Source organism: Rhinopithecus roxellana, chromosome 20, assembly GCF_007565055.1.
Source record: "Rhinopithecus roxellana isolate Shanxi Qingling chromosome 20, ASM756505v1, whole genome shotgun sequence".
NCBI classification, from domain to species: Eukaryota; Metazoa; Chordata; class Mammalia; order Primates; family Cercopithecidae; genus Rhinopithecus; species Rhinopithecus roxellana.
In genome coordinates, this window is record NC_044568.1 from 20,394,700 (window position 1) to 20,464,026 (window position 69,327).

At 56.8% G+C, this 69,327-nt stretch overlaps 1 protein-coding gene across 1 annotated transcript; it reads left to right on the top strand.

Annotated features, from left to right (window-relative positions):
- Positions 1-2,236: 2,236 nt before the first annotated feature.
- Positions 2,237-45,399, top strand: SLC7A5 (solute carrier family 7 member 5). The gene is made up of 10 exons (XM_010355581.2): positions 2,237-2,899; positions 20,672-20,797; positions 31,587-31,692; positions 32,240-32,284; positions 32,888-33,011; positions 33,835-33,938; positions 34,713-34,809; positions 36,285-36,434; positions 40,369-40,546; positions 42,294-45,399. Exons 1-10 carry the CDS (start codon positions 2,362-2,364, stop codon positions 42,347-42,349), a joined length of 1,524 nt encoding a protein of 507 aa, XP_010353883.2. The 5' UTR covers positions 2,237-2,361; the 3' UTR covers positions 42,350-45,399.
- Positions 45,400-69,327: the final 23,928 nt, after the last annotated feature.

Genomic DNA, 69,327 nt, shown 5'->3' on the forward strand with positions numbered 1-69,327 from the left:
CTGCCAAATGTGTCCACCAGATGGCACTCTTTGCTAAGATTATAGACTCGTAGCTTTCAGGTGAAGGCGTTTCAGGACTTCAGATTCCATCAGGAAGTCTGAAATGAGTAGATTTGCTGCATAAATCTAGGACGTTGTCATATGAAAACCAAGTAAAAACTGACAGAGGTGGTGTAATAGCTGTGTGACTTGAAAACGCTCATGGCTGTTGTCACCCTTCCTGCTTAAGGGCTCCAGCACTTGCCAGGAGCCTGGCTCTGGGGGCACCAACCATGACTTGCACCAACTGCACAGGGCCCCTCTGTGCCTGTGGGGCCCCCTGCGCCTCCCTTATTAATTCTCACTCACCCTGGGCTCTCAGCTCCAGACACCACCTCAGAAAAGTCTACCTGGACCTGCCTGGTCCCTGTCGCTGGCTCACTTGGCCCCCTGTCCTGTCCTTGGCTGATCATGGTTATAATTCTATGCCTTGGGGTACGACTGTTGGTTGTCCTTCTTGTTGCTCAGAGAAGAATGGCAGAATGATGAAAAGTACCATATAAGTTCAGAGTCAAAAGGACAGCTCCCAGGCCACTTGCTGGCCAGACAAGAGAGGTAACCCTACTTACTAAGCCTCAGCTTCCTTATCTGCAAAATGGTTCTAATTGGCACCTACCCTATTGCATAAGATGCTGCCTAGGGGAGGACTTAGTGACTGCTCAGTGAGTTTGCCCAGCCATGGTGGTACTGTCTCCTTCCCTCTTCAGGCACAGCGGCAAGAACAAGGCAGATGGAGGGCTCTCTGCACCTTCCCCAGCCAGCAATGTGGACGGCAGATTAGAAGTTAGCGTCTGTGTGACCTCTGCGCTCCCTGCCTGTGGCTGCCTGGACTGCTGAGCTTTCGCTTGGTTTTATCACTGCAGAGGAATGCCCGCCATACTGGGGGGCAAGCAAGGTCCAGAATGACAAGCCCTGGCATTCCTCAGCCGCCCCCTCCCCGGGGTGGGGCCTGGACATTCCTGGCTGCAGTTAGACATCCCAGCATGATGGGTACTCTGACCCCCCTCCACCATGGCTATTGTTAGGAATTCTGTGGATTCCAGAGGCATCTGCCCAGCAGACTGTCTTGCTGTGAACAACCAGCTCTGCAACCGGAGTTTGCGTGTTTGCCCTGGGAGGCTGAACGTTCACCCAGAACAAGGCCTCCCCCACATGCCTGTAGGCTGCTGCCGCTGTGAGCTTCCAAGGAGCCGTTAGGACACATGCCAAGGAACCCCGGGGTTGGGGGGGGCGGTCCCGAGAAGCTTCCTCCCTGACCCACACCCTCTGAACAGGTCTTTGGCTGTTCACCAGTCTGGTCAATCTCGGGGCAGTATTTATATTCCTTCCATTTCCAGCCTAGAGCCTTGGCATCCTGCTCCCGCTCCTCTAACTGAAATTACCTCTCAACCCTTTTTACCCAAGATGCCGCTCACATTCCCCAGGAATAACAAGTTTTAAAGCCCCTTCACACTGAAGTCTGCCTTTGAATTCCTCAGCTAGATTTGGGGGTGGGGTCTTATGGCTCCCAGGGAACCCCCCCATTCTGTTGATTAAATTGAGCTCAGGTAGACTGCTGGCTTCCGAAAGCCTGTGTTATTACTGCTTCTCAAAGCTGCGGGCACCGGATCGCCGTCTTTAGCAAGACTCCTTTGTAATACAATGGGAATTACTGGGTTGCCTTGGTTCGGTTCTTCCCTCCTCTCAGTTCGCGGCTCACCAGCCCCCGATGCAGCCCCCAGGCTGGAAGGAGCTTCCCCGCGGGTCATCCTCTCATGCCTCCCCCGTGCCCCAGGAGCTGGTTGTGGGGGCGGCTCTATCCCCTTGGCCCATCCGGGACAGGAGCCTAGGTTCGCTTTGGGGGGTACCCCAAACCCCATCCTTGGCTTCAGGCCAGCCCTGGTGCACCCCTCCCAAGCTAGACGCCAGGCTGCGGGCGAGTAGGTGAAGGGGCGCGCCGTGACCTCCAGGCCCCGCCCAGGCGCACCCGGGAGGACGGGCTGGAGTGACGCGGGCGTCGGCGGGGAGGTCGCGAGGCCGGGGTGTCCACGGCGCAGGAGGGCTGGGGCCTCCGGGGACGACGCGGGCCTGGGAATAGCCCGCCAGGCATGGCCTGACGACGCACGTGCTCCGGGCAGGGCCGAGGGGGCGGGGCTGAGGGCCGGGGCGGGGCCTGGCGGCGGGTTCGGGGCGGGGCGGGGCCGCGGGCGGGGGGCGGGGCCGGCCGGGCCTAAAAGGCGGCGCGGGCGGGGTTCCTGACGCAGCGGCGGGCGGCGGGCGGCGCGCACGGTCCCGGCTGGGTTGCGGCTCCCGGGTCTCCCAGGCCCGGCCGGCGCGGAGAGCATGGCGGGCACGGGCCCGAAGCGGCGCGCGCTAGCGGCCCCGGTGGCCGAGGAGAAGGAAGAGGCGCGGGAGAAGATGCTGGGCGCCAAGCGCGCGGACGGCGCGGCCCCGGCGGGCGAGGGCGAGGGCGTGACCCTGCAGCGGAACATCACGCTGCTCAACGGCGTGGCCATCATCGTGGGCACCATCATCGGCTCGGGCATCTTCGTGACGCCCACGGGCGTGCTCAAGGAAGCGGGCTCGCCGGGGCTGGCGCTGGTGGTGTGGGCCGCGTGCGGCGTCTTCTCCATCGTGGGCGCGCTCTGCTACGCCGAGCTGGGTACCACCATCTCCAAGTCGGGCGGCGACTACGCCTACATGCTGGAGGTCTACGGCTCGCTGCCCGCCTTCCTCAAGCTCTGGATCGAGCTGCTCATCATCCGGCCCTCCTCGCAGTACATCGTGGCCCTGGTCTTCGCCACCTACCTGCTCAAGCCGCTCTTCCCCACCTGCCCGGTGCCCGAGGAGGCAGCCAAGCTCGTGGCCTGCCTCTGCGTGCGTGAGTACGGGGCGCGGGCCGGGGGCTGGGAGGTCGTAGTCCCTGGGTCCTTGGGTCCCTGCATCCTTGCGTCACTTCTCCCCTGGCTCCCACATCTCCACATTTTTGCATCCCTGGACCATCCCGACAGTTCTAGGCTAAGGTCATTGGTCCCAGAAACCACGTGCGTTTCTTTCATTCATTCTTTTACACTTCTCCCCACAGGCTAGGAATATCTTCAGTGAGGGGACAGCAGAGTCCCTGCGCTGCCCTTCGGTGGGCATTCCATTCCCCCACTTAAGGGGTTCAGGCAAGTGCCAGCCTCCCGTTGGCCCCGCTGAGCAATACTCCCAGCCTCTTGCGTGGCACCCACGTGGAGTGACTGAGCAACCCATTTACTGTTAGAGCTCCGATTGCTGACTGGTTGGTGAGAAGGAAATTGCAGTTTAAAAAAAAACCCATTCATTTCTGCTCTCCAAACCAGCTTGTCAGGAGTCAGTGACACGGGCTGACTCATAAGAAAACAGTAGTAATAAAATCGTATGCGGGCAGTGGCTGGTGCTGGTTTAGGCTAAGGGATCCCCCCGAGGGTTGCCCAGTAGTGAGAGAGGGGAGCTTGGCTGCAGATTCAGTCTTGGAGTGGATGGACGTGCGAGTCCCAGGTTATGCTGGGAAACAGCCATGGGGCACCTGTTTTGGTGGGCTGGGTGCTGGTGTGTTCTTCACCAGGCCAGAGAGAACTGCTTTTCAAAACAGTTTTCTTGTGGGACTTCAGGGGGAAAATCACTTGTACCAGATGTCACATGATTTGGCTGGGTGAGGTGGGAAGGCAGGTCTTGGCAATCCTCAGGTTCATCCCAGGGCCTTGGAAGGGTCTTGCTTTTGAAGTTTATGTTGGAACCCTGGCCATCCCAACTTAGATTTATTTGCGTTAAGAGCTGCCAGCTAATTTGAGGATGGGCCTGGATCTCAATAGTGTGTGTGCACATTCAAGGTGGGAAGGACTAAATTTATAGTTTGGAGCCAAAATCAGGGGACTGTGTAATTACTTGGAGTGACTTCTGACTGGCAGGACCTGTTGGCGCTGTTTTCTGCCACACTGTACTTTGGGGGGAAGGGAGAGGGGGAGGCATTTATTCATAAATGTGAAAATGCCCCGAGGGCGAGACTCAGCAGGGCTCTGTGTGGTTTCCCTGAGTCTCAAAAGCTTCCCTGAGGTTCTGAGCGGAGCAGCCACACCACTATGCAGGTCAAAGCCAGGAAAAATCATAGCAGGACTGGAGTGGGTAGAGCCTGTGGCTTCCAGCTGGGCATTGGAGATGTGGATGTAGAGGATGACTCTGGTTTCTCTTTTTGTCATTAGGAGAATTTCACGAGTTCAGTCTCCCTCCCACCTAGGTACATGTCGGCCCAGAATGTAACGACATGGATAATAGCTTACACAGCCTGCACTCTTATCTTTAAAAATGAATCCCTGGTTGGCTGGGTGTGGAGGCCCACACCTGTAATCCCAGCACTTTGGGAGGCCGAGGCAGGCGGATCTACCAAGGTCAGGAGACCAGTTGAAATCCCACCACTGCACTCTGACCTGGGTGACAGAGCAAGCCTGTCTCAAAAATGAGTCTCTGAGTGCTGAGCCTCTGACTTCCTACTGGTGCCAGGAGTGAGTCATGGGAAATGCTGCATTGGCCACCAGGAAGGAGACATAGGATGGGGTGCTGCCTAGTTTTCTCTTTCTAATGAAAAACACATCAGTCATACATGAATTCCTCATTGTTTAAAAATTCAAACCAGCCAGGCACTGTGGCTCACGCCTGTAATCCCAGCACTTTGGAAGGCTGAGGCGGGCAGATCACCTGAGGTTAGGAGTTCGAGACCACCCTGTCCAACATGGTGAAACCTCATCTCTACTAAAAATACAAAAAATTAGCTGGGCGTTGTGGCAGATGCCTGTAATCCCAGCTACTCAGTAGGCTGAGGCAGGAGAATCACTTGAAGCCAGGAGGTGGAGATTCAGTAAGCTGAGATCGCACCACTGCACTCCAGCCTGGGCAACAAGGTGAGACTCCATCTCAAAAAAAAAAAAAAAAAAAAAGCAGCCGGGCGCGGTGGCTCAAGCCTGTAATCCCAGCACTTTGGGAGGCCGAGACGGGCAGATCACGAGGTCAGGACATCGAGACCATCCTGGCTAACACGGTGAAACCCCGTCTCTACTAAAAAATACAAAAAACTAGCCAGGTGTGGTGACCTGTGCCTGTAGTCCCAGCTACTCAGGAGGCTGAGGCAGGAGAATGGCGTGAACCCAGGAAGTGGAGCTTGCAGTGAGCTGAGATCCGGCCACTGCACTCCAGCCTGTGCGACAGAGCGAGACTCCGTCTCAAAAAAAAAAAGCAAAAATTAGCTGAGCGTGATGACGCACACCTGTAGTCCCGGCTACTCGGGAGGTTGAGGCAGGAGAATTGCTTGATTGTGCCAAGATCAACGAGCTAAGGTAGTGCACTGAGCTCTGCCCTGGGTGACATATTTCTCCTCCTTTACCACCCCCCAGCCCTGGAGCTTCTGTAACTGCCAGTATACACTTCCAGAGCTGCTTCTGTTACTAATATATCCCTGGCCTATTTATTTAAAAGATCGTAGTAGTACAACTTCTTCTCCACCTTTTTTTTTTAAGCCTAAAATGGTCTTGCCATGTTCCCAGGCAGTACGCAGAGGCCGCCCTCTGGCTTTTTAGCTGCTAAGACTTCCCTGTGTCTTCCCTGTGCTCACCACACCACCCCCATAGACCCCTGTGGAGGGCATTTGTGATTTCCCAGCTTCGTGCAAATGGTAAAAGGGTATGTTGTCTTTGGTTTTTTGTTTTTGTTTTTGTTTTGAGACATAGTCTCTCTGTCACCCAGGCTGGAGTGCAATGGCACCATCTCACTGCAACCTCTGCTTCCTGGGTTCAAGCGATTCTCCTGCCTCAACCTCCCGATCTTAGATTACAGGCATGTGCCTCAGCCTCGAAATTTGCTAGGATTACAGGCGTGAGCCCTCGCACCCGGCTGGGTGTGGATTCTAATGTAACAGCTAATGTGCCTTCCAAAGAGGCTGTACCGAGTCACACGTTCCTGGATTTAATTTGTGGTAATAGGGTTTTAAAAAGTATTTTTATTTGTTTATTTTTATTTTATTTTTTGTTGGAAATGGAGTTTTGCTCTTGTTGCCCAGGCTGGAGTACAATGGCACGATCTCGGCTCACTACAACCTCCGCCTCCTAGGTTCAAGCGACTCTCCTGTCTCAGCCTCCCGAGTAGCTGGGATTATAGGCGCTCACCATGCCCAGCTAATTTTTTGTATTTTTAGCAGAGATGGGGCTTCACCATGTTGGCCAGGCTTGTCTTGAACTCCTGACCTCAGGTGATCCACCCACCTCTGCCTCCCAAAGTGCTGGGATTCCAGGCATGAGCCGCCGCCCTTGGCCTAAAAGCATTTTAAATAGCTTTCCAGCAGTCCTTTTGGTCCCAGGAGATAAAACGTGGAGGTAGGCTCTAGAGTGCCAACCCTCTCTGACCCAGAGGTGAGGGTTATTGTTAGTAGAAACCCTTTCAGGAAAGGTGAGGGCCCCGGCTGCTCATGTCCCTAAGCCATTTGTACTTGCTTTTCTCTGACCCATCTGTGTGTGTGGTGAGTGTGTCTGTGTGTATGTGTTGCTTTTTTTTGGAGAGTGATTTTCAGTAACAGAAAAGGATGTGCTCTCTGCAAGAGTGAATCTCTTCTTGCCCCTCTGTGTAAGGCAAGAAGGAAAAGCTGTGTTCTCTGAACAGGAAGACCCTGCTGAGAGAAGGAGGTGTGTTGGGGTTCAATCATTCTGGTGGGAAAAATATTAGAGATAGTTATAGAAATAGTCACAAATTGGCCGGGCGCGGTGGCTCATGCCTATAATCCCAGCACTTTGGGAGGCCGAGGCAGGTGGATCACGAGGTCAAGAGTTCAAGACCAGCCTGGCCAAGATGGTGAAAACCCCATCTCTACTGTATTGTAAAAATACAAAAAAATTAGCTGGGCGTGGTGGCACGCACCTATAACCCCAGCTACTCCGGAGGCTGAGGCAGAGAATTGCTTAAACCTGGAGGGGCAGAGGTTGCAGTGAGCCGAGATCGCGCCACTGCACTCCAGCCTGGGCAACAGAGCGAGGCTCCATCTCAAAAAAAAAAAAAGGAATAGTCACAAATCTTGGAAGACCAAGAAGAGCTGGCTGAAGGCAGCCTGATCTCTTTACCTTTAGTTAAACAAATAAAAATAGTATTAAAAGAAAGGCAGAGTAGTTTACCTAGCTGTCTTGTTTACTCATATAATCTTAAGACCATGGACGCTTAAGTGCTTTTTACGTGGCAAGTCCACAGTGTCCATTACACTCTAATGGTGTTGACTGAAGCTTTTGAGTCATCTTACCGAATAAATGCGAGTCTGACTAGCTGATGGGGGCCAAGTAGCAACTGGTTTACAGGACTCAGCAGGGAGCCTGTAAGCGGCTGGGCCCCTCAGCTGGACTGGCAGAGCAGAATATCTGTGTGTCAGTGGACTTTATTCATCTGTCGCCAGGTCGGGGTCTGCAAGGGACAGACTGCCTGCAGCTGGTGCCCCCTCAAAAGGAGTGATGTCGCAGAGGTGGGCTTGTCTGAGACTGGTAGAACTCCACGCCGATTCTCAGGTCATTCTGACTTCAGCATGGAGAAGGACAGTGGATGTCCCAGGAAGGAAGACCCTGCCCTATAAGGGGGCTTCTGACAGGTGCATGTGGCAGCATCTGCAGGTGAAGCGGCAGCTGCATTCCAGGTGCAGGGGGCAGCCTGGATCCCGGACCGGTGGGCAGGATGGGCGTTCCGGGATGCGAAGGAGAGGCTGGGCCTTTGATCTGTGGACATTGCTCCTGGAGCAGTGAAAAGCCATAGAAAGTGAATTTTTTTTTTTTTTTTTTTTTTGAGACAGAGTTTTGCTCTTTTTGCCCAGGCTGGAGTGCAATGGTGCAATATCGGTTCACTGCAACCTCCACCTCCCAGGTTCAAGCGACTCCTCCCGCCTCAGCCTCCTGAGTAGCTGGGATTACAGGTGTGTGCCACCATGCCTGGCTAATTTTTTATTTTTTAGTAGAGACAGTGTTTCTCCATGTTGGCCAGGCTGGTCTGGAACTCCCGACCTCAGGTGATCCGCCCACCTCGGCCTCCCAAAGTGCTGGGATTACAGGCGTGAGCCACCGTAACCGGCTGAATTTTTTTTTTCTTTTTTTTTTTTTTCTTAAATGATCACAGGTAAGGTTGGGTTCCAGAATTTTCTCCTTAGGAAGGGAAAGGGCACCTTCTACCCCCTTATTCCTTGAGCCTGATCCTCCAGAGGGTACAATGGCTTTTGGGTCTGGATCCTCAGCCCTTGGGCCTCTGAGGCTGCCTTGGGAGAGGGTACGGATTTGAGAACAAGGTTCTTAGTTTTGCTGGCTGTCTTTTCGGTCTCCCAGGCACATCCCACAGAAAGTTTCTTTTTGTGAAATAATCGTGTGAAATGGACTGGCCTCGGTGCTTAGAACCATCCCACTGACGGTGACAGTGGAAAAAATCCCTTGCTTGTTGGTCTGTTTAGGAGATGAGGTCCTTTCACCCGTGTCTTCGTGTGGTTGCGCTTTTCACTGATCATAAAGGCGAGAGGAACCAGCTCCATGTGTCTCTTTCCAGATGGCCATGTGGAACTTGGCATGAGAGTAGGGTTGTGTGGGTTATTTATTGCTTATCGAAGACTTGGTAGCGTGTACTGGAAATTCAAGCGATGCTGGATTTTTATTATCAGAAGGCGTACAGGCTGTAGCTCAGATTCTGGCTGGGCTTGGATTTGGTTTGGGCAGTTTATCTGACCTCCCTGGGCCCCAGCTGGCTCTGCATAGCGAGTAGGGTAGCATCTACTCAAAGTCCCGGCCACAGCCGTGGACCGGCACTGGCCCAGGCGAGTTCTCAATAAGTGGGAACTCGCAGGTTCAGAAGATGCTCTGGGCCTCAGGGGCCTCCACCTCCAGGGAGGTGCTCCCAGAAGAAGGGCCCGATGGACTCACCGGGTTGTGGAGAAGATGCCCTGGCTCAGTCTCAGTCACTTCCCCAGGCGCATAGGTGTTAGGGAAGTGGCCTGCAGACAGCTCCTCCATGCCTTGAAAGCAGAAGTAGCCCCCTCCTGTTTCGCTGTCCCAGTTGGGTGAAGCATGGGAGCCTGCTGGGACAGTCCCAGGCATGCCTTCACGCAGGGGCAGGCCGTCCATCAGTCTTGCGGGAACACCTGGCCTCATGGGAGACGGTGCCAAGGTCCCTGGAGTGAGGTGGCTCTTCTCCCCATGGCTGTCACTCCTCAGTAGATCGGTGGGGGCGGGTGTGCATTTAGGAACCTGTGAGCTGAGACATTGTCCAGCTAGCCTCAAGCCAAAAGCAACTAAGGCTTTGAGAAATCCACCTGGCCCCGCCGAGTCTGTTTCTGGCTGTGGAATGTGATTTGCCCCAGCGCCAGGTGTCTGGGAATCCCAGGCCTCCGTGTGTGAAGGTGCCAGTCGCACAGGCTGCGACCGTCCCTCCACGTGCCTGCATCTCCTGCTCACTGTGCACTTGGAGTAGCCCTCAGCCTCACTGTCTCCTCCTTTGGCAAAAAGGAGGAAGGAGCAAGGGAACAGAGAGGGAGGGAAGAGCCGGAGAGGAGCCAGGGTTTCCCTTCATCTGGAGCTCTGGGTGCGAGATGTCACCCACCCACGCTCAGCACAGGCCCAGGGTCAGGGGGCTGTGGGTGGAAGCAGGGATTGCCACAACTGTCTCTGAGCCCCTCCCTAAGGGTGAAGGGTGGGTTTTGATGGCTGTGGGCTTAGCTGTGGTCAGTGGAATCAAAGGCCAGTGGGCCAGTTAGCAGTGACCACAGTGACCAGAGAGCAGAGGGGCCTGTATGTGTTTTGCCCCAGGGTCTTCAGGCTGCCACTGCCTCTATCCCCCCCTGCGGTGTCCAGTGCACCCCCCGCCGCACTGCCTGAGGTATCCAGCACCTGTAACCTGTAGCCCTGCTTCTCAGTTCAGGCCTGTTCCAGGGCCCCCCCGGGGTATCCAGAGCCTGTAGCCCCACTTCTCAGTCCAGGCCTATGTAAACCTGGCCCCAGGTTGGGTTTTGGGGTCCCTGTACCCCTCCACCCCCGACCCCCCACAGCTGGAACCCTGGCTCAGCCAGCAAAGGTTCCGCGTGTTTAAGGAGCTGGGTGGGCCCCGGAGCTCAAGCCGTGGGCTCAGCGCAGGCGGCAGCAAGTGATTAGCACTGAAATCCGACTTTCCCAGCCCGACATGAAAGTGCCGCTGGCGCCTGGGCAGGTCACGCTGCGTCACGGGATTCGGAGCAAGGTCGTTGGGGGAGTTCATAGAAGCACATGACCTGAGCCACGCAGGAAAGCCTAACGGGCACTTCTGACCCTTTTTTCCTGGATCACAGACCTCTTTCATCATCTAGCCAAATGTGCAGAATCTTGCCCAGAAATGTGTACCAGCCGCCTTCACACAGAAGGATGGGCTGTGCAGACCCCGCAGGGGCCCAGGCCAGGGTGTGAGTCGCCCCCCGGAGCGTGGTGTCCAAGGCAGGGCACACGCTTGGACTCTCACCTCCTGTCACCACTTTCCACCCCAGCCTTTGAAGACAGTGATAATCCCCAATTTACAGCTGTGGAAACCAATGCAGGAGCAAACCTGGAGCCATAGGCCACAGTGCCCACCTCTACACTGAGGCCACTGTTTGTCATTGGGCATAGGGGAGCACACAGCCATGTCTGAGGAGTGTGGTGGGTGCCAGGGGTCTGGGGAGGTGTCAGTCAGCAAGACTGGGTGGCCTAGTCAGCCCGGGTAAGGACACAGGTGGGTCAGAGGCTCATCTGTGTTACCCAGCCACCCCAGGGCCGCTAGGGGTGACTGGGGAAGGCCCTCGCAGCTCATCCACCCTTCTCCATCCTTCCCAGACTCATGGCAGGTACCCTGCACGGCCACAGGTTCTGCCCCCCAGTAGGCCTGGCTCTCCCTGGAGTCTCGCCTGGATGGCTGGCCATGGGCAGGCCTTGCCTGGCCCGTCTGCAGGGACAGGACACGTGTACGCACGCAGATTGCTACTGTGTGCCCACCCACTCCCCGGAGGCCCTGTGGCAGCAACCCCTTCCCCTCACTGCCCTGTTCCGACAGGAGGGCCCCCCAGCGTCTCCTTCCCTGGTACTGGCCGAGTCCTGAACTCTCCCTCTGGAAAACAGACCCTCCGGGGTGGCCACAGCACCTGCGTGCTTCCGGGAGCGTGGAGGTGCCTCTTTCTCTGCATCCCTGTCTGTCAGACTGCCCCAGATGGGAGCCGTTCTCTGGCTTTGCCCGCCCCTCCCCTGACCTAGGATTTACCCACTATGTGAGGAACGAGCACCGACCTCCCATTCGGGCCTTGGAGCGTGACGCCCACAAACCTGATCCCTGCTGAGTCATCCTGACCTCGGGACGGTCCAGCACCTGTCACTGCTGAGACACTACATGTGTGAGCTGCTTGTTAACGAGAAAGCCAAACTCTGTAAAATATTTGAAGAGATTTATCCTGAGTCAAATGTGAGGACTGAGGCCTGGAGGCCCTGAGGACATGTGCCTCAGGGGGTGGGCCACAGCTGGAATTCATACATTGTACAAGGACGGAAGTTACAGGCAGACCTCAGTCAGTACATGAAAGGTGTTTGTTGGTTCTGCCCAGAACACCAGAAAGACGGACAACTCCAAGGCGGGGAGGGGCTTCCTGGTCACAAGTGGGTTCAAAGATTTTTTTTTCTATATATATATATATATATATACACACATACACACACACACATATTATATACATACACATATATGTGTGTGTGTGTATATATTTGTTTGCTTGTTTTTGAGACGGAGTCTCGCTCTGTCGCCCAGGCTGGAGTGCAGTGGCGTGATCTTGGCTCACTGCATGCTCCGCCCCCCAGGTTCACACCATTCTCCTGCCTCAGCCTCCCAAGTAGCTGGGACTACAGGTGCCTACGACCTTGCCTGGCTAATTTTTTGTGCTTTTAGTAGAGACGGGGTTTCACCGTGTTAGCCAGGGTAGTCTCGATGTCCTGACCTCGTGATCCACCCGCCTCGGCCTCCCAAAGTGCTGGGATTACAGGCGTGAGCCACCATGCCTGTAATTTTTTTTTTTTTTGAGATGGAGTCTTGCTTTTGTTACTCAGGCTGGAGTGCAGTGGCGTGATCTCAGCTCACTGCAACCTCCGCCTCCTGGGTTCAAGTGATTCTTCTGCCTTAATCTCCCGAGTAGCTGGGATTACAGGCATGCGCCACCATGCCCGGCTAATTTTGTATTTTTAGTAGAGACAGGGGTTTCACCATGTTGGTCACACTGGTTTCGAACTCCTGACCTCAGGTGATCCGCCCACTTTGGCCTCCCAAAGTGCTGGGATTACAGGCAAGAGCCACCGCACCTGGGAAAAGATTTTCTGATTCACAATTGATTGAAAGAGTTATTAGCTAAAGACCTGGAATCAATAGAAAGGAATATCTGGGTAAGATAGGAGGTTGTGGAGACCAAGATTCTTTTTTTCTTTTTCTTTTTTTTTTCTTTTTGGTCACCCAGGCTGGAGTGCAGTGGCATGATCTCGGCTCACTGCAACCAGGTTTAAGCGATTCTCCTGCCTCAGCCCCCCAAGTAGCTGGGATTACAGGTGTCTGCCACCACCACGACCAGCTAATTTTTGTATTTTTAGTAGAGATGGGGGCTCTCCATGTTGGTCAGGCTGGTCTCGAACTCCTGACCTGGTGATCTGCCCACCTCAGCCTCCCAAAGTGCTGGGATTACAGGAATGAGCCACTGAGCCAGGCCAAGATCTGTTTGAATGTTAGTGCTAGTCAGCTGTACCTGAATTCCAGAGGGAAGGGGTGTAACAAGGCATATGTGATCCCTCTTCCCCTCGTGACCTGAACTTATTTTACAGGTTAACTTTGGAATCCATTTGGCCAAGAAGAGGGGTCCATTCAATTAGGGAGCTGAGAATTTTGTTTTTGGTGTACGTGGTGAAACTGCAGCTGGTACACAACCAAGGCCACGGTGACCCCGGGGCCAGTCCAGCTTTGTCCCTGTGCTCTCTAGCTGCTGGCAGCCAATGCAGGATTCTGCCCACGGCTCATATGTGTGGCTTCAGAGTCTGAGGGGTTTTGGGGCCGTGTCTTCACCGGGTACCATGTAGGAGCCCTATGAGCTGAGTCAACTGGAAGAGCCGAGGGCCTCTGCAGAAGGCCTGAGCAGGGCCTGGGCTCTGTCCCTGGAGCTCTGAGTCCCTCAAGCTGTGTGACCCGGAGCCAGGTGCTTAACTTCCCTGGGCGTTGGCCGGGCGCAGTGGCTCAAGCCTGTAATCCCAGCACTTTGGGAGGCCAAGACGGGTGGATCACGAGGTCAGGAGATCGAGACCATCCTGGCTAACACGGTGAAACCTCGTCTCTACTAAAAATACAAAAAAAACTAGCCGGGCAACGTGGCGGGCTCCTGTAGTCCCAGCTAATCGGGAGGCTGAGGCAGGAGAATGGTGTAAATCTGGGAGGCGGAGCTTGCAGTGAGCTGAGATCCGGCCACTGTACTCCAGCCTGGGCAACAGAGCGAGACTCCGCCTCAAAAAAAAAACAACAAACAAACAAACAAAAACACTTCTCTGGGCGTTTACTTCAGAGCTGGAAGCCTGGGGTGACTTGGGTCTTTGGCAGGGGTCAGGTAGGGGAGGGGCCAGCCAGGAATCAAATATCCCTGACAGGTGAGGGGACAGGTGAGGAGGGCAGGGCAGGAGCCCTGGAGCTCTTGTGCAGCAGCATCTGGGCTGGTGCAGGCCCTGAGATGGCTTCAGGCCCTGCTCAGAGCTGAGGGCTCCCCATCACCAGGGAGTCTTCCATCACTGCACCTGCAGAGCCCACTGGGATTGGGGAGAGGCCCTGGCCTCCATTTGGAACAGCTGCATCCGCCTGTCGGGTGCACAGGCTGTGCACTGGTTAAGCCTGAGCGCAGAGTCTGTTCAACGAGTTCATTGTGTGGTATTGGCTTCCGCCTGCTGTTGAGTTGGACTGGCCTGGACGCTGGCCGGGAGCCCTCGTGGGTTTAGTGCTTCTCTTTCACAGCCAGCGTTGAGAAGCCCAGTCAAGTGGCTAGAGCACGAGGGTGAGATTGAGGAGACCTGGATGGCCTCACTTCGCTACCCAGGAACTGCTGTGTGTCTTTCAGCAAGTGGGACAACCTCTCTGAACTCTGTTTACCCCAGCTATAAAATGGAGGTGTTGGATTGGCTGCCACAAGTATCCTTCCACCTCCACAATACTGTGACTGGAGAGGGTTTTCACTCCTTTTTCTTGTTAGCATAACTGTTGGAGCTGTAGAGGGTTTGGAGTGGGGCGTGGGTTTCTGGGCCACAGATGTGTGAGTCTCCGCACTTAGCCGGCAGTGGCAACTCCTTATCGCTGGTGCCCACAGCTTCATCTGTGCCCTGAAGATACTCACACTGCAGTGACTGGTCAGATTAATGGTGATGCTTTCATGGGACGCCATAAGACATGAGCACGAGGTATTTCGCCCATGCAGCAGGAGGCGGTGTTACCGTCTGTTGGAAACAGGAAAGGGAGGCTCAGTCCCTGCATAGGAACTTGCCCGAATTCACACAGCATTTCAGCACGGGTGGCCTGGTTTCAGAGTTTCAGAGAGAGGGGTGGCTCTTCCTGTTGGTCCTAGTGGTCTCGAGTCAGGACCCTTGGGAAACCCATGTCCAACAGGACGCTTGCATCTGGAGAACCTGACCAAATGAGAAGTTGCCCTTTTCAGGTTCTCGTGCTTACCCTGGGACTTGGGGTGCAGGCAAATTTCAGAACTTGCCAAATCTGCGTCTTCCTGGCCTGTTTAAAGTGAACGTGTCAGCTCCATTCTGGACAGCAGCTGACACCTCCGCCCCTGTGCCAGACAGGACAGTGTGGCTGGGCGTAACTCAGCCCCGGTTAAAAATGGAAAAAAGTACAAAGACATGTGTTCAAGGGCTGGAGACAGAATTTGAAAATGTGACACCAGCCTGTTAGTAATTTATTTCCACAGAAATCGGATTTAACACTGAGCAGACAGGTGTGGCCAGGGCCTTGGGACCATCTCTCTGCTCTCCCGGGGACATCTACATGTCCGGCCTGGCCCAAAGCAGGGCCTTGTGCTCTGCAGAGACTGGGCATCAAAACTGGAGCCATTTTAAGAAGACCATCCCGGCCAGGCGCAGTGGCTCACCCCTGAAATCCCAACACTTTGGGAGGCCAAGGTGGGCACATCACCTGAGGTCAGGAGTTCGAGACTAGCCCGGCCAACATGAGGAACCCTCGTCTGTACTAAAAATGCAAAAATTAGCCAGGCTTGGTGGCAGGTGGCTGTAATCCCAGCTGCCGAGGCAGGAGAATCACTTGATCCCGGAGGCAGAGGCTGCTGCTACTCGGGAGGTAGAGGTGAGAGAATGGCTTGAACTCAGGAGGTGGAGGTTGCTGTGGGCCAAGATTGCACCATTGCACTCCAGCCTGGGCGACAAGAGCGAGACTTTGTCTCAAAAAAAATAAATAAATAAAAATAAAATGGAAACACTGCCTTTGCTTCCCTGCCCTGGAGCTGCATCGTTTTCCTTGGGGTTTCCGGACCACTTTGACCTCTCCGTGGCCAACGATGGTGGGGAGGCGGGTGGATCTGGAGCCGGCATGGGTAGGCTCAGCATTCCAGCCCATTCTGAGGTGAGGTTGGCCTTGGGTGAGGACAGGGGTCACTGGGTCAGACACGTTCATTTTCTGGAGCCCAGTAGACATGATGTGTCCATCAGGAAAGCACCCGCCTGTGCTGGGGGCTCCGCCAGCCTCCCTGGGACCTTGTTCTCTGCGGATGTGTGCTCTCCCTCTCCCCCCACCTGCCTGATCAGAAGCTCTGGGTTTCTACCCCTCCACCCCCCACCCCCCCCCCCACTGCTTTTACAAGCCTCCCCGGGGGATGACATGGGAGATGGTGGGAGCTCTCTATCAGTGGAGAAGGTGGAGGTTTGCACTCAGAGCAGGGGATGTTTAGACTTGAAGGGGCCAGGCAGGAAGGTACTGGTTTTACTAAGACCCATGTTTATTGGGCACCCACTAAGTTCGGGGCCCTGAGTGTACCAAGTGGATTCTGACAAAGAAGCTGTCACAGGAACCCCAGCTTGCTGCAGAGGGGGGCCCAGGCTCCAAGGCTGGTTGTCAGGGTTACCAGGTGCTAGCTCGGCTAGGGGCTGCAGGCTGCGCTAGGTGGGACTGGGCTAGGCTGGTACCTGTGCCTGGTGTCGGCCCAGCTGTAGTTGCAGTGGTCAGCTGCTGCTCTCCAGCCCAGTGCAAACAGCTGTGCCAGGTGCACCCTGGGGGACCAGGCTGCGTGGGCTTCCTGCAACTGGTGAAGCTGCCAGCCGCTTCCTCTGTGCTGTCTCCAGCAGACAGTCCTGGGTATACAATCCTCATTTGCCTATAAAGCAGGTCTTGAACCATCTCTGCCCCAGCCCGAGTGTTGGCTCTTTGTACGAACAGACTCTGAAACCAACAGACTCTGAAACCGTGCTCAGAACGCACCCTCTCTTTAAAAGACTCCTGGAGGCAGTCCCTGGGGGCCTGGCAGTAGCACCTGTTTCTGTTGGGCCTGAAAATGACAGAAGGGACTGCCGGATGCCCACCTGGGGCACTCACAGTGGCTGCGCTTGGACTTGAAGGGGTCCCGGAGGATCATGTTCATTGGGTGCCCCCACTTACAGACAGGCCAAGGTGCTGAGCCCTGCAGGACTCACTGCTCTGTCCAGCTCGGGGGCAGGTGAGGACCGGCGGCCCAGGGAGCGGCCTCTGGGGCCAACAGAGATAATTTTCATTGTGGCTGGTCCTGAGCCTTATCCACGCACGCTCCTGTACCTGGTCCATGTTTGTTACTTGAAAGAATCAGGCATTAGTCTGTGTGGGGAGGGTTCATGGGGCCTGCAGGGTCCCCACCCAGCCCGGGCCCACAGGTCCCGCCTGCTCTTCACATTGAACGTGCCTGTTACTGGCCCTTCCCCTACCCTCTCCTCCAACACTGGACCCTGGGCGATCGTCCCTGTGTCTGTGGCGGGATTTTACCAGGAGCTGGACAGAGTTGGGGCCAGAAGACCAAGCTGCCAGCATCAGGGGAGGTGAGCAGGGTTGGCTGCCGCAGACGTGAGCGTTCACGGGCATCAGGCAGGGGAGGCAGGCACCTCAGAGAATCGCCTCCCCACAGGGAGAGAGGAGAGGCCAGGGGCCAGGAGAAGGCAGCCTCTTGGTTTACAAGTTGTGGGTGTGTGTGAGGGAGCGGGGTTGGGGGATCAGCACCTGTCCCATCTGTGGGCCCTCCATGTTCAGGCACCTTCTTGCACAGTCTGTGAGGTCAGTATCACTGCGGGCCCCACCCCAGAGATGGGGAGGCACAGGGGGTGGGGGTGTCCGCCACCTCATGCCGGGCGGTGGCAAGCTCCCCAGGACACCCCAGCTCTGAGCGGGGCAGGTGGCGAGAGCAGTGGGAGGCCTTGGTGCCCACGCCAGAGTCCTGAGGAGAAGTGGGCTGGCTGCATCCCCAGTCCCTCCTGCGTGAGCCTTAGGGCATCTGAAGTGGCTTTTGAGTCAGGACCAGGACCACGGCTTGGGCCTTACTGTGACAGGTGTCCTGGCCGAGGCCCGGGCGCTGGCTCTGGGTATGGCTGGGGCTGTCCTTCCTTTACCAGGCTGTGGGTCTTGCTGTCAAGGCCCACCTGAAGATGAGGATGTTTCTGTGACTCAGATGGCCCTGGGGGGTGGTGGGGGCGCAGGTGAAGGGAGGAGGGCAGGGGTCCCTCCAGTGCACCGCCCCCAAGGGACCCCGGCTCTTTGGGAGCCCCTGCCAGCCAGCCAGGTGGGAGGCAGCCAGGTGAGGACGAGGAAGAGAGCACCCCAGACTGGGAGGCGTCCCCAGCTCAGCCTGCCCGGCTACCTGTCAATCAAGCCAAGCCACGCCACAGGGCTTGATCTCCCAGATTCCCCAGGACGGCCTTTATCTCTCGGCCCAGCTGTCCCCACAGGCCGGCGTGGCCACATTTATCTGCGGGTGACCGGCCCTGTGTGCTCAGCCTCCTCACTCTGACTCGGGGCACAGCCCTGCCGGTCTCCCTGCTGTATGCTGCCGGGGCAGCCAGCAGCCCCTCTGTGGTGTGGACACTGAGGCTGGGGAGAGGGCAGGTGCCAGCAGGGGCTGAGGTTCAAACCCCAGACTTCTCCCATGACTGCCTCACGTCCTTAAGATCAAAAGGTGCTGAACCCAGATGAATTCATGTATTTAAGATTTTATTTCATCTTAAAACTTTAAAAAAGGACACTGGAGAATAATGAAGCCTTTGTTTACTCATCACTCAGAGTCAGTGAACATTAATATTTATGTTCTTGTTATAAAAGGAATAAATATAAGGTCCCCTTATTTCTGTGGGCCTTTTGCTCCCCACCTGACTTCCAAAACGCAGCCCCGCCTGTCTGCCCTGTGGTTATTTTTAATGTCAGGAGATGATCCAGTGGCACCCGCCGGCCCCTCAGGACTGTTTTTGATTGGGGAGCAGCTGGGTTGGATCTGGGCAGACAGGGTCAGGCTGGCAGGAGGGCCCTGGCCTCTGTCCCACCCACAGTGACAGCCCTGGTGACTGGTTGGGCACTTCTGGGCAAATCGCTGCCTTTCCTGAACCCCCCAACCCCCTAGCAGACATGATAGCCACGGGGGCCGTGCTCAGTGTCCAGCAGCGCCTGTCTGGCTTCTGGAGTTCAGTGGTGGCAGCGTGCCGCGTGTCCCTTTTGGGGAAAGGCCTGAGTGCAGCTTGGCCACGCCTACTCCCGCCTCCCTCCCGGCGTGAATGAGCAAGTGATGCAATCAGCCAGCCTCTTGCAAATCCGGAAATCCCTGGCTTGCCCGCAAGGTCCCCGAGGCCCAGTTTCTTTTATGGACACCCCCCCGGCACACACACGCACACCATGAGGAAATGGGACTGTCAGGTCAGGACCTGCCCCCTCACCCTGTGTGGCAGAGAAGGAACTGCCTAGACCCGCTGACCCAACCCTGCTGAGCCCCGAGGGTTAGACTGGAGAGCTCTGGACTGGTAACATCTCCATGTCCCTGGGAGCCCTGGGAAAAAGGGAGTTTCCCACTCTTCACCTCTTCTCTTTGGATGAGGAGTGGAAGGGAATTTCAAGTATTTTATCTTAGGAATAGCAGCAAAAACACTGACTTTCAGACATTTTTCAACCAGACTTTCCTGGTGTGTCATAGCCATCTCCACGCTGGCATCCACGCAGTTGTAGTGGGGTGGTTAATTTCGGAGAGATAGGCGGGCGGGCGGCCCGTCCCGCACCTCAGGACGTTTCCCGTCTGTTTGCTGGCTGGGGTCATCAGTTAGTTAGCGTGGATGTCTTTCCTGGGGTCTGTTGCTGAACTTCTAAAATTCCACAGGATTTGTTCAGCTGGGGAAAAGCCACTGGAGCCCCCAAGACCTCGGCTGGCCAGACCTTTCTGAGCGTTACTCCCATGGGGAAAGAGAGAAGAGCCTGCGGCCGCTCTGATGCTCTCACTTCCCACAGTCTAAGCAGTGCAGTGCCGGGAGGGCTGCGAGAGCCACGCTGTCCGGGTGGCCCGGGCCGGGCTCTTGCCCACTTCTGGGGTGTAGAGGTTCCCACTGGCAGATTTCAAGCTCCTAACAGCTACGAATCACCTTGTGGGCACAGGGGGTGAAGGGTAGTGCAGCAGGCAGTGAGGGTGTCGAGGAGTCAGTGCCTCGGGGTTAATAGGCTTTTACTTCATTTTAAGTTGTGGGGGTGGCTGTTTCCCCACCAGCTCACAGATCTCCGAATAGTGGCTCAGCCTGCCCACATATTGCAACAGAAACCCCCGACACACACACACACACACACACGCTGGCTCAGAGCTGGATGCCTTATAGGGCCCAGGAGGACTTGCTGGTGTCTGGAGACCTGTCTGAGCGTACCTGACCCCACATCTGAGCGCCTTCTGGGGCAGGGGTCCCGGCCATCTGTGTGGAGTCACTCAGGCTTCTGAAGCACATGGTGCTATTTTGGGTTTCATCGTATGCCCCCAAAGCAACAGGGCAGCAGGGTCAGCTCTGTTCACCACACGCCCCTGTGGCCCCTCCCAGGCTGCACCAGTGCCCCGCCATCCCCAGGTGACTGGCCAGGTAGTTCCAGGATAGCGGGACAACCCGCTTCTGTTGGAATCCACAGAAGATCCTCTCTGAGGAAAGGGCCCTGGCCTCATGGAGTCTGGCAGCCGGGCTGTGCGGGGGTCTCACAGGCAGGCACGTCAGGGTGCTAAGTAGGCACAAAAAGGTGTCATGGGCACCTTCCAAGCGGCAGGGTCACCTTGCTCACCTGGGTCTCTGGAGGCAGCGACCCCACTCACAGCCCTGACTATAGGTGGGACTCCGTGGCCTGGGGTTGGCGGGGGGCGGGGGTGAGGAAAGGTCCCTTTACAACACTTGAGGGGCACCTGGTTTATCAAAACAGGTCCCAGAAAGTCAGAACCTGCCCTAGGGTCTGGCACGGGACTGGAGCTGTTTAAGGAGCTTGTTTTTTTGATGGACCCAGCCCTGGCCCTGGGGTGGGGTTGGGGTCGTCACATCCCGACCTCCCCCAGAGCTGGCATCTGCCCGTGAAAGTCACTGCCACCCTCTTGTCTCCACAGTGCTGCTCACGGCCGTGAATTGCTACAGCGTGAAGGCCGCTACCCGGGTCCAGGATGCCTTTGCCGCTGCCAAGCTCCTGGCCCTGGCCCTGATCATCCTGCTGGGCTTCGTCCAGATCGGGAAGGGTGAGTACGTGCCCCAGGCCCCACCGGTAGCCCCTCGAGGCTGCGTGTCCTTCACCGGGCATGAGGTCCCAGTCCCCGGTTGCCTCCCAGTCCGCAGCTCTGAAGTACTGTACAACGTGGAGACTTCCCTCTGGGAAAATTACCCAGCAAGGGGAATCCTACCCAGAGGGGACAGGAGTGCTCCCATGGGACAGCGTGGCCACCACTGGGAGGGGCTCTGGCAATTATCTGGCAGTTATTCTTTTTTTACGCTGTGATGTCTGTGAGGCTTGAGTGCCCAGCTGATGTGTTGTAACCTCACCTGGGGGGATGTGGGACATTCCAGGCCCGGCAGGGGCCGTGCCTGCCAAGCTGACCTCCCTTGCGCCATCTCACCCTGGGTCTGTCAGAGTCCCGTGTGCTGTCGCTCCCCACCCTCCCCTGACGGGGCCATGCTCCTGGTCCTGCTGTGATTTATTCATCATTCCGTGGGCAGGTGTGGGATTGTCTCCGTGTTTCTGTCTGCTTTTTAAAGAAGATCAGATAAGCGTGGAAAACAAACCTTGTAACCCCATCACTCAGATGTGTCCACTGTCAGCATTTGGGAGCAAGTGAGAGCAGCCTGGCCCACAGGTTTTAAGACTGGCTGGCCCAGGCTTTGTTCTTATGCTGTGTGATCTTGGGGAAATCACTGACTCTGAGCCTTTTCCCCAGCTGCTTTCTCTTGGGGCTGCTGGGAGGAATAAAGAGAATGAGTATGAAACAGCCCCCGCCCCCTGCACCTGCGTTCTCCGTTGACATGGACTGACACAGTTGGTATTTTGCTGGGTGTCTCTGGACCCTTGAACACACGCCCCGTAGATCTGTGTTCTATGTCCGCCTGCAGAGCCTCCACCCTTTCTGCACTGCCATTCCGCAGTGAGGTTGGGCTGGGGTTTCACAAGCAGTTCCCATTTGTGTGGTCACAGACCCTGAGACACACTGTCGTGGGCACTGGATCCCACCCGTGGTCGGTTACAGTTGAAGTGGAGGGCCCTGTTGCTTGAGTCCAGCATGGGTGCCTCTGTCGGCAGTTCCTTCTGAGTTTGTCTCCATCCATGTTGGAGCCAGCCTAGGAGCAGAGCAGTTAGGAGCTGGCCTCATTCTCTTCTCTCCCAGAGCCTCAGCTGGAGATGTCTCCAGCCCTGGAGCTGTGGAGCTGTCGCTGGGTGCCTGGCGCATGCACCCTCTGGTGACTTGGAGTCACTGATGGCTGCAGAGAGGCTGCCTGGTCCCACGTGGCTGTAGGGGAGGCAGGTAGGACCCCAGGGCTGCAGAGGACAGGGCAGGGACCTTGCTCCTGGAGGCAGGGAGGCCCCCACCTAGCAAGCTGTGAGCTGCCCTGCTGCCCATGCACGGCCAGGCCAAAACAAGCAGACATGAGGACGCTGCCTCCTGCATGGGGCCTTGCCTCAGGGCTGGGCTGCTGTCTTATGTGCACTCTGCCACTGGTGGGCTGTGAACTGAACGGGTGCCCAGCAGCACCCAGCACCCAGTGTGCAGCTTTAGCCGGGCCTCCGCCTTGCTCCCGGCGCCCCCTGCTGGCCGCACACGACACTTCGCCTTAGGGACAAAGGCCGGTTGCAGCTGGGGAGGGGTCTCTGCACCAAGCAGGTAACCTGGGGCTGCAGGGGGATGCAGCGCCGGGCTATACTGACCTCACGACAAGGAGGCGAGCTCCAGGTGCTGGGGCCAGACTGTCTTTATCAAACACATCAATCTGTACAAAGCCTGCAGCAGGCGTTCATCGAGGGGAAGTCCCACCCGATTCTCAGGTGGTTCTGAAAGGTGGCCCAGGTCAATGCTTCAGGAGCTCGAGCCCATCCCCCATGCATGTGTCTGACCAGGGATTCTCAGAGTCACCCGGGGTACCAGAGCCACCCAAGAGCTGGCAGGACAGGGCTGGCGGGAAGTCCCAATTCTGAACCTTCCTGGGACCTCAGGTTCCAGCACCTTACTCAAAACAAGACTAGCTCATTCCATGGCTCCCGGGCACTCAGAAGTTGCCCAGGGAGGTGGTTGGGACTGAGTAACATGTTACAGGCAGGAGACAAATCAGCCCTGTGCCTCCCAGGAGGTGTGCACGGAAGGGTCCTGTGCCTCCCAGGAGGTGTGCATGGAAGGGTGCTTTGCTCGTGAAGGCCTTTGCTTGACTGCACTCATCAGGTAGCCAGGAAAGATTTAGGAGGGGAATGTGATTTTTGTAAAAAGGAATGTCAGTAGGGAGAGCAAAGAGCCTTTTGTTCAACTTGAATACATAACTGACACAGTGCAGCATTTGCAGAATTCCTGTCTCCTGTTTGGCTTCAAGATATTTATTTTGTTACCCGATGAATGCCTTGCTTTTAGAAGATACATTGTGTTGATCTTTGTCCCAGTTGTCGAGCTTTATAACCCCAAGGGCACAAAGCCCTTGGGCAGCTGCCCCCTCCCCTCGCTGGTACCTGGCAGCAGAGCCCCCAGATACTTCAAGGCAGAGACTCCGGCCCCAATTTTGCAATGATTGGTCAGGGACCCTTTCCGGGTCTGGAGAATGCAGCGAAAATCTGGCAGAGCAGGCCTGGCTCACACACCTGTCCCTGCCTGTCCCGCATCCTGGGTGCCCTGCTCCATCAGAGCTGAAAAGGCGCCTCTTTGCTGCTGTTGGCCCCCAGGTGGGCTCTGTCCTGTGGAAAGGCACTGGTCCTAGGGTCCCGGAGGCCGTTGGCCGACCGTACAGCCTCTTGCCTGTTTCCTCCGTGTCAGGGAACTTCGTGATCACCCCTTCCCAGTTGGCCATCTACAGAACTGTCTTTTCCCATGTGCTGCATCTATGCCAGGTCCCAACGAAGACATGGCCCTGCATCCAGGGCTCGTGGGGGAACGTGAGAGCCATAGGCACATGAATGGTGAATGGGAGAGTTGCAGTGGGACATAGGCAGGGCCCTGGTGCAGACCAGAAAAGCCCTTCTGAGGGGTTGGGCCTCCCTGAGATGTGGGCTGGGAGGGGCAGCTGGGTGAGTGACAGGGACCAAATCTGGTCAGGAGCCCTCACGTGAGCTCTGCGTCTTGGGGGAGCCACGGCTGCCCCTAGGCTGGGGCGTGAGGACATGCAGGCTTAGGTGTCACACGGGGTTCTGCAGTTAGTCCCAGCCTTTTTGAAAGAGGAGACAGTACTCAAGTTAGGTTTCAGATCTGACCCACCGTCCCATGAGGCCCACGCTCAGGCTGTTCCCTAAGGAGAAGGGTGGCTGGGCCCTCGCCTGCAGGGTGGAGGGTGGGAGCGAGTGCACAGGCTCTGCTCTCTGCTGTCCGAGCCCAACAGCGGCACCATGTCCCTCCTAGAGGACACAATGGGACGCTTTGTGCTTTTGCTCAGGCTGCAGCAGTCGGCGGCAGAACCAACTAACCTCTCCTTGAGCAGTTACGTGTTGGATAGTTGGGCAGATTTAAAAAAGGTTCCGTAAAGACTTTCTTTTCCTTCTCCTCCCACGTTGTGTTATTGGAGGTCATTATTCCCTGGAGCAAGATTTGCCCTTTCACTGTGTCCACAAAGAGGAAAGAAAGCCACAGCCAGCCAGGGCGGCATGCCTCTTGCTGTCCTTCACCCCAGGAGAGGAAAATGTTTCCCCTGCGTAGGGCTCAGACCCCCACCCAGTGGCCTTGCTGGGCTGCTGGGCCCTGGGGTCCCGGTGGCTGAGACCCCTGGATGTGACCCGCACCCATGAATAGGGCCCTTCGGGATGGTCCCGTGTCCCAGGCGGAAAACACGTGTGTGCCACTGGGCTGTGGAGGGGGGACTGCATCTGTGTGTCACATGACAATTTTGAAATGATGGTTTTCCTTTGGTTCTTCAGCAAGTGGGGCCCCTTAGACCCAGAGACGTGGGGTACCCTGCCCCAGGTCCCACAGCCATGAGCAGTGGGCAGGTCCCTCCCCACCCCCACTGTGGCCCTGGGTGCAGTGTGCAGGGTCGTGCGCTGCTGGCGGAAGGCCCACACCTCTGTTCCCAGGGTACACAGCGCTGGGCCCGTCTGCTTTGGGAGGTTCATGTGGGCTCTGTGTTCCGGGCAAGGCTGACGGGACAGTCTGTCCTGAGAGGCTGCGGGTCTGGAGGACATCTCTTCTCAGACTGGTCCCTGAGCTTTGCTGAGCTTCCCTGAAGGCAGCCCCCTGAGCCCCTCCCCCTCTGTCCTGAGGAGCTTACTGGAAGAAGAGGTGCCGCCACCCTCATCTGGCCCTCATTCGGCTGGGGGTGTGCGGCCTTGTCTTGGTCCCTCCTTCCTGTGGGTGTCCTGTGGGTGGGGGCATCCGGCCCCCAGGCAGTGTTTCTGACAAAGTCCTCTCAGTGGTCACAGCACATGCCCAGCTGCTGGGCTGTTCTGGTGGGAAAAACGTTTCACCCACACCTTGGCTGGCTGTGGCTGTGGGGTGTGGAGGGGCCACCTCGTGGGGGGTGGATGGAGAGGCCCCCCGGGCTGTGGCTTAGAGCCGTTCCTTCTTCTGGGCCTGGCTTCACCTGAGTGTGTGCGTGGACCCCGAGCTGGGCTTTCAGGCACCCCCAGCAGAGCTCAGCCCAGCCTGCTCTGACTCCCAGATTGGGACTGCGGGCTTCCGGGGTGCCCTCCTGGAGAGAGGGCAGGGGCAGGCGCTAGATGGGCAGCTGCCTTGGGATTCTAGTTTTGCTGCCCCCCCTGGCCAGGGTGAGTCTGAGCCTCGGTGTCCTCCCCTGGGAAATGGGCTGTCCTCTCTTGCAGGGAGGAGGCCAGGCTGACCGTATTCCCCGCATGGGAGCCACAGCCATGCAGGGTCTAACAGCCCCTTTTCCTCACCTCACGCCCCGACTGCCACTTTCTCCGGGGGTGACAGCAAGAGTGGAGCAGGCCTGGGTGGGTGGGTCTCAGCCTCAGAGGGTCTGGTGCTGAGGCCCTTCGAGCAGAGGCCGGGGGAGAGTCGGTGAGAGGCCCTGGGCCGGGTGCTCAGCCTCCTGGCTCCTCAGCCTCCTGGCTCCTCAGCCTCCTGGCTCCTAGACGTCCGCTCGCTGTGTTTCCTCGTGGGACACGGGCTCTCTGGGGCTCCTCTGGTGTGGAAGAGAGTCCTGTCAGATCAGACCCCACCCTGAGGACGCCACTTACCCTTAGTCCGTAGAGGCCCCACGTGCACAGCCACAGCGGGGTTAGGGCTTCCACGGCTGAGTTTTGGGGGATGGGATGGAGCTTCGGGCCCCACTCCCCTGGCAGGAAACAGGGCAAGCCCCAGGGCCTCAAAGCGAACCCCAGCTGGGGCCAGGCTGTGTTAACCAAGGGAGGAGTCGGCCACTGCTCTGCCTCGAGCTGCCAAAGCTCACTTTCCAGAGAAGCTTCCAGGCTGGCCTCCCTGTGGGGTACGCCAGGGCGTCTCTCTGTGAGGCGTCTCAGACAGGCTGAGGGTCATGCAGGGACAGACAGGACACTGCACTCAGGGGCGCCCAGATTGGTGCCAGGCTCCGCTCCAGTCAACCTGGGCCTGGAGCCAGGGCTGCGGCATTGGCTGCCCCAAGGGCGGGTGCTTTGCGACTCAGGGCACCTCTTTTGGGCCTCGAAGGCCTCGCAGTTGATAAAGGACATTTGACCTGCTGCTTGCTCTGGGAGCTCTGAGTGTGTCCTGGGCCTGCCATGCTTCTGTGCCGTTGGCCTCGGGAGGATGACAGGCTGGGGAAGCTGGGGCTCTGCCGGGGCCGTGTGCTGGGATAGAACCAAAGGATAGAACGGGGCTTGCTTTCCCGCTGCCTTTACCTCCCCGTGCCCTTGGTCAGACGCGTGGACGGAGGCCAGAGCAGCTACGGGAAAAGGTGAGTGTGGGAGGCGTCGCAGCCACAGCCCCGTGCTGGGGACAGTTCTTAGGGTCTTTTCTGGCCTGTGCAGCTGGAAAAAGCTGTTTTTTCTTCTGGCGTGAGGTTGGCAGCCCTAAGCAAAGAGCCTGCTCCTTCGTGAGTTTCCAAGATGGACAGGCACTGTTCGTGGTCAAAAAGTGCCGTCTGCTCACTGCCAGAATCCCCAAACCCAAATTCCTGCCGCATCACGGTTCCCAGACGTTAGATGGCCAGAACGAAACAGGCATCTGAAAAGTGGTGCCGTGACCTGGGGTGGGCAGACCAGAGGAAGCCCCAGGTGTGGTCCCCAGGTGGGGCCTGGGCTCTGGACCGAACCCGTGTGGCAGTCACTGCATGTCCTCCCCGAGGCCACAGGGCAGCTAGCTCCAGGGTACTGACCACAGGGGGCTCACAGCCCCCCAGCCCTGGCTGCGGCCAGCCCCCTCTTAGATGAGGAGCCATTGACTGTGCACTCGGCTGGTGAGTGAGCTGCAGCTGTCCTGCCCCGACCATGTCTGACGCACTGAGAAGCCAGGGAGGTCTCCCCTGAGTGACACAGTTGGCCCCTCATGTGTGGTGACAGATGCCCACAGACTGGCTTTAGCAACAGACATACAGATGGTCCCGGTCCTGGCAGCCAGAGGTCCAGACCCAAGGTGCCACCTTCCCCTTCCAGCTGCCCATGGCTCCAGGAATCCTCGGCTGCTCCGGCTCTGCCTCGCCTGGGTCTGTCTCCTCCGTGTCGTTGAGGATACTTGTCATCGGCCTTAGTGCCCACTCTAATCTGGGATGATGTCATCTCAAGGTCCTTTGCTAATGACACCTATGGAGACCGCATTTGCAGCTAGGACACATCCCTCAGCTCCACTGGACGTGATTTGAGGGACACTGTTCAGCACACTCCACCTAGAGCCCCAAGGGGCCGGAGTGCAGCGCGGTTGGAAGGCGGAAGGCGCCAGCACAGCGGAAAGTCCACACGTGAGGAGTGACCGTCTTGCCCCTGAGGTGTTTCCAGGGCTGGGGCAGGGCCCCATCAGCCCTGAGGTTCCGGGATGCCCTCCCTCTCCACATTCCCATGTTCCCAGGCTGGGCAGGCTGCTCTCTCCAGGGACACAGCATTCATGGGGAGACGTTGTCCTCTGAGTCAGGAGCCAGAGGGTTGGCCACCTCACGGAGGAGGGGGGAAGATCCCGTTCCCACGTGTGTTTGGCCACTGGGGGCGTCCCCGGGCCCTGTCAGCAGGATGGCTTTAGACACAGCGGAGTCTCCCCTCCAGCCTCGGGGTGGATGGTTCTCATGGCCACATCTGTGGGACTCAGGGATCAAGGCCACTTTTCCCTGAAATCATCTCCCCAGGGCCTTTGGAGCGTTCCCACCACAATTCCCCCTTTCTCGAGGGGATCCTGCTGACGAGGCAGAGGCTGCCGTGCCCGGGTCACCGCGTGTTTTTCTAGTTTGCTGCTCCCTCAGGGTTTGGCTGTGCGTTTGCTTTCGTGGCAACCCCACCAGCCCCTGAGGAAGATGCCTTTTAGGGACAAGGAAGGGGCTGGAAGGTCCCATTCAGGCTCCGCGCTGAGCCTGTTCTCGCGTCTCTGGGCTCTGGCAAATGTCACCATCTGTCCACGGTGATTCTCTTTCTCCCTTCCCTGTCACGCTGTCCCCCTTCTCGTGGGTGGAGGCTGACTGGATAGCAGACTGCCAGGTGTGGAGGCTGGGTGACTGCTGAATGAGTGGGCATCTCAGCCATTCCTTCCGGTCCTGCCCAGTGCCCGGGTCTTCATGTCGAAGCCAGGACCAAGCCCCAGTCTAGGGTCCGTGGGAGAGCCTGAACCCCTGCCTTCCTGCCGTCCCCCGTGAGGGTTGAGGAGTGGGTCTGCCGGCTGCACCCAAGGCTGTGAGGTTGGGGGATGTCATTCCTCTGTGCATATCCACTGGCCTCCAGGACCTTAGACACGTGACAGAGAGAGGCCCTGGACAAGCTATAGCCCAGGAGGTCCCTGCAGGGCATCCCTGGCCACACTGTCCTAAGAATGGAAGCCACATGAGTGGCTTGAGAGGGGCCCTGCCGAGCCTCCCTAGCTGGAGCTTGTCCAGGCTGGAGTGCAATGGCACGATCTCAGGTCACTGCAACCTCCCGCCTCCCCGGCTCAAGCCGTCCTCCCACCTCAGCCTCCCAAAAAGTTGAGACTACAGGTCTGCCACCACCACACCCGTCTACTTTTTGTATTTTTTGTAGAAACGGGGTTTGGCCATGTTACCCAGGCTTGTCTCCAACTTGAGCTCAAGCGATCCACCTGCCCCAGCCTCCCAAAGTGCTGGGACTACAGGTGTGAGCTGCCACACCCAGCGCGGGGACGATTCTTAAGTCTGTGCTTGGTCAGAGCGGCTGATACTTCTTTTCTTGGAAGTTTCAGAGGCTGCAGAATGGAACTGTGCACCCCAGGGAGCACCACTGTGTAGGAGGTATCTGTCCCCAGCGCTGTAGTCATGGGGATGACTGTGACCACCGAATGGAGTGAGACGCTGATTAAAACATTAAAGTTATCCAGGCCTGGCCTGGTGTGGTGACTCACACCTGTAATCCTAGCACTTCGGGAGGCCAAGGCGGGTGGATCACCTGCGGTTGGGAGTTCAAGACCAGCCTGGCCAACATGGTGAAACCCTGTCTCTACTAAAAATACAAAAATTAGCCAGGCATGGTGGAACTCTCTCAAAAAAAAAAAAAAAAAAAAAAAAAGGTACCCAGGCCTTAGGGCTGCCAGTGTCTGGCTCCTGCCTGAAGACCTCATACCATGTCAAGCCAGCATATTGTCCTTAGCAAAAGCAGCCACCCTCTGTGTGGGCTCAGCTGCCTTTCCTGTCATGAGGCTGGAGGTGGGTTCTGGGGATTGATGTGTCTGGCAGGGACCGTGGACTGAGGCCTCCTGTCTATCAGCTCAGGCTGAGTCCAGGGGGTCACAGTGAATGGAGCACGTGTTTCTGGCCTCCAGGGCTCACCTTCACCCCCTCCCACTGTGAGTGCCAGATGGGGGAGGCAGGACGATTCTCAAGCAGCCTGGCAGGTCAGCATTTCCCCACTTGTAGCACAGATGCTTCCCCCTGCAGAAGTAAGTGGGCAGGACACAGTAGGGCTCTGCAGATGTGAAGGGTCTGCACATTCCAGAACATTCCATCAGAGAGCAGATGGGAGGGAGGCCAGAGGAGCTGTGGGCGTCTTGGCCGAGGTGCTGTGCAAAGTGCACTGTCCTGAGCTGCTCTGAGCTGCCTCCGCTCCAGACCTGCAGGGTCAAGCCCCGCCTGGTGACCACCCGGTGACCGGGACCTGGAACACATCACACGCAGGCGGTGGGCCCCAGAGCTCATTCTTCTCAGGAGATCAAGGCCTTGGCAGGGTGGGGTGGCGGGCAGCCCCCAGGGAACCCACCAGCATCCCCATTGCAGGCTGAAGATCAAAGGCCCCAGCGCACCTGGCATCTGGCACAGAGAGAGCTGGGGGCAGAGCCGCAGGCATCCAGCATGCCACAGGGAAGCAGGTGCAAAACAGGAACCGGTTCCACCCACCGGGAAGGGACCCCACCGTGGGCTCTGCCGTAGGAAATCCGGTGCCACCTTTGAAGCTCGTACTTCGTGTGGGGCAATTGCCAAGGTCTTATGGGAACCTCCCTTCACGGGTCCCCTTTGAAATTTGCTCACCTCGTTGCTCTGCAGTGTTCCCTGGACCACCAAGGTGTTTCCCCTTCTTGGGCCCCCATGGTGACCTGGGGTCCAAGGCCACAAGGTGGGACGCAGCAGCCCCGGGGCCCATCCCTTCCTGGCCCTGCGAGACAGGCTGGTGACTTCTCAGCACGAAGGGCACTGTCACACACGGTTCTCACATGGAGTAACAGTCCACAGCCTGACCAAGATTTCCACTGGTGCCTCCAGCTGTGTATGCGCCTGGCAGGTGGGCGGGAGGGACCCAGCTCCTTTGTTCCGGTGGTGTCTTTGGTCTTGTTTCCAAGTTTTCCTTCCTGAAGCACACTGGTCTGTGAGACAGGTGTCTGGGGAATGTATTCCGGGCTCGAACACACCAGGCCCGTTGCACGGAGGAGGTAACAGTCACAGAAAGGGCCAGAGCTGTCCTAGCAGCCAGGTGACCTTTCGGAGACACCCCTTCCCCCAAAAGACACGTCTTCCTGGGGAACCCGTGAATGCTGGTGGCCTTATTTGGAAAAGGGGTCTTTGCAGATGTGACTGAGGTTCAGGTTTTGAAATGAGGTCCTTCTGGAACAGGGTGGACCCGTCACGAAGTCCAGTAACACGTTTCCTCAGATAGCAAAGGAGAGAGCTCTGCACAGAGCCCAGGGCTCATTCTTGGCCCGGCAGCCCTGCCCCCGTTCCTGCCCCGGCTGCAGCTGACTGTACGTTCAGCACAGTCCAGGACAAACCTGTGTTCTTCCCCAGGCCTGTCCTGTGAGCCCTGGAGGGACAGCAGTCTGTTCCGAGCTCCCCACACCCCGAGAAGCGGGGCCCTAGTGGCTCTGGGCCTTCCTTGGTGCCGCAGCCAGGATGCAAACCGAGGTCCCCTGGCTTCGTACTGTCTTGACACTCGTGTCATGAGGTCTCAGGGAACGTTCTTAAAGACAACCGAGGCTGCTTGACCCTTCCCTCCTGACCTCCTGTAGCATCTGAGGGGCCCTCCTGGGTGGTGGTCAGAGCTGCCGGTCCCCTCTCAGGTGGGCACAGCACAGGGCCTCCAGTGGGGCCACGTTCCTCTGGTTGTGGTTGGAACCCTGCACCCTCCATGTGGCTCAGCAGGTACATACCATTTGTCACAGTGAAAAGCCTTCACTCCAGCATTTTTTTTGCTATGTGTTTGGCTCCAGGAACATTCTGGAACTGGCAGCATGACCTCTGTTCAGGGCTCTCTAACCCGACATTCCTTTCTTTGGCCCCTGCCAGGTGATGTGTCCAATCTAGATCCCAAGTTCTCATTTGAAGGCACCAAATTGGACGTGGGGAACATCGTGCTGGCATTATACAGTGGCCTCTTTGCCTACGGGGGATGGTAGGTTCTGGAATGTCTGGGTCCCTTGGTCTGGGGACACACATTCCCTGATGTGTCCAGGAATCCCAAACCTCCCAGCCATCAAGGGGCAGTTAAAGGGAGTGGACGATACAGAGTGGCAGGTGACGCTCCAGAATCACCTACACCCCAGCGAAGCGTGGGGAGGCCGCCCGCTGCAGCCCTACTCTGGCTCCAGCTCTGTGTCTCAGTCTTGGCGGGTGAAGTTGGCAGGTGGAGGCAGCCGAGCCCTGCGGCCCCTCCGGGTCCCCAGCCTGGCTCCTGCGCTCAGGCAGGCCTCACAGGGACCTGAGAATCACCCTGGTAGGGCAAGCGGGCAGGAAATGTGCAGGAGGGCCTGGAAGGGGTAGAGGGACCCCCAGAGCAGACAGGAGGCTGAGCTTCCACTCCAGGTCTGCTTTCCAGCCCGGCGAGCAGACCACTGGGGTTGGGGGGGTCAGGCTCACCAGCTGCCCTGGGGTGCTCTCTCCCCGGTGATTTCTTTTCCCTGGAGGATCAGACCATTTGAAAGCTGTTCTCTAAATTTTAGGAATTACTTGAATTTCGTCACAGAGGAAATGATCAACCCCTACAGGTACGTGCAAGAATGGACAGAGGTATCTTTTTTCATTATGTTACTGTGAGGCAGGAAGCAGCCACGTTCCACTTGAAGCCTGTTGGTTGGCTCAGGCCAGCTCACGGTAGGGCCGCGATTGGGGCCTCTGGGGCCAGCAGGATGTGGAGCGGGTGGCTTCTGGCCATGTGGCTCTGAGAACAGTTTCTCCGGACAGCGGGTGGCAAGTGAGGCCCCCACTCGGGGCGGGATGGTACAGAGGAGCTGCTTGGGCTCTCGGCTCTGGTCCCCGGCTGTGCAGCTTGTGGGCAGAGCCTTAGGATTCAGACTGGGGCAGCCTGACTTAGCTCGCCTGAGCCCTTGAGGTCACTCAGAAGAATCCCCATTTCTCAGGTGGGGAAGCTGAGGCCATGGCCAAGCACCAGCCAGGCCTGTGCAGTGTCCCGCTCCAGGCACAGCCTCCTGCTGCCAGCCTGTGCTCTCTTGCTGCTTCCCACCTTCCCCGAGAAGCTGGGCACAGAGGCCGGAGCTGCTGCTGGCGAGGAGCCCACCTGGCTCCCGGGCACAGGGTTTGGCTTTCAGCCTGGGCTGCGTTGGGTGACATGTCATCCCTGTTCCTTCCAGAAACCTGCCCCTGGCCATCATCATCTCCCTGCCCATCGTGACGCTGGTGTACGTGCTGACCAACCTGGCCTACTTCACCACCCTGTCCACCGAGCAGATGCTGGCTTCCGAGGCTGTGGCCGTGGTGAGTCGCTACCTGCCAGCTTCCACCAGGGGTCTGAGGCTGTGACCAGTGCATCCCCTCCAGACTGGAGAGGTGCCCCACGTCTCTAAGCCTCCCCTACCCGGAGGAGTGGAGTGGTGGTCTCCCCTCACAACAGCCACAGAGGAAGTGTCGGGGGATTGTCCTCGACCTTGGCTGCTGGGGAGTGTCATGGGGAGAGGGGTTTAAAATCTGATTGCCAGGCCACACCCAGAACCAGCTGTAAGCCAGAAGACCTAGGGAGTCCAAGGCAGCGGTCGTTTTAAATCTGAGTGCAGAAAGATTGGAGTGTGCCACAGACTAGGGTTCTTTAGAAGGCACGGCTGCTGCTGGCTTGGCAGGCCAGAGGCCAAGCCCGGGCAGTGTCACTGAGCAGCTCAGCCAGGCTGGCCCCGTAGCTCCCAAGGCTCCTCCCATTGCCCTCCCAGGGCCGGGGGAACAGGGAGTGGGCGCTCTGGCCAGCTTCCTACTGAACAAGCTCTGACTCCCAGCCCACTGCCTGCAGGGCACCGTGCTGGGCCTGCAGAGGACCCCAGATAGAGAAGGCAAAATCCCCACCTGGAGGCTGCAGCTTGCTCCAGGGAGTCCAGAGGAAGGGGCAAATCAGGACTAGTGAGTGCTCCCCGACAAGCAGGCTGGGCAGGGACCGCTGGAAAGCCCTGTCCTGGGAAGTCCCCCCAGAGGCCAGAATCCAGCCCAAGAGGTCCTCTGCAGAGGGCTCTTGTGAGCGCACAGGGTTCCTGGTGAACGCGGGGAGGGCGAGAGCCAGCCGGTGGGGCCCAACTCACTGCTTGTGCCTGCCTAGGACTTCGGAAACTATCACCTGGGTGTCATGTCCTGGATCATCCCCGTCTTCGTGGGCTTGTCCTGCTTCGGCTCCGTCAATGGGTCCCTGTTCACGTCTTCCAGGTGAGCACAGCCCTACCCACAACAGGTGAGGGAAGCCCAGGCCTCATGGCCCGGTTCAACATGTTCCGTGTCTGTAAAGGGTTTGTCTCTGTGATACTGGGGATACACCGTTGCTCCAATAGGCCAGGCATGGTGGCTCATGCCTGTCATCCCCGCACTTTAGGAGGCCGAGGCGGGCAGATCGCTTGAGCTCAGGAGTTCGAGACCAGCCTGAGCAACATGGCAAAACCCTGTCTCTACAAAAATATACAAAAATCAGCCAGGCGTGGTGGCATGTGCCACCGTAGTCCCAGCTGCTTGGGGTGCTGAGGTGGAAGGATTGCTTGAGACCAGAAGGTTAAGACTGCAGTGAGCTGAGATGGTGCCACCGCGCTCAGCCTGGGTGACAAAGTGAGACCATCTCAAAAAAGAAAAAAAAAAAAAAAGCAGCAAGCTCAAATAATACAGAAGTAAAGGAAGCGTGAACTTTGGCCCTCGCCTCCCTGCTCCTGCCTGGAAGTGACACAGCTGTGGTGTCCTGGATGCCCATGGCTGCCGCTCAACCCCCTGGGCTAGAGTGAGCAGTGGCTCCCAAGTTTCTGTCCTTGCCAGCTGAGTTGGTTGGGGACACTGAGAGGCCCACAGCCAGCAGCTGGAGGGGCCTGGTTCCCACTCTGGCCAGAGAGGCCCAGACAAGCCAGGCACAGACCCTGTCCACTCCCCAGCCTGCCATGTCCCCTGTCCCTGTGCTGAGTTGTGAGGCCGTGGCTGACGGCCACTCTGTTCTGTCCACAGGCTCTTCTTCGTGGGTTCCCGGGAAGGCCACCTGCCCTCCGTCCTCTCCATGATCCACCCACGGCTCCTCACCCCTGTGCCGTCCCTCGTGTTCACGGTGAGCCTGCTGCACAGCCCGTGCCCTACGTCCCTGGGAGTGGTCCAGGGACTTCCCAGAGGGAGGCTGCCACAGCTTGCAGCTTTGTCTGGGGTGTGGACTGGGTGGCAGCTCAAATGTGGCCTCCTGCTGAGCTCCGCTGCATGCCAGAGAGTGCTGGAGGGCCTTTGGATTTTATTCCAGAAACAATATATGGTGACTGCCATAAGCAATTCAGTCCGTCGGAAATGCAGGAGGCAGAAGCTCCACCCAGGTTGCTGCTCTGCTGGCCGCCTGGCTCACTGCACCTCTGCCTCCGCGGGCGCCTGCCCTGTGTTCGTTTCTCAGTGGAGTGCATCACACGCAGTCTCCTTCCACTTCTGCATCTTTCCATGCCAGCACCTTTGATTGCCTTCGTTCCCTCTTGCTGTGTCACACATCACTCCAAAACGTAGTGATCTAAAAGGAAAAGCACTTCTTATCCCACAGTTTCCGTGAGTCAAGGATTCAGGGAGCTGGTGCCTGGAGCTGTGGTCTCATCCGAGGGTGTGACCAGGGCTGGAGAGGCCACTCCCATGGTGGCTTCCTGCATAACTATGGGCTGCAGGCCCCGCCCCTCAGCACACTGGCCTCCCTACAGGCTGCTTCCCCCAAAGCCAGTGAGAGACAGCAGAGGAAGCTGTGGTCTGGCATCAGCAATCCTGGCCCTTGCTTACTAATCCTTCCCTGTGTTAGAAGCAAGTCAGGAAGGGCAGTGAGTCCTGGACTCTTTGGCAGCTGCACGGTCCTCAGGAGCACGGCTGTGCTGGGGGTTACAGAAACAGTTTTCTTGGTGACCACTGAGTTAGGTCAGGTTGTGGCCCTCACACACAAAGCCACAGTCCGGCGGAGCCCAGCTGCGTATGTGCACTGTGCTCTTCACCTGTCCTTAACCCAAATGTGGTCTCCATTTCCTTCTCCCTTCCCTCCTCCCTCCTTCCCTCCTCCTCTCCTCCTTCCTTCTCTCCTTCCCTCCTTTCCTCCTCCAAGACCTTGCATGTTGCTCAGATGAGGTTTCTTCTTTAAAACAAAATTCCCGGCCGGGCGCGGTGGCTCAAGCCTGTAATCCCAGCACTTTGGGAGGCCGAGATGGGCAGATCACGAAGTCAGGAGATCGAGACCATCCCGGCTAACACGGTGAAACCCCATCTCTACTAAAAAATACAAAAAAAACTAGCCGGGTGAGGTGGCGGGCGCCTGTAGTCCCAGCTACTCGGGAGGCTGAGGCAGGAGAATGGCATGAACCCGGGAGGCGGAGCTTGCAGTGAGCTGAGATCCGGCCACTGCACTCCAGGCTGGGCGACAGAGCGAGACTCTGTCTAAAAAAAAAAAAAAAAACAAAATTCCCTGGTGCTCAGCTGGGCCCAGCCAGGATAGACGGTCCCCAGTGGCCACCACAGCCCTCCCCAGCCCTAGTTGTGGGCCCCAGGGCTCAGCCAGACGCCTCTCTCTTCCAGTGCGTGATGACGCTGCTCTATGCCTTCTCCAAGGACATCTTCTCCGTCATCAACTTCTTCAGCTTCTTCAACTGGCTCTGCGTGGCCCTGGCCATCATCGGCATGATCTGGCTGCGCTATAGAAAGCCCGAGCTGGAGCGGCCCATCAAGGTGAGCCCAGGGCCTCTGGCTCCCCCAGGCACCCTTCACAGAGGCAGGGTCCATGGGTCCTAAGGACCCTGAGTCGGGAGCCAGCATCCCAGCTCTGCCTCTGGACCTGCCCCTGCCTGCATGCACCTGGGCAGGGCCACGTCCACATCAAGCCCGAGTCTCCCCTTGGCAAACCAGGGCTCATGCCGCAGGGGGTCCCAGTGGGAGGGGTGCAAAGCTGTGTGTGCCCATGCTTTTACAGCAGACACGGGATCAGCTAATTCTGGTGGTGACTATTGACCCAGCTACAAGAGTGCCAAGTGTGATTGCAGGAGCTGGGGTTCCTCAGAGGACAACAGATGGCACAGAGCTTGTGCTCCCTTGAATGGAGGGAAGCAGATAAGGACATTGCAGTCATAGGTGGGCAGTGGTGAACCCCTGCCAGGGGCAGGGTAGAGCCGGGCCTGGCATGGCATTCAAAGGGCCATCGCAGCTGTGCTGGCAGGTGGAATGCAGGGTACCCGGCCCAAGGAGCGCCTAGGCCCCGCTGGACTCTCCTGGACTCTCCCCATCCCCAGCAGCTCATTCAGAGGGGCAGCTGTTATCAGTGAGCTGCTTTCTTCAGAAAGGGGGCCGTCCAGCAGAGACCATGCTCCTGCCTGGGGCCCAGCAAGCCACACTGCCCTGGCCGTGACACAGAACGAGAGGCCAGCGCCCCTGGTGGCTGCTGGCCAGTAGCTTTTGTCACTCAGCTAGCATATGGCTATCACAGGAGCCCAGCTTCCCTGCCCAGACCATCTCTCCCTCTGTGTTCCTGAAGCCTGGGGGCCCCAGGGGTGCCTGTGAACGCTGTTTAACAGGGGTTTTAGGCCGGGTGCAGTGTCTCACACCTGTAATCCCAGCACTTTGGGAGACTGAGGTGGGCGGATCACGAGGTCAGGAGATCGAGACCATCCTGGCTAACATGGTGAAACCCTGTCTCTACTAACAATATAAAAAATTAGCCAGTCACGATGGTGTGTGGATGTAGTCCCAGCTACTCGGGAGGCTGAGGCAGGAGAATGGTGTGAACCTGGGAGGCGGAGCTTGGCAGTGAGCCGAGATCGCGCCACTGCACTCCAGCCTGGGCAACAGAGCGAGATTCTATCTCAGAAAAAAAAGGAAAAAAGCCGGGCGCGGTGGCTCAAGCCTGTAATCCCAGCACTTTGGGAGGCCGAGACGGGCGGATCATGAGGTCAGGAGATCGAGACCATCCTGGCTAACACGGTGAAACCCCGTCTCTACTAAAAAATACAAAAAAACTAGCCGGGCGAGGTGGCGGGCGCCTGTAGTCCCAGCTACTCGGGAGGCTGAGGCAGGAGAATGGCGGGAACCCGGGAGGCGGAGCTTGCAGTGAGCTGAGATCCGGCCACTGCGCTCCAGCCTGGGTGGCAGAGTGAGACTCCGTCTCAAAAAAAAAAAAACAAAAAAAAAAACAAAAAAAAAAAAAACAAAAAAAAAAAAGGAAAAAAAAAAAAAAAAACGGTCTTTAAAATACGGTCAGCCCAAGAACCCAGATGCAGCCCCAAAAGAAGGCTGCAGAGGGTGAGGAGGAGCCGCCCTACATGGGCACCAGCTTGTGCCTGCTGTGCCAGCCTAGCCACAGGGCCTTGGAGGGCAGCAGGAGGCCCAGCCTGGCCCAGGAGAGGCAGCACAGGGCAGTCACCGGGCACGGCGGGGGCTCAGCCCCCATGGGGACCTGCGCATGGGGTAGGCTTGGCTCTGCCCACCGTGAGCCTGGGCACGGGGTTGGCGTCTGTTCCTGGTGACGGGGCAACCATGTGGCCTGCACTGATAGGCTAGGACACGTGGTCAGCCCTGCGTCTCCCAGGGTGCCCTGTCCAAGTATGGATTCAGGACAGCTGAGTCAATCCCACAGCCGTGCCGAACCGCGGGTCACGGGCTGGGCCTGCAGGTTCCTCACAGCCCTGCCTGGCTTCTGTGCCAGGTGGAGCTTGTCTGCTGAAGGTGACAGTTTAGGCTGCAGCTTCAGGGATGGGCTTTTGCTCAGTGGTGTCCAAAACAGGGTCTCCAAGAGGGTGGTGTCCTGGCTTCTCAGTGGGTGGCCACTGTCTCCTGGAAGCATCAGGCCCCTGCAGGTCTTGGCGGCTCAGGGTTTCCAAGCCTGTGATGTGGGAATGGAGCTGTGACCTTCCCTGCCCGTGGGAGGCCTCAGGAGATGAAGCTGGCTCCTTCCATCCCTCCTCAGCAGCCGCCTGAGCCCCTGGCAACATGCCCAGCACTGTGTGCAGAGTCTGGAGTGGGACAGGCCGGTGTGTGAGGCAGATCCAGGCCCAGCACTGTGTGCACAGTCTGGAGCGGGACAGGCCGGTGTGTGAGGCAGATCCAGGCCCAGCACTGTGTGCAGAGTCTAGGGCGGGACGGGCCGGTGTGTGAGGCAGATCCAGGCCCAGCACTGTGTGCAGAGTCTAGGGCGGGACAGGCCAATGCATGAGGCAGATCCAGGCCCAGCACTGTGCAGAGTCTAGGGCGGGAGGGGCCAATGCATGAGGCAGATCCAGGCCCAGCACTGTGTGCAGAGTCTAGGGCGGGACAGGCCGGTGTGTGAGGCAGATCCAGGCCCAGCACTGTGTGCAGAGTCTAGTGCGGGACGGGCCAATGCATGAGGCAGATCCAGGCCCAACACTGTGTGCAGAGTCTAGGGCGGGACGGTCCAGTGTGAGGCAGATCCAGGCCCAGCACTGTGTGCACAGTCTGGAGCGGGACAGGCCGGTGTGTGAGGCAGATCCAGGCCCAGCACTGTGTGCAGAGTCTAGTGCGGGACGGGCCAATGCATGAGGCAGATCCAGGCCCAGCACTGTGTGCAGAGTCTGGAGCGGGACAGGCCGGTGTGTGAGGCAGATCCAGGCCCAGCACTGTGTGCAGAGTCTGGAGTGGGACAGGCCGGTGTGTGAGGCAGATCCAGGCCCAGCACTGTGTGCAGAGTCGAGGGCGGGACGGGCCGGTGTGTGAGGCAGATCCAGGCCCAGCACTGTGTGCAGAGTCTAGGGCGGGACGGGCCGGTGTGTGAGGCAGATCCAGGCCCAGCACTGTGTGCAGAGTCTAGGGCGGGACGGGCCAATGCATGAGGCAGATCCAGGCCCAGCACTGTGTGCAGAGTCTAGGGCGGGACGGGCCAATGCATGAGGCAGATCCAGGCCCAGCACTGTGTGCAGAGTCTAGGGCGGGACAGGCCAATGCATGAGGCAGATCCAGGCCCAGCACTGTGTGCAGAGTCTAGGGCGGGACGGGCCAATGCATGAGGCAGATCCAGGCCCAGCACTGTGTGCAGAGTCTAGGGCGGGACAGGCCGGTGTGTGAGGCAGATCCAGGCCCAGCACTGTGTGCAGAGTCTAGGGCGGGACGGGCCGGTGTGTGAGGCAGATCCAGGCCCAGCACTGTGTGCAGAGTCTAGGGCGGGACGGGCCAATGCATGAGGCAGATCCAGGCCCAGCACTGTGTGCAGAGTCTAGGGCGGGACGGGCCGGTGTGTGAGGCAGATCCAGGCCCAGCACTGTGTGCAGAGTCTAGGGCGGGACGGGCCAATGCATGAGGCAGATCCAGGCCCAGCACTGTGTGCAGAGTCTAGTGCGGGACGGGCCAATGCATGAGGCAGATCCAGGCCCAGCACTGTGTGCAGAGTCTGGAGCGGGACAGGCCGGTGTGTGAGGCAGATCCAGGCCCAGCACTGTGTGCAGAGTCTGGAGCGGGACAGGCCGGTGTGTGAGGCAGATCCAGGCCCAGCACTGTGTGCAGAGTCGAGGGCGGGACAGGCCAGTGTGTGAGCCAGATGGGGTGCAGCTCACATCCTGGTGACCTGGAAGTCAGCAGCTGTGGGTGTGGAGGGCCCAGGAGGGCTGAGGAACCTCGGGGCATGGGGGTGGGAGGCTCATCCAGGCCCTGTCCTCTGCCTCAGGTGAACCTGGCCCTGCCCGTGTTCTTTATCCTGGCCTGCCTCTTCCTGATCGCTGTCTCCTTCTGGAAGACACCCGTGGAGTGTGGCATCGGCTTCACCATCATCCTCAGCGGGCTGCCCGTCTACTTCTTCGGGGTCTGGTGGAAAAACAAGCCCCAGTGGCTCCTCCAGGGCATCTGTGAGTTTCTCGCTGGCACGCAGCCCATGGTATCCTCTGCCCTGGGCAGCGAAGGGATTTGAGAGGCGTCGGCCACCTCCACCCACACGGAGCCAAGCGTTTTGGGTGGCAGGAGGGTTCAGGTCCCTGCAGTGTCTGCCAGTGACACACAGCCCACATGTTTCAGGGATAAGACGCTCAGCACAGCACCAGCTAATCTCTCAGGACGAGGGATTCCAGAAAACCAGGCTACTGCTGCCAAGTAACAAAATCTTGCTGGCTGCCACCAGCTGACACAGCAGACTTACCACGAAAGGCAGAAAGAGGCAGAGGCAGGTGGATCAATTGAGGTCAGGAGTTCAAGACCAGCCTGGCCAACATGGTGAAACTCTGTCTCTACTAAAAATACACAAATTAGCTGGGCATGGTGGCGCACACCTGTAATCCCAGCTACTCAGGAGGCTGAGGCAGGAGAATCGCTTGAACCCAGGAGACAGAGGTTGCAGTGAGCTGAGACCTCACCATTGTACTCCAGCCTGGGTGACAGAGCAAGACTCTGTCTCAGAAAAAAAAAAAGGCAGAAGGAGAAACCCCCCCTCTCTGACCCTCTGTGCAGCGGCGGCCCCAGGCGTGCTTTACCACCAAGCTTAGGACCCTGTCCTCAGCGCCTGTCAATGTGGCCAGGCTCCTAGAAAAAGGCCGGGGTGCCTACGGGCCTAGACGCTGATCCCTGTGTTACTGGGTGGCTTTGAAAATTCCTGGGATGGGCCGGGCGCGGTGGCTCAAGCCTGTAATCCCAGCACTTTGGGAGGCCGAGACGGGCGGATCACGAGGTCAGGAGATCGAGACCATCCTGGCAAACACGGTGAAACCCCGTCTCTACTAAAAAATACAAAAAAACTAGCCGGGCGAGATGGCGGGCGCCTGTAGTCCCAGCTACTCGGGAGGCTGAGGCAGGAGAATGGCGTAAACCCGGGAGGCGGAGCTTGCAGTGAGTTGAGATCCGGCCACTGCACTCCAGCCTGGGCGACAGAGCGAGACTCCGTCTCATAAAAAAAAAAAAAAAAAAAAAAGAAAATTCCTGGGATGGCAGCAACACAGGCAGGGAGACCCCCCACCCCAACCCCACACTCTGATCACCGCCAGGGTCATGGTAGAACATTTGCCTCAAGCTTTGCAGTGGGATCTGCATTAACTGTCATTCAGGACACCAAGAGCTTAAAGCAAAACCCCCTGTCTATCCTGAAACCAGTCTCCCTCCCCGGAGCGATGTCTCTGTAGGAGTCCCAGGCATGACAGGTCTTCCGAGAACCCTTAGCAGACTGGCCCCTCCAGCCCTGCCTGCAGGACAGCCTGGCTGATGTGAACAGTCTGGGTGTGTGTCCAGGTGCTGGCCCGGGTGTGGACCTGCAGGAAGGCCTGTCATTTCCCCGTTGCACTTTGCCGAGACCCAGGGCCTGGTTTGTGCGCTCCACGGGCTGCGCTCCACCTCCCCAGGGTTCTGAAGCAGGCGAGGGGTGGGCGGAGCAGGATGCGGCACTTCTGCATTTCAGCAGGAGACGGCGCCTCGGGCACCCAGTATCTACCTGCACAAGTACACAAGGGAGGGTTCCTTAAAATCCCAGCTCTGGCTTTTCTGCAACTTCGGGAGGGGCGGCAGTGCTGGGTTAGGTGACAGCAGGGCTGGGGGAGCCCCAGCTCACCCCCCCATGTCCCACTGGTGCTTGTCCAGCCCCCAGGCTAACACAGCTGTCTTCTCTCCTGACAGTCTCCACGACCGTCCTGTGTCAGAAGCTCATGCAGGTGGTTCCCCAGGAGACATAGCCAGGAGGCCAAGAGGCTGCCAGAGGAGCATGCACGGAGGTCCGTTAAAGCAGCTCACAGCCTCGAACCCACTCCGGTTCCCCACCGTCCACAGCTTAGCTGCGCATCCCAGTCCCTCGCTGTCCCTCCCAGGTCGGGCAGCAGAGCTGCTGTGAAAACTCTGGTACGAATCTCGTCCCTCAACTGAGGTCGAGTCAGGGACCCAGGTGTGCCTGTGCTCCTGCCCAGGAGCAGCGTTTGGTCTCGTTGGGCCCCTTTTCCCTTCCCTCCTTTGTTTACTTGTATTTTTTTTTTTTAACTTAAATTTTGGGTCAACTTGACACCACTAGGATGATGATTTTTTAAGGAGCTAGGGAGGGCAGGAGCCTTCCTTTCTCCCCTTCCTTTCTCCTGCACACTATGTGCCCCAAGGGACCAGACCCTGGGCGAACAGAGCTACTGAGACTTGAAACCTCATTGCTACCATAGACTTGCACTGAACGCCGGACAGCTGCCCAGACTCGTGCTTCTGACATTCATGAAAACCAACCGTGTGGGCTTACGTCTCTGCCTTAGGGTTTGCAGAGTGGAAACTCAGCCGCAGGGTGGCACTGGGATGGGGGTGGGGTATCCAGGCGAGGTGGAGGGTCCAAGGTGGGTGATTCCAGAGCTCCTCCCAGGAGGTACCTGAGGCCCTGTTGGACTCCAGACCGTATATCCTAGCCCGGAGACACCATCCCAAGCCAGGGAACAGCCCCGGGGGGCGGCGGGTGCCGGCATCTCCCCTGGCTCACCAGGCCTGGCCTCTGGGCAGTGCGACTTCTTGGCTATTTCTGTGTCCAGTTTTGGAGGCTGAGTGCTGGTTCATGCAGACAAAGCCCGGCCCTTCAGTCTTCTAGACACAGACAAGAAAGGCAGACACACCGTGGCCAGGTACCCAAGTGGGAACCCACTCTGGGTTCCTCCACACAGCAGTGTCCCCTGTCCTGGAGGTCACAGCTGCCCTCAGGCTCCAAAGCTTTGGCCTCTGTGCTGCCCAAATCCCTGCCCAGCAGCCCCTTCTGGCCAGGGCTGGGTTCCAGCTCCCGGCCAAAGCACCTCCCCACTCTCCCTGTCACCCTCACGTCTTGTCCTGGTCCTCCTGATGCCCATTGTCTAGGAGACAGAGCCAAGCACTGCTCACCTCTCTGCTGCCTGCGTTTGGAGGCCCCTGGGCTCTCACCCAGTCCTCACCCTCCTGCGGAGAGAGAAATAGCAGCCCCCACTCTTTCTGTTGTTCCTGTGAATTTTTTTCCCTATGGGAGGCAGCTGAGGCCTGGCCAGTGTGGCCCACTTTCCTGAGCTGTTGCTGCCTCTGTGGCAGCAGCCAGGGGCCCCCAGAACAAGAAGACCCCACCGGGGCCCCTCCTGAGCTCTGGGAGGCTCTGTCTTCTCAGGCCCCCGGCTTCTCTTCTCCCCAGCTAGAGGTAGAGCCAAGTGGTCCAGAATCACTCCAGTGCTCAGCTGTGGCTGGCGGAGCTGGCCTGTGGCACAGCCCTGAGTACCCCAAGCCGGGAGCCACCGGAGCAGGGCTGGACATGGCTTTACTGACCAGCGGCTGCTCAAGCCGCAAGCTCTGAGCAAGTGCTCAGTGGAGCCTGCCGCCCCCTGCCTGGGCCCCAGGACTCCCTCACCATCCAATGGGCCTGTAGAAACCTGATGGACAGTTTGGGGACCCGGGGCCAGATGTCCATCTCTCTTGCTTGAGGAATGAAGACTTTTTATTCCAGAGCCCAGGGGCCCATCCAGCCCTGGCACCCCCGCCCCATTGCTTCCCGCTGCACATGGACCGACTTCCACAGCATCTGCTCATGGGTACTGCATCCTTCCTGAGGCCGAATTCCACTCGTCCAAGGGACAGCCCAACAGTCTGGACGCCGAGGACCACCAGTGGGCAGATGGACTGACTGTTGGGCAAGACGTCTTCCCTCGGGCCTGTTCTCTTGGCGGCAGATAAGGACAGTAGCTGGTGCCCTCCCTGCCTGGCGTGTTGCTGTGCGAATCCAGGAGGCAGTGGACATTGTAGGCGGCCACAGCCCCGGGTCTGGGAGAGGTGCTGCCTGGACGCATGCTTCCCGCTGGAGCTGGCGGGGACCATGCACAACGCCAGCCTCTTCCCTTCCCGCCTCGGGTAGGGGTCCTCGGGACGCCGTTCTGTTCCAGCCTCCTGCGCTGGGAGGTGGGCATGCCTCAAGGATGCAGGGAGCCAGCGGACTCTTGATGACACGTGCTTGCCTGTTGGCTGCTGCGGCTGTGGGCGAGCATGGGGGCTGCTCTGTGTCTGTTGTGGGAAGTAGCTGCTGAGTGAAATGGCGGGGGGCCGCTGGGGTCCATCTTCACACTGCATAGGTCTCTTCCAGGCATCTGGGCTGGAGTGGGAGCTCCTCCGCAGAAGGCCGATGGGGGGTCCAGTCTGTGATCCTTGGTGCTGTGTGCCCCACCCCAGCCTGGGGACCCCACTTCAGAAGGTAGGGGCCATATCCCGAGGTGCTGACTGAGGCCTGCTTCCCCCCACCCGCTTCCTGCTGTGTTGGAATACCACAGGGGACCAGGGCCACCACAGGGGACCGTCTCAGAAGACTTCGCTTTTCCGTCCCTTTTTCTCCACACTCCACTGACAAACGTCCCCAAAGGTTTCCACTTGTGGGTGTCAGGTGTTTTCAAGCACACCCTACCAAAACAAGCAAGTGTTTTTTCAGTCGTTTCGCTTTTTTGTTTTGTGCTAACGTCTTACTAATTTAAAGATGCTGTCGGCACCGTGTTTATTTATTTCCAGTGGTCGTGCTCAGCCTTGCTGCTCTGCGTGGCGCAGGTGCCACGCCTGCTCCTCGTCTGTGTCCCGACCACGCAGGGCCATCCACTGTGACGTCGGCTGACCAGGCCGGACACCCTCTGCCGAGTAATGACGTGTGTGCCTGGGACCGTTTTTATTCTGTGTTAATGGCTAACCTGTTACACTGGGCTGGGTTGTGTAGGGTGTTCTGGCTTTTTTGTGGGGTTTTTATTTTTAAAGAAACACTCAATCATCCTACCGCTCATGTTCTGTGTTCTTTTCTTCTGCGCCAGGCTCTGTGTGCAGGAACATTCCTGGCCGCCTCTTGGCCACCCCATTCCTTCCCACCTTCACATATTCATTCATTCATTCACCAACAGCCCACTGAGGCCGCCGGGTAGGGGTGAGCCATGGACCGGTAGCATAGGCATCACATGTGACCACGCACCCCTCGAGGACGTGGGGGCTGAGCCGGGATCTCGGATCTGCCTCGGGAGTAGAGGGCAGGCGGCCTGCACAGGGACATTCAGGGGGAGATCACCTGGGAGGAGGGGAAAGGTTCCAGTCCCAGGGAGCTGCAGGGGTGAAGTTGGGAAGTTGGGCTTGGAAGTCACCCGCTGAGAGGATACAGGGCTCCAGATCCTGGGAGGTCAGGAAGGAAGCTTTTCTCTAGGCTGGGATCAGAGCAAGAGAGGAAGCAGCACTGATTCTGTTCCCAGAGCACCCCCAAGCCTCTCGGTTAAGAGGGCAGGTCCGGGGCTCAGAGCATGAACCCCTCGTCTACCTCCCGGGTGGGAGGGCAACCGTGGGGCTCCATCCTGGATCCAGTGGAGGTGCCTGTCTGCAGGACCCATGCAGTCTTGTCCCAGCTGAACGGGAGGTGGGGGGCAGGGATTGGGGTCACAGGCCCTGAGTGGGTCCCATAGTCTGAGTCTTATCCTGGAGCCACCAAGTCCCATAAGGAACCAGGAAGGCTCCAGGTGCCAGAAACATGAAGTCACTGGAGTGAGCAGTCAGCTCCACGGGGTGTTAGTAAAGAGGCCTCCTGGCTGCAGGTCTCCTGGGAGTGGGGGTTGGGCAGCTTTTCCCTAGTGGGCTGGACACCCTCCTCCCCGCAGCCCTTTCATTAGGGAGACCTTGCCCAGTGGTGGACCAGGGCATTCTGGGGTGCCAAGTGTTGGGATTCCAGGCATGAACCACTGTGCCTGGCCAAAGGTTTTCTTTTGTGGGGGATGTGAACAAGGCTGGAAAGAATTCATCCTGGCCGAGGGGGTCCAGGTTCAGGGTCTGCCGGAGGAAGAGGAGTTGAACTCGAGTCTGGTCAACAGGCATTTCGTTCTGATGGATCTGTGGGGACAAAAACAGCTCAGAGAATCATTGATGAGGCCAAGAAAGGTGCTGTGTATGGCCTGGCCTCATCCCGGGTGGAACCCAGAAAGGCCTGCCATGCATGCTCTGCCTTCCCTCCAACTGACACTTCAATGCCTTGAGCACCGTGGGAGAGAGCGGGCGTAAATGAATGGTGTGTGGCAGCTCCCTCTCCCCCAGAGAGAGGGTGAGGGGGGAGCGTTTGTGGGGACGGGAGCCCCAAACACATTTGAATGAAGCCGCCTATCCGGTGCGCCCTCCCCGGGAGAGCAGGGCTTCCTGAAGGAACCAGCGACCAATCCTCTCACCGCCCCCTCATTGCAGAAAGCCCAGGTCTCGCCATGACCAGCCTCTCCTGCTACTCGCCCTCCTGCAGAGCTCCTTGCTGGGAGCCTGTCTTCCGGTGAGGTTCCGCTGGACGGAACTCTGGGGCAGATCTTAGGACCTGCTGGGAACTGCGGTTGGAAGCACATGGAGGCATGGAGACAATTAAACCCTAACCCCCGGTGTAGGAAAGGGAGGGAAACAGAAGGCAGGAAGGCATTGGCCTGGAAAGCGGGGACCTCGGCTCTGTGGTGCCCTGGCCCCTCCCCCAGCCCAGGGGCAGCTGCGTTCACCAGCTCTGATGTAAAAGGGTCTTGGCCCCTGAGAGGACCGGAATCCATGTGCTTCCGCCTCTGTGCTCAGAGCCGATCTGCCTAACCCAGCTCAGGGTGAGAGAAGAGGGAGGAATGGGGGAAGTGGGGAGGAAAAAAGGGGAGAGGAGAGAGCATTCCCCTGGCCAGGGGATGGGGACCACGGCCCTAATCAAGCAACAGCTCCGGCAACTCTGCCTTCAGGCCTGGAGAGGCTTCCAGTGCAGAGCAGAGGAGGATGGAGGACAGAGGAGAGCAGAGGGAGGAGGAGAAGGTGGTGGTGGGAAGAGCCCGACACAGAAGACCGTGGGCTGCAGGCTGGGACCCCTCCCAGTGACTCCTGCATCCTAGACAATCCTGAGCTCGCCACACTGTGCCTGCCAGCTGTGTGTGTGAGAGCTGCACGCCTGGCACAGGAGGCGGCAACCCTGCCCTGGAGTCCGCCAAAACCACCTGAGGGCATGGGCTTCACAGGCTGCGGGAATTGTGGAGGGAGGTGAATGGGGGTCCTCTCCCGGGCAGGGTGGGGAGCCAACATCTGGGCAGAGCGGGGGTGCAGGAGTCCTAGAGGGAACAGTGGCTCTGCCTGGGTGTCCTCTGGTCACTCCCCACCTGGGCTGGATCACCACCAACTGTCCCAAACACAGGACACCTCTCTGGCCTCTAAAGAGCCTGGAAGTCCTTGGTCTTCAGCCAAAACCCTGCAGAGATGGTGATGGTGGAGAGGGGCCTTCAGCCTGGGGAGGGGCCACGCCTTGGGAGAGCATGGAGGGGAGACAGTGGATGGAGATGGCTCTTCCAGCACCGCCCACCTGCCCACTGAGACCACAGATGACACAGGCTCGGTGCCCACGCTGGGCCCTACACACCCTGCCCCTACCCCTCCCTGGGCAGCCTTGTTGGGAACGCTAATTCACTTGCTCTAAGGACGAACATTCTAGGAGCATCTGCTCTGAGGGACAGGGGAGGTGGGGTCACCCTGAAGCTCCTTCAGCTGGATTTCTGGGGGCCCTGGATCCCCACTGTCCCGAGGTTCTGTGCTCCCCGAGGCTTGGCCTGAAGGCTCCAGTGTGGGAAAGTGAACTGAGCCTGCAGCACCCAGAGGAGGTGGCCAGGTGCCACCTTGTCTCAGGGAGGAGAAAATGGGACTCCAAAACATTCCTTCACCTGCCTGGGGTGATCCAGGGGAGCTGAGAGGCCGGAGTGGATCCGTGTGCATTGGATGCAAAATGGTAGGAAGGACGCAGTGGGAGCATCTCACAAACCTGTGCACCTGGATGACCCGGGCACCTGGAGGGTGTGGGCACCGGGAGTGCCTGGGCACCTGGAGGATGTGAGCACCTGGATGATGTGGGCACCTGGAGGGCCTGGGCACCTGGAGGACATGGGCCCCTGGAGGGCCTGGGCACTTGGAGGACCCACACACATGGAGAACCCGGGTTCTCCAACCTGTGCACCTGGAGGGCCTGGACACCTGACCCCTCATCCGCAAGACTGCCCCTCCCTTCCATCCCACCCTCCTTCCGGGCCTGGCCTCAATTCCTCACAGGGCAACCTGAGTGCAAGACACCTGGCCTCATCTCCAGTGGAAACTCAAATGCTCACCCCGAAGGTGCTGTTGTGCTTGTCCAACCTTCTCCCTGCAGCCAGAAACGCCTACATTCCTGTCCCTTGTGCCTGTGCAGCCACACCAAACAAACAGGCCCTGCACTGACCGTTCCCTGCTTGGGGTCCAGTTCCTACAAGACCCAGCCCTTTGCCTTATAGCCATGGGGTAAGTACTTTCTGCGAGTGGGAACTCAACTGCACCACAAGAGCGAGCCTTGTAAAACGCACTGGCACCCTGGGTGGACAGATCCCTCACAAAACTAGTCTCAACCAGCTTCGTTCCAGATTAAATCCTCCCTGGGTCAAAGAGGGTGAGGAAAGGTTCCAGAATTTGCCTCTCTCATTGACCTCTGCAAAGGCTGGCTGGGGAATGGGTGTGTGGCCCTAGCCTCACCTCCAGCCAAGGGAGGGTTCTTACCCATGAAACGAACCCCAAAGTCAAGGCCTTGGTGTCTGGCTGTGACCTACCTCTAGTCACCGCCCCTCCAAGCTCTCTGAGTGTCACGTCGTCTGGGCTGCCCCGAGCGCACCCCCTCCTCGGTAGGAGGCCCCAGCTAATCTAGCGCCGTTCCCATGAACGGCAAAGAGAATCCCCTTAATCCCCTTGACAACTCCTGACAGCTGGGAGAGAGGCGTGGGCAGGTCTGGGTGAGGACACGGTGGGCTTGGACCCAGGCTCCCGAGAGGTTGCACACTCTGGGACTCTTCATCTCCAGGCAGGTTTCGCCACATTCTGCACAACTCACCGCACCGATTTCACTCCTTAATGACCGCGTTTCAAACACTGCCAGGACAACGCTTCATCTTCAGGCGGCCAGGGGCCGGAAGGAGCCTGGATCCTTCCCTGGCCCCCTCCCTCTGCTTCAGCGGCAGTGACACTTTCCCCAACGTCTGCTGCCCTCTTGGGACGGCGTGCCCAGGTCTCAGAATGCACCACGCAGAAACGAGGCCCCACTCCTGACATCTGTTGACGCTGCTCCTGTTTTATTTCTAAGCTTGGCTCCGTCCCTTGAGTTGAATTGAGAATTTCACAGAGAAGAAATTGTCAAATAAAAAACAAATCCGGATTTAGTAAGGACAGCTTTATTTCAAAAGGATTACTGCAGGGCTTGCGGAGGGGTGGGGGGCCGTCTCACAGTAGGGGTACATTCCACTCCAACTTACAGGCCTGCAAGGCCTCCAGAGTCAGGAAAAGGGGTTTTCTTTGATGGAGAGAGGGAACAGGGCTGGAAAGAATCGATGGGGGAGTGGCATGAGAGGCCTGAGGGGCAGCAGATACAGCAGGTCCCCCCTGGCCAGCCCAGTCTTAGGGGCTAAGGTGGGAGTTACAGGCTGACCCAGGGGGAGGTAGGTTCAGGGTTTGGAGGAGGCAGAGAAGCTGAACAAGCGCTTTTTGTTGTTTTTCTAAACAAGCATTTTGTTCTGCTGGATCTGTGGGGACAAAAGAGCTCAGGGAATCGTGGATGAGGCCATCAGCTGGCCTTCCTGGGCGGACCCAGCGTCCCTGTGTCTCATCTCAGTCCTGTGGGAAGGGGGATCTTTGCAGCGAGCTCTTTCCAGAACACACGGGAGAGCTTTCCAGGACTTGCGGGGTTCCACGCTGTGGAGATAAAGATGGGTTCCTAGGTGAGCTGCACGAGGCACCTCCTCCTTCTAGGGCCCCTGCTGGTCTCTCCCTCTCTCCCCACTGCAGGACACCCCTCCTTGGGACTTTGGATGTGGAGATGCTGTGTGTGGCCTTACTCTCCTTTTTTCATTGTCAAGCACCTGCAGGTTACAGGCCCTTCCTGCCCTGTCCTGAAACCCCTTTGCAAAATTATGACAGGAAGAGAAATCTGACATGGCTGCCTCCATCCCGCTCCTCACCCCACAGGCTGGCTGGCTTCGTTCATTCCTGGGTGTGCGCCAAGCTAGCTTTGGGAGAAATTTAGTCTGAAAATCCCCTAACCTCCATGCCTTCCGGGAGGTTGATTTGAGTAATAATTCCATCTCCCTTGTGGCATGGTCAGCCTTGTGACAATTTATTATTATTATTATTATTATTATTATTTTCTGACATGGATCTCACTCTGTCGCCCAGGCTGGAGCACAGTGGCAAGATCTCGGCTCACTGCAGCCTCCGCCTCCTGGGTTCAGTGATTCTCCTGCCTAAGCCTCCCGAGTAGCTGGGATGACAGGCACCCATCCCCACGCCCGGCTGATTTTTGTATTTTTAGTAGAGATGGGGTTTGTTGGCCAGGCTGGTCTCGAACTCCTGACCTCAGGTGATCCCTCGTGACAATTAAACTCTTTACTGCAGTGCACAGTCTCAGGGGATTGATTTTGTCTGTGGAGTGCGTGGGAAGAACCCATTGAGCAGTGACAGTCTGGGACTCGGACACTCACCCCACCGTCCCACGCGCACACTCTCCCCCAGTGTCCTGAGTTGTCAGGGTCTCCACTGCACACCCACACCCCATGGAAGGCAGTGGATGGGCATGGAGGCTGCTTGGCCTCCTCTTTGGGGCATCTTAAAAGTGCCAGCGAGTTGGCCGGGCACGGTGGCTCACGTCTGTAATACTAGCAGTTTGGGAGGCTGAGGTGGGCAGATCACTTGAGGTCAGGAGTTTGAGACCAGCCTGGCCGACAGGGTGAAACCCCGTCTCTACTGAAAATACAAAAATTAGCCAGGCATGGTGGTGGGCACCTGTCATCCCAGCTACTCAGAAGGCTGAGGTAGGAGAATCGTTTGAACCTGGGAGGCGGAGTTTGCAGTGAGCTGAGATCGTGCCATTGCACTCCAGCCTGGGCAACAGAGCGAGATTCTGGCTCAATTTAAAAAACAAAAAAACATGCTGGCGAGTCAACAGGGCCTGATTAGAGAACCCTGGGCCCTTCCCCAGGAAGCAGGCGCTGCCGACCTGCAGATTTACCTGGGGTAGAAAAGGTCAGCTGATTGTGGTGGGGGCAGGGCACTGTGAACGTCCTAGTACCGAGAACGGAACCTAAAACTCCAGGCCCCAAATCACCAAGCCAACGCATAAACCCAAGCTGGGAACCTGCCTCCCGTTCTATTTCTAAATAAGATCGCCACAGAGATCAAAAAGCCACATTCCTCCCACCCGGTTTGTCCAGAGGGAAACGCCTTGCGAAGCTCATCCCTCCGCTCTCCGCTCTCCTGAGACGGAAACGTGCCTCCAGTCACCTGCTCCGCGCCTTTTGTTTCACTCGGCCAGACCAAGGCGTCAGGGACTATCCCTGTCAATTGCGCATTCAGTGAAAGGCTAATCAGAAACTCAAAAGAATGCGGCTACCCTTTATCGCTTATCTACCTGTGGCCTGGAAGGCCCCTCCCTGCTTCGAGTTGCCAGGTGTTTCTGGACTGAACCAACGTGTATCTTTTATATACTGATTGATGTCTCCTATCTTCCGAAAACGTGTAAGACCAGCCTGTGCCCTGATCACCTTGGGCACATGTCATCAGGACGTCCTGAGGCTGTGGCACCTCAGCAAAACTTTTTTTTTTTTCTTCCCAGACAGTCTCACTCTGTCACCTAGGCTGGAATGCAGTGGGTTGATTTCGGCTCACTGTAACCTCTGCCTCCTGGGCTCAAGCAATTCTCCCATCCCAGCCTCCAGAGTAACTGGAATTACAGGCATACGCCACCACACCTGGCTAATTTTTGTATATTTAGTAGAGACGGGGTTTCACCATGTTGGTCAGGCTGGTCTCAAACTTCTGACCTCAGGTGATCCACCCGCCTCGTCCTCCCAAAGTGCTGCGATTACAGGTGTGTAATCACCTGTACACACCCAACCAGAAATTAAGTTTCTTTTTCCTTTTTTTTTTTCTTTTGAGACAGTCTCACTCTGTCAGCCAGGCTGGAGTGCAGTGGCACAATCTCGGCTCACTGCAACCCCTGCCTCCCGGCTCAAGCAATTCTCCTGCCTCAGTCTCCCGAGTAGCTAGGATTACAGGTGCCCGCCACCATGCCCAGCTAACTTTTGTATGTTTAGTGCAGATGGGGTTTCACCACGTTGGCCAGGCTAGTCTCGAACTCCTAACCTCAGGTAATCCACCCACCTCGGCCTCCCAAAGTGCTGGGATTATAGGCGTGAGCCGCCACGCCCGGCCCAGAAATGAACTTTCTAAGTGAATTGAGACTTTGGGTTTACAAAACCATTTCTCTGTGCACTTTAGATGCGTGAATTGTGTACTAGGTGAATTATATCCCCACAGAGATGTTACCCCCTCAAAAAAAGTAAAGGTTTGTAACCACCCAAGGGGGGTTCTTCCTGCCAGCTGCATACAGACAGACCACGGCATTTAGTAGAGAAAGAGTTTAATAGACATGAGGCCAGCTATGCCGCATGGGAGATGGAGTTCACACTCAGATCACCTCGTCCAAAGCTCATAGATTAGGGGTTTTTCTTTTCTTTTTTTTTTTTTTTTTTTTGTATTTTTAGTAAAGACGGGGTTTCTTTTTTTTTTTTTTTGAGATGGAGTCTCGCTCTGCCGCCCGGGCTGGAGTGCAGTGGCCGGATCTCAGCTCACTGCAAGCTCCGCCTCCCGGGTTCACGCCATTCTCCTGCCTCAGCCTCCCGAGTAGCTGGGACTACAGGTGCCCGCCACCTCGCCCGGCTAGTTTTTTGTATTTTTTAGTAGAGACGGGGTTTCACCGTGTTAGTCAGGATGGTCTCGATCTCCTGACCTCGTGATCCGCCCGTCTCGGCCTCCCAAAGTGCTGGGATGACAGGCGTGAGCCGCCCGCCCGGCCGGATTAGGGGTTTTTCTGCTTTGTTTCGTTGGTTTTTTTTTGGATGGAGTCTCGCTCTGTTGCGAGGCTGGAGTGCAGTGGCGCGATCTCGGCTCACCGCAACCTCCGCCTCCCGGGTTCAAGCGATTCTCTTGCCTCGGCCTCTCAAGTGACTGAGACTACAGACACCCGCCACCACACCCAGCTAATTTTTGTATTTTTAGTAGAGACAGGGTTTTGCCTCGTTGACCAGGATAGTCTTGATCTCTTGACCTTGTGATCCACCTGCCTCAGCCTCCCAAGGTGCTGGGATTACAGGTGTGAACCACCGCACCTGGTTTAGATTAGGGGTTTGGGTGGGGGGTGGCCAGGTAACAGATATTTGCTGCTGATTGGTTGGAGTGGAGATGAAATCATAGGGGGTGGAAGGCTTCCTCCTGCAGCCGAATTGCTTCTGGTGGGGCCGTAGGTCCAGGTGGAGCCATGGGGTCTGGGTGGGGCTGTGGGTGTCAGCCATACACAAAACCTGGAAAGATCTCTCAAAAGATACTTCAGACTACAGCAGTGGTGTTATTTGCAGGAGTAATGGGGTAAGTTGCATATCTGATAACCTCTGGGATAATGGCTGAGCATCCTTTTTGTCTGCACCTTAATAGGACTCTGGCTCCCTCTTCCTGGAAGCCTGGGGGCCTCTCATTAGCTTTACAAAAGCAGGTTTGGAGCAAAGCCTGTTATCAATCATTTGATCTGTAGCCTAAAGGTCTTCCAAAGTTAGCTTGGCCCAATAGCCCAGGAATAATGAAGGGAAAGACAGGATGGGGGCTGGGGTGGCTGAGCTCAGGGTTCTGATCGTGTCACTGATAGGACGTCTGCAAAGGCTGCTCCGGGGCGGTGCGGGAGCCTGAGTCCCTGGGATGGGGCAGGAAACGCGTTTTCAGGCGACATCATTCTGTTCCTTTTGCATTTTGAACCATGGGAACGATTCACCCACTCACCAAAACAGTTTTGAGGGTCGTCAGGCTGTCTGGGAAGCCCGGGATGTCTCGAGCTTTGATCTGGTGGCGGCTCTGTGGACACACTTAGGTGGTGGAAATTCACCTTGCCGTGCAGAGCGGCGGGAAGCCCGCGGTGGAGTGTGTGCTGGACGCTGCCATCTGGCCTCGGTCTTGTTCTTGCTGTGCCTTCTCCACGTGACCTGCAGACCCCAGGACCCCACCCAGGGGGCGTCTGCCAACACTTCCTTTCCAGCTTGCAGCGTCTGACTTTGACCCTGGATCCCTGGCTCCTCACAAGCTATGAGGGAGGCGTGGGGATCCCCAGTGTGTGGATGGAGAAAGGACGAGGGTCTCCCCTCCTGCCCCAGGGATACTACAAGCTGTCCCTGGTCTCCACGGCTCCCAGATTGGCAGGAAACGGGGGCGGCACTGCCAGCCACCCCGGAGTATTGTCCCTGGCTGCTCAGCCTCTGAGGCCTGGAGCCTCCAGTAGGAACCCCAAGAGCAATTTGGGGACCAGATGCCTTTGAGACACCAACGAGCCTAAGTTTATTCGCTCCTTGAAAGCCAGATTCATTGATTCTGTGCCTCTTCCTCCATGGACTGTGTGCTGCCTCTTTAGGGGTCACCTGGGAGGAGGGATCCCTTGTGACCTTCCTGGAGCCTCCACTGGGACTCCTGGGGGCACCTCAGCCACAGGCCCCACCTTGGTGTCCTCGGTCGGCCTGGGTAGGCCCCTCTGCTGTCTTGCTGAGTGACAAGCTGTCCTGGACTCTCACACCACGGAACCTGCTCCTGGAGGTTTCGACTCCTGGGATTTAACCAGCCTGCGGAGATGGGGGCCCAGGCCACAGCTTCAGGCTATGACAAGTCAGAGTCACAAAATGGAGCCCCACTACCAAGGTCAGAGGGCCTGGGTCTTGGTTTACAGATGGAGATACTGAGGCTGGGGCGTGGGGAGTTTGGGGTGACCAAATTCCAGCCAGGGCTGAGATAACAGCAGAACGACAGAACTCCGGGTAGGATTTTGCCTTTTGTATCAAAGAGAATGATCTCACTGTTTCAATTAATTTCTTATTTTTGAATAGGCAGTATATGCAAATAGTACAAAATTCAAAAGGTTCAAAGAATTCTTAGTGACAGGCAGGCTTTCTGCCCAGGCCCTGTCACCAGCTGCCTCCCCAGCGTACCCCTTGCCAGGCTCCTGGGGTCTTTTCAGAGGAATTCCTCCTGCCAGGGGACAGTAGTGAAATGAATAGATTGGACTTAAGTCACTGGACTTGGACAAGCTACATTCTAGGGTACAGACAGAAAGAGCTAGAAAATGCCATCCCTCAGCCAGGGTCAGCAAACCCGAAGGAACTCTGGAAGATGCTCCAGGAAGTAACTGTCAGGCTGGTCAGGATGTTGGGGGCTGGGGTAGGATTTGTGAGATCCTGAGAAATGCAGCAGGCGTGTGGCATTCAGGTTTCAGGAGGGAGGCTGATGAGGTTATGACCCGCCTTGGGAGAGACACTCAGGCTGGCCCCTGAGCCAGAAGCTGCAGTCCTCCAAAGCAGCTCATGCACGGCTGCTGTCCGTTAATGGGAGATGTTGAGGGATGGGCCCATGTTTCTGTCCCGAGCCTGCTGGTTCCCCATCTCCATCCTTGGCTTGGGTGAATCTATGGATGGCAGCAGGTACCAATGACACCCGTCCACTGCTTTCCAGACAGAGCCGCAGCTCCCCAGCCATTTCTGAGCCATTGCCCCTCTGCTCTGGCCAGCTTTCCCCGGCTGTGCTGAGCCACTCTCCCCTTCTGTCTGCACTCAAGCCCACAATGGCCTTCTCTTGGTTGCCGGAACATTCCATGTCCGGGACACACCTTGGGGCCTTGGCACCCGCTGATCCCTCACTGAACTCTCTTTCCTTGCCCCCTGCCCTGGCTCCCCCTCCTCCTCTTTCTGACTGAGGTCTTGCTGGCAGATCCCTCTCTGTCCAGGCACTTGGAGTGTGGCACTACTCCACTCCCTGGCGCCTACAGGAGCATCGAGAATCACCTGTCGGCTTTTGTTTTCCTTATTCACGTACAAGAACATTTTGGGTGCTGGGGTTCCTGGAGACTTTGAGACGAAAGCTGGAGAATAGGGAATGAGCTCTCCTGTTCATCCTCCCAGGATCTGAGAGGGCTGCTTTTTATGTTGAATCCTGGCCTGCCACTCTCCAGCTGTGACAGCTGAGCACTTGGCCCCACCGCACTAAGCCTTGGTTTTCTCGCCTGTGAAGTGGGAGTGGCAGAGGTGGTGTAGGCTGGTGAGGGTTAGGGGAGGCGGCCTCTGCATCACCTTCCTTCTGGCCTTTTCTCCCCCAGGCACACCTGTTACCAGAAAGAGGTCCTGATCCAGACCCCAGTAAGGGTTCTTGGATCTCACGCAAGGAAGAATTCAGGGCAAGTCTGTAAAGTGAAAGCAAGTTTGTTAGAAAAGTAAAGGAACAAATCGAACCAGGCATGGTGGCTCATGCTTGTAATCCCAGCACTTTGGGAGGCTCAGGTGGGCAGATCACCTGAGGTCAGGAGTTCCAGACCAGCCTGGCCAACATAGTGAAAACCATCTCTACTAAAAATACAAAAATTAGCCAGGTGTGGTGGCACGTGCCTATAGTCCCCAGCTACTGGGGAGGCTGAGGATAGGAGAATCACTTAAACCCGTGTTAGAAATGCTAAATGCTTGTTCCCTGGTGCCATTAAGAAATAGCACTTGAACATAAATTTAATTCCCTCAGCAAGGCAATTTTTACTTTCTGCAGAAAGGGTACACGCGCCAGCAGTCTTGCCCCGAGAGTACAATGAACAAACGAAAAGCAAACATATTTATACCTTACGCATTTGGGTCATCCTTACTGCTGTGTCCTTGCATCCATTGGCTGGAGCCAGACCTCACAGTCTAAACTCATACCCAGTCCAGGAGGCAGAGGTTGCAGCAAGCCTAGACGGCGCCATTGCACTCCAGCCTGGGCAACGTAAGCGAAACTCTGTCTCGAAAAAAAAAAAGGAAAGGAAAGGAATAAAAGAACGGCCACTCCATAGACAGAGCATCCCCAAGGGCTGCTGGTTGTCCATTTTTATGGATATTTCTTGATGATATGCTAAGCAAGAGGGGGAGTCTTCAGGCCTCCCCTTTTTAGACCATACAGGGTAACTTCCTGACGTTGCCAGGGCATTTGTAAACTGTCATGGCGCTGGTGGGCGTGTAGCAGTGAGGATGACCAGAGGTCACTCTCATCACCATCTTGGTTTTGGTGGGTTTGGGCCAGTTTCTTTATTGCAAACTGTCTTATCTGCGAGGTCTTTATGACCTGTGTCTTATGCCGACCTTCTTTTTTTTTTTTTTTTTTTTCTGAGACGGAGTCTCGCTCTGTCGCCCAGGCTGGAGTGCAGTGGCTGGATCTCAGCTCACTGCAAGCTCCGCCTCCCGGGTTTACGCCATTCTCCTGCCTCAGCCTCCCGAGTAGCTGGGACTACAGGCGCCCGCCACCTCGCCCGGCTAGTTTTTTGTATTTTTAGTAGAGATTGGGTTTCACCGTGTGTGCCAGTTTGCCAGGATGGTCTCGATCTCCTGACCTCGTGATCCGCCCGTCTCAGCCTCCCAAAGTGCTGGGATTACAGGCTTGAGCCACCGCGCCCAGCCCTATGCCGACCTTCTATCTCATTCTATGACTTGGAATGTGTTAACCATCTGGGGATGCAGCCCAGTAGGTCTCAGCCTCATTTTACCCACCCCCTATTCAAGACGGAGTTGCTGTGGTTCACATGCCTCTGACACAGCCATCAGCACTCCAGGATCCACCGCGCCTTCCTGATCCCAGTGGGGAGCTCAGGCGGGCAGCTGCTGCAGGGCTGTGGCTGCTCTGTGGTTGAACTTACACCCCTTCCCGGGGCTCACTTCAGAAGCAGCTGTGCCTCTGGGGTCCGCGGGGAAGCTTGCCAGCTGCATCTGCAGAAAGCTTCCTCTTAGTGCCACAGGCTCCCTGAAAGAGGCAGTTTCCTTCCTCTGGACGTTGCTGAAGGCCCCTGAGGCCTGAAGCTGCAGGTGCTCCGGCCCATCCTGAGAGAAGCCCACCATGCTGGAGCCCCAGGCATGGAAGAGGGAAGCAGATGCCACCGAGGTACACGCTCCCTCGGGACGTCCAGTTGTAAAAACTAACAGATATCCTCGCAGGTTCCCCAGTTTGACTTGGGTTTCCTGTTCCAGGGGCAAGTCCTGTATGACCGAACACTTTGCCTGCAGCTTTGAGCATGAAGCTGGGTACCTAGGACACCTGGAACACATGGTGGGCTGCGATGAACATCGTTTGTTTGTTTATTTATTTATTTATTTATTTGAGACAGAGTCTTGCTGTCGCCAAGGCTGGAATACAGTGGTACAATTTCAGCTCACTGCAACCCTTGACTCCTGGGTTCAAGCAATTCTCGTCCCTCAGCCTCCCTAGTAGCTGGGATTACAGGCGCGTGCCACCACACCCTACTAATTTTTATATTTTAAGTAGAGACGGGGTTTCACCACGTTGGTGAGGCTGGTCTTGAACTCCTGACCTCAGGTGATCTGCCCACCTCAGCCTCCTAAAGTGCTGGGATTACAGTCATGAGCCACTGCGCCCAGCCCATGGATGTTATTATTGTGGCTGTCACAGCTCCTGTCCCTTCCAGGAGCTGCTTAGGGTGGGAGTTGCTGGCTGCCTGGCTTGGTCCAGGCCTGGAGTGGACGTTGCGGGGTGTGGCCCAGATGGTGCAAGCACTGAGCCTTGCTGTCCTCAGGTGGCTTCCAGCGGCTGTCAGCTGAGCCCACAGCTTGCCTTTGGCCAGAGGGGGCCCACAGCTGTTCCTCCCTTCTGGTGTCCAGCAGCTCTGTGGTCATGGGACAGTGTGAGAGCCCTCGGGCTGTGGTCACATCCACCATAAATGGACAAACGAGGTGGCTTACAGAACAGGAATGCACTGTCCCAGTTCTGGAGGCAGGCATCTGAGGTCAAGGTGACAGCAAGGCTGTGCTCCCTCTGAGGGCTCTTGGGGAGGGTCCTTGCTGTCCCCTGGTGGGTGGCTGCACTACTCCGGTCTCGGCCTTGGCCTTCACATAGCCTCTCCCCTGCATGTCTGCGTCTGCCTCTCCCTCCCCTTATAAGGGCCTAGTCATAGAATTTAGGGCCCACCTTCCACACTAAGATGAGTGTGACCTCATCCTAGCTCATTCCATCTGCAAAGACCCTACTTCCAAATATGGCCACATTCTGGAGTTCCAGTTGGATGTGCATTTTGGGGGATGACATCTTCTTTGTGGCAGGTGATGGAAGAGGGTTCTAACCAAGAGACTTCTGTGTGGGGCCTCACTCTGATTCTCAACCATAGTGCTGGGTACACGGCAATGGCCCCTTTGTGAAATTCATCGAACAGTGGACACTTAGGGCATGTACATCACACTTAAAAAGTCTGCATTAAAATAGAGGGTCAGGCTGGGCGTGGTGGCTCACGCCGGTAATCCCAGCACTTTGGGAGGCCGAGGCGGGTGGATCACCTGAGGTCAGGAGTTCAAGACCAGCCTGGCCAACATGGCAAAACCTTGTCTCTACTAAAAATACAAAAATTAGCCAGGCGCAGTGGCACATGCCTGTAATCCCAGTTACTCAGGAGACTGAGGCAGGAGAATTGGTTGAACTCAGAAGGCAGAGGTTGCAGTGAGCCAAAATCGCACCACTGCACTCCAGCCTAGGCGACAAGAGCGAGATTCTGTCTAAAAAAAAAGAAAGACCAGGAGTGGTGGCTCATACCCATGATCCCAGCAGCTTTGGGAGGCCGAGGTGGGCGGATCACCTGAGGTCGGGAGTTCGAGACCAGCCTGACCAACACGGAGATACCTTGTCTCTAATAAAAATACAAAAATTATCTGGGCATGGTGGTGGGTGCCTGTAATCCCAGCTACTCTGGAGGCTGAGGCATGAGAATTGCTTGAACCCGGGAGATGGAGGTTGTAGTGAGCCAAGATGTGCACCACTGCACTCCAGCCTGTGCAATAAGAGCGAAACTCCGTCTCTAAAAGGGGGTGGCGGGCGGCGGCAGTGAGATGTCCACAGGCACGTAGACTTTTCTGTTCTTTTTTTTCCTTTTTTTTTTTTGAGACGGAGTCTCGCTGTCTTCCAGTGAGGATGTTAGCCAGGATGGTCTCAATCTCCTGACCTCGTGATCCGCCCGCCTTGGCCTCCCAAAGTGCTGGGATTACAGGCGTGAGCCACCGCGCCCGGCCGCCTTTTCTGTTCTTTCTGCTGAGACGGGCAGCCCTGCGACTCCCTCTGCTGCCATGTTGATGCTGATGACCAGGCCAACCAGACCACCCTGGCCGCCCCCAATGCCTCCGACTCTCCTGCTTTCCCTGGGTGGGCAGAGGCAGAGTCAGCCAACGACAGCTGCAGACAATGTTGGGAAGCACCAGAACACACAGCTGGGGCAGGAGGAAGCTGCAGGAACCTGTCCCAGGAGTCGGGGTTTACTGTCTGAAACCGAAGCCCCCACAGAGGGAAGAGAACCAACAGGGGCTGAATTTTGGAGGTGGAATTAACGGGAATTGGCGATGTGTTGGATGTAGGTGCTAAGGAAAAGGAAGTGATTGGGGGTGCCCCGGGTTTCCGGCTAGGGTCCCTGGCTGGGTATAACCATGCACACCAAGACACAGAAGGCTGGGAGGAGGACAGACTTGGGGCGCTGGGCAGGGTGAAAGAGAAGCGAGGCCAGGCAGTGAAGCCCCTGAGGGGTGAGGAGTAATAACTGGCCTCACTGTGCATTCGCTGTGTGGTGCAGGAATCACCTCACGTAACCCCCAGCCTGCCTCGAGCTCCATCACGATCTCCTGTCTGCAGGATGAAGATGAAGAACTCGCACGTCAGAGAAATAAAATCATGGTGTGTTATGCTTGTGAGGATGTTTGCATGTCCATTTTGGGTCTTTTTTTTTTTTTTTTTTTTTTGAGACGGAGTCTCGCTCTGTCGCCCAGGCTGGAGTGCAGTGGCCGGATCTCAACTCACTGCAAGCTCCGCCTCCCGGGTTCCCGCCATTCTCCTGCCTCAGCCTCCCGAGTAGCTGGGACTACAGGCGCCTGCCACCTCGCCCGGCTAGTTTTTTGTATTTTTTAGTAGAGACGGGGTTTCACCATGTTAGCCAGGATGGTCTCGATCTCCTGACCTCGTGATCCGCCCGCCTCGGCCTCCCAAAGTGCTGGGATTACGGGCTTGAGCCACCGCGCCCGGCCGGGTCTTTTTTTTTTTTTTTGAGACGGAGTCTTGCTCGATCCCCCAGGCTGGAGGGCAGCGGCATGATCTCAACTCACCACAACCTTCGCCTCTCAGGTTCAAGTGATTCTCCTGCCTCAGCCTCCCAAGTAGCTGAGATTATACGTGTGTACCATCAAACCCAGTTAATTTTTGCATTTTTAGTAGAAACAGTGTTTTGCCATATTGACCAGGCTGGTCTCGAACTCCTGACCTCACGTGATCTGCCCACCTCAGGCTCCTGCTGGGATTATGGACTTGAGCCATCATGCCCGGCCTGGGTCTTTTTTTGAGACAGGGTCTTGCTCTGTCACTCATGCTGCAGGGCAGTGGTAGCGATCATGGCTCACTGCAGCCTCCACCTCCTGGACTCAAGCCATCCTCCCACCTCAGCCTCCCGAGTACCTGGGACCACATGTGAACCACAATGTCTGGCTAATTTTCTTAATTTTTTTTTTTTTTTTTTTTTTTTGAGACAGAGTCTAGCTCTGTCGCCCAGTCTGGAGTGCAGTGGTATGATCTCAGCTCACTGCAACCTCTGCCCCCCAGGTTCAAGCTATTCTTCCTGCCTCAGCCTCCTGAGTAGCTGGGACTACAGGCACCTGCCACCATGCCCAACTAATTTTTGTATTTTTAGTAGAGATGGGGTTTCACTGTGTTGGCCAGGCTGGTCTCAAACTTCTGACCTCAGGTGATTCACCCACCTCGACTTCCCAAAGTGCCGGGATTACAGGCGTAAGCCACCACACCCGGCCGTAATTTTCAAATTTTTTACTGAGACAAGGTCTCTCTATGTTGCCCAGGCTGGTCTTGAACTCCTTGGCTCAAGTGGTCCTCCCACCTCAGCCTCCCAAAGCACAGGGATTACAGGTGTGAGCCACCTCAGCTGGCCTGTTTTGGGTCTTTTGACACAAAGCAATAAAGGTTTTTTTTGTTTTGTTTTGTTTTTCTTTGAGATGGAGTCTCGCCTTGATGCCCAGGCTGGAGTACAGTGGCGCTATCTCCGCTCACTACAACCTCCACCTCCCGGGTTCAAGCGATTCTCCTGCCTCAGCCTCCCAAGTAGCTGGGATTACAGGCGTGTGCCACCATGCCCAGATAACTTCTGTATTTTTAGTAGAGATGGGTTTCACCATGTTGGCTAGGCTGGTCTCGAACTCCTGACCTCAGGTGATCCACCCACCTTGTCCTCCCAAAGTCCTGAGACTATAGGCGTGAACCACCACACCTGGCCTGCAACAAAGCTTTGATGATAGAATTTCAGGGGCCAAGGGCAAGCCCAGGAGGAAAGATATCGAGGTGGGAGGGTGGGAAAGGCACCTGAAGGGGAAACTCTCGGGAACTCCAAGTGTGGCCAGCTCTTCTCCCTCCGTAACTCAAGGAGGGAATGGACATGTAGCCCGGTTCCGGTTCTTCACCCCAAGTCTCTGGGTCTTATTTTTATCTTCATATCCCAGGCACACACTTTGAGGAGGTCCCAACAAAGGGCAACGTCTTTGGGTTTTTTAACTTTTTTATTTTTAGGGTCTCACTCTGTCACCCAGGCTGGAGTGCAATGGCATGATCTCGGCTCACTGCAACCTCCACCTCCCAGGTTCGAGCAATTCTCCTGCCTCCGCCTCTCAAGTAGCTGGGACTACAGGCGTACATCACCACGCCCAGCTAATTACTGTATTTTTAGTAGAGACAGGGTTTTCACCATGTTGGCCAGGCTGGTCTCAAACTCCTGACCTTAAGTGATCCACTGCCTAGACCTCCCAAAGTGCTGGGATTACAGGCATGAGCCACCGCGCCCGGTCTAAGGGCGAATATCTTTGGAGGAGAAGAAAACAGTGTCAGGAAAACCCAAAGACTGTCCTGGGAGCAGCCGCTGCAGGACCTGCAAGGCTTTCCCTGTGGGTTCATGAAAGGGCTCGTGTTCACCAACCAAGGATGGGCAAGGATGGAAGGAGACCTCGGGGCTGCTGGGGGCCACAGAGCAGAGTCGAGGTTTAGCGCAGGCCCTGGGTTTGGGTTATACACCCGTAAGACCCTTTGCAACCTGGGATTTCAGGTCGCCAGGAGAAAGAGAGATAAGGTAGGGTGATAGTCAAGGTCTCAGGTTCTAGAAACCTCTCTGGCCATGACTTCCACACTGAGATGGCTCAGGTCCAGATGTTACAAGGGACACAATGTTCCTGTCTTTGCAGTAGCCTGGCAACCACCCCAGGTTACAGATCCCACAAAAGTGTAACTAGAATGCTTGGCAAACAGCAGCTCTGTTCAGTGTCTCAGGCCCCAGCAGGCTGGGCTGGGGGCTGGGCTGGGCGTGGCTTCCTGTGGTAAGTGCTTCCTCCCTGGCCCATCCGTTCATTTTCCCCATGTTTTCCCAACTCACTTATCAACTGGTCTCTGCTGCCTCTTGCTTTGAAGGCTGCAATCACACAGGGGCAGCTTATCCATCACTCTCTCTCCCCGACGGGTTCTCAGCCCGGGGCCGGGTAGCCCTGGCTGGGCCTGTGTGGAGGGTTCAGAGACAAGCTCTGTAGGAGGGTGTCCAGCATTCGCTCACTCTGCAGGTGAGGCTGGGGACATTCGGTGGTGCTGTGAGTGCAATGGCTTGAATTCAAGCTATTGCAAAATGTTTCAATATTCCCTATGAGAAGATGTAAAGATAATGTAATGTTTGATGTGTCAGAACATGCATTATCACTGTGCACTTAACAAATAACTCTCCAGGCCGGGCGCGGGGGCTCACGCCTGTCATCCCAGCACTTTGGGAGGCCAAGGTGGGCGGATCCTGAGGTCAGTGGATTGAGACCGTCCTGGCTAACACGGTGAAACCCCATCTCTACTAAAAATACAAAAAATTAGCCGGGCACGGTGGTGGGCGCCTGTAGTCCCAGCTACTCGGGAGGCTGAGGCCGGACAATGGCGTGAACCCGGGAGGCAGAGGTTGCAGTGAGCCGAGATCGTGCCACTGCACTCCAGCCTGGGCGACAGAGTGAGACTCTATGTCTCAAAAAATTAAGTTAAATTAAATTAATAAAATAATAAATAACTCTGTATTGAAACCAGGCCTTGGATGTATCCTGACGCAGAACATAAGGCCTCCTGCAGCACAGCTGGGGTGCAGTTGGCCTGGTGGAGAAGCTGGCAAATGGAGCTACAATCAGGGTTGTTGTGAATGATCAGGCCCTGTCCTTTTTTTTTTTTTTTTTAGACAGAGTCTCGCTCTGTTGCCCAGGCTGGAGCACAGTGGTGCAATCTCGGCTTACTGCAACCTCTGGAGTAGCTGGGATTACAGGTGCGCACCAACATGCCCAGCTGATGTTTATATTTTTAGTAGAGATGGGGTTTCGCCATGTGGCCCAGGCTGGTCTGGAACTCTTGGCCTCAAGTGATCCACCTGCCTCGGCCTCCCAAAGTGCTGGGATTATAGGCATGAGCGACTGCACCTGGCCTGACTTTAATACTAGCCATGGCCAGGCGCGGTGGCTCACACCTGTAATCCCAGCATTTTGGGAGGTGAGGCGGGCAGATCACGAGGTCAGGAGATCAAGACCATCCTGGCTAACTCGGTGAAACCCCGTCTCTACTAAAAAATACAAAAAATTAGCCAGGCATGGTGGCGGGCGCCTGTAGTCCCAGCTACTCAGGAGGCTGAGGCAGGAGAATGGCGTAAACCCAGGAGGCAGAGCTTGCAGTGAGCCGAGATCACGCCGCTGCACTCCAGCCTGGGGGACAGAGCGAGACTCTGTCTCAAAAAAAAAAAAAAATAAATTTAATAGCCATTCTGATTGGTGTGAGATGGTATCTCATTGTGGTTTTGATTTGCATTACTCTAATGATCAGTGATATTGAGGTTTTTTTCATATGTTTGTTGGATGTATATATGTCTTCTTTGGAAAAGTGTTCATGTCCTCTCCCCAATTTTTTTTTTTTTTTTTTTTTTGAGACGGAGTCTCGCTCTGTCGCCCAGGCTGGAGTGCAGTGGCACGATCTCGGCTCACTTGCAAGCTCCGCCTCCTGGGTTCACACCATTCTCCTGCCTCAGCCTCCCCAGTAGCTGGGACTACAGGCGCCCGCCACCACGCCCGGCTAATTTTTTGTATTTTTTAGTAGAGACGGGGTTGCACCATGTTAACCAGGATGGTCTCGATCTCCTGACCTCGTGATCCACCCGCCTCGGCCTCCCAAAGTGCTGGGCTTACAGACGTGAGCCACCGCACCTGGCCAAGTCTTCTTTTTCCACTTTTAAATGCGGTTTTTTTTCTTGTATATTCGTTTAAGTTCCTTATAGATGCTGCATTATAGGCCTTTGTCAGACGCATAATTTGCACGTATTTTCTCCCATTTTGTAGGTTGTCTGTTTACTCTGTGGACAGTTTCTTTTGCTGTGCAGAACCCTCCTACAGAGCTGTTCTCTGAGCCCTGCACACAGGCCCGCCTGGGCTGCTCCGCTCCGGGCTGAGAATCCATCGGGGTGAGAGACTGATTATCAGCTGCCGCTGTGTGATTAGAGCCTTCAAAGCAAGAGGCAGCAGAAACCAGGTGATGGGTGAGTTGGGAAAACGTGGGAAAATGAACGGATGGGCCGGGAGGGAGCACTTACCTCAGGATCTAAGTTTAATTAGATCCCATTTGTCAATTTTTGCTTTTGTTGCAATTGCTTTTGGCGTCGTCTTCATGAAATCTTTGCCCGTTCTTGTGCCCAGGATGGTATTGCCCAGGTTGTCTTCCAGGGTTTTGACAGTTTTGGGTTTTACGTTAAGGTCTCAATCCCTCTTTTTTTGAGACAGAGTCTTACTCTTGCCCAGGTTGGAATGCAGTGGCACAATCTCTGCTCACTGCAACCTCCATCTCTCGGGCTTAAGCTCAGTCTCCTGAGTAGCTGGGATTACAGGCATGTGCTACCATGCCTGGCTAATTTTTGCATTTTTAGTAGAGATGGGGTTTCACCATGTTGGCCAGGCTGGTCTCGAACTCCTGACCTCAGGTGATCTGCCCACCTCGGCCTCCCAAAGTGCTGGGATGACACCCGTGAGCCACCGCACCTGGCATTCCCTGCCTTGTTTTCTAATCGGCGCCCAGCACTGGAGCCACCCAAGCTCGTGACAGGTTTTGGATGAATGGACCTGACTTCCTCCTGCAGCAGAAGAGGCTCTGTCGTCACCCGAGGTCCAGCTGCTGGGGCCGCAGTGGGGTGCAGGGGCCCACCTGATCACACCGGTCCCTCTACGCTGCTCCGTCCCAGCCCCAGGTGCTCATCACCTCAGCAGAATCACTTCTGCATTTGGCGGCTTTGCATCAAAGAACTCAGAGTATTGAGGAATTTGGATGCTTTGCTGTGGCTGGGTGAAGCCGAGGGTGCTGGCTAAGAGGAAAAGGTGGGTCTCCAGGGCCTGGAGACAGTCCTGCAGGCAACCACACTGCGGCCAGAGTCACCAGCATCCGTGGGCTGCTTCAAAGACCCCGCGTGGGAGGAGACCATTTTCTCTCTTCTGGCTCTTCTGAGGGAGGGGTGTGTGGGGCAGAGCTACCCCCTCCCAGTCATGGCTGTTGGGCTCCCTCTGCCCATCTCTGCGCCTGGGGCCTGAGCCCTGCAGCCTGCTTCAGGGCCTCTCCTGTCCAGGGACTTCCAGTGGGGCCAAGGATGGGAGGCCCATTGGAGAAAGCAGAACGCTGGCTTGGCGCAGTGGCTCACGCCTGTAATCCCAGCACATTGGGAGGCCGAGGTGGGTGGATCATGAGGTCAGGAGTTCACGACCAGTCTGGCCAACATGGTGAAACCTCATTTCCACTAAAAATACAAAAATTAGCTGGGCGTGGTGGCACACACCTATAGTCCCAGTTACTTGGGAAGCTGAGGCGGGAGAATCACCCGGGAGGCAGAGGTTGTGGTGAGCTGAGATCGTGCCACTGCACCCCCACCTGGGCAACAGAGCAAGATTCCTTCTCAAAAAAAAAAAAAAAAAAAAAAAAAGCAGAGCGCTCAGTGTGCACGCTGCTGCCCCTGCCCGCGGTTTGGGAGTGGCCGTGCTTCTCTACAGCTGTGTGGGTGAGTTGCACGCTAGAATAAGCTCGAGTCCTAACCCCAGTATCTGTGAATGTGACTCTATTTGGAAACAGGGTCTTTGCAGATGTGATTATCTAAGATGAGTCACGCTTACCGAGGGGCCGGCCCTGAACCCAGTGACAGGTGTCCTTATAAGAAGGGGGGAAATTTGGACACCGACATAGAGGAGAGGCTGTGTGAGGAGGAAGGCAGGGATTCGAGCAATGCAGCCAGGCACCTCTGGAGGGAGCAGGCCCTGCTGACACCTTGATTTTGGACTATATAGTTCTCCAGGATTGCAGGACCCTCAGTGTCGGCTGTTAGAGCCACCTGGTTTGTGGAACCTATGACAGCAGCTCCAGGACACTAATGCCACAGCTGTGACCGGGCTCTAGGAGAATTGCCGTCCCAGAAGCGGAAATGATGCCCCGGGTGTGGGTGTTGCTTCTGCACCTCCCTGCTCCCCGAAGGAACTTGTGCTCAGATCTCCTGCAGGGGCCCCGCTGACAAGGTTGCCTGCAGCGTGCAGAGGCCGAGCAGCGTGGCGACCCATTCCAGGATGGACAGAGATGGAGAGTGGAGATGTTGCAGGGGCCACAGGTGTTGGGAAAGCATGGACAGGCCTGAGCCACAGGCACTGGCTTTGGGTCCTGGCCTCAGGGCTCTGTGACCCTGGGGCAAGCTCCGATGGACTCGGTGATACAGAAAAGAACCATGGTGATGTTTCTCGTAGAGGCTCTGGGCTCTGGGCCACAGCAGTGCCGTGATGAGGGGGCTGGGCACTGAACTTCGGTCGGAAGTGGCAGAACACCTGCTGCCCCATGGGGATGTGAGAGGGGCAGAAGGAAGCTGTGGGCAAACCCTGCTGGGGATCTCAAACTACAGGATGCCTCTGCATTGGCCATGCCTGTGACAGCGGCCCCCTTCCTGCCTAAGGCTGTGCAGCCAGGAGCCCAGGTGGGACTGCTTTAGTTCCCTAGGGCCACTGCAACAAATAACCACACTCTGTTGCCTTGAACCTTGATCCTCTCATAGTCCTGGAGGACAGGAGTTCCAACTCAAGGCCAGGTGCAGTGGCTCACACCTGTAATCCCAGCACTTTGGGAGGCCGAGGCGGGTGGATCACTTGAGACCAGAAGTTCCAGACCTGCCTGGGCAACATGGTGAAACCCAGTCTCTGCTAAAAATACAAAAATTAGGCAGGTGTGGTGGTGCGTGCCTGTAGTCCCAGCTACTCAGGAGGTTGAGGCAGGAGAATTGCTTGAACCCAGGAGGTGGAGGCTGCCGTGAGCCGAAACCATGCCCCTGCACTCCAGCCTGGGGAACAGAGCGAGAGTGTCTCAAAAAAAAAAAAAAAAAAAAAAAAAAAAAAAAAAAAAGCCAGGCGTGGTGGTGCTTGCCTATAGTCCCAGTTACTCACAAGGCTAAGGCAGGAGAATTGCTTGAATTTGGGAAGCAGAGGTTGCAGTGAGCTGAGATCGCACCACTGCACTCCAGCCTGAGTGACAGAGCAAG

Coding starts and splice junctions, on each gene's coding strand:
- SLC7A5 (XM_010355581.2), top strand. CDS start 2,362: ATGGCGGGCACGGGCCCGAAGCGGCGCGCGCTAGCGGCCCCGGTGGCC. Junction 33,012..33,834: donor CTTCCGAGGCTGTGGCCGTG/GTGAGTCGCTAC, acceptor GTGCCTGCCTAG/GACTTCGGAAACTATCACCT. Junction 40,547..42,293: donor GTGGCTCCTCCAGGGCATCT/GTGAGTTTCTCG, acceptor CTCTCCTGACAG/TCTCCACGACCGTCCTGTGT.